We start from the raw sequence: 70,468 nt of genomic DNA, 5'->3' as shown, positions 1-70,468 counted from the left end.
GCAAGTGGGAGACTGTTGGAAATATGCCCTAGAGGCAATAATAAAAGTGTTATTATTATATTTCTTTGTTCATGATAATAGTCTTTTATTCATGCTATAACTGTATTATCCGGAAATCGTAATACACGTGTGAATACATAGACCACAATATGTCCCTAGTAAGCCTCTAGTTGACTAGCTCGTTGTGATCAACAGATAGTCATGGTTTCCTGGCTATGGACATTGGATGTCGTTGATAACGGGATCACATCATTAGGAGAATGATGTGATGGACAAGACCCAATCCTAAGCATAGCACAAAGGTCGGTTAGTTCGTTTGCTAGAGCTTTTCCAATGTCAAGTATCTCTTCCTTCGACCATGAGATCGTGTAACTCCTGGATACCGTAGGAATGCTTTGGGTGTATCAAACGTCACAACGTAACTGGGTGACTATAAAGGTGCACTACAGGTATCTCCGAAAGTGTCTATTGGGTTGACACGGATCGAGACTGGGATTTGTCACTCCGTATGACGGAGAGGTATCTCTGGGCCCACTCGGTAATGCATCATCATAATGAGCTCAAGGTGACCAAGGTGTTGGCCACGGGATCATGCATTACGGTACGAGTAAAGTGACTTGCCAGTAACGAGACTGAACAAGGTATTGGGATACCGACGATCGAGTCTCGGGCAAGTAACGTACCGATTGACAAAGGGAATTGTATACGGGGTTTGATCGAATCCTCGACATCGTGGTTCATCCGATGACTTCATCGAGGAGCATGTGGGAGCCAACATGGGTATCCAGATCCCGCTGTTGGTTATTGACCGGAGAGTCTCGGTCATGTCTGCATGTCTCCCGAACCCGTAGGGTCTACACACTTAAGGTTCGGTGACGCTAGGGTTATCAGGAAGACAAGTATGTGATTACCGAATGTTGTTCGGAGTCCCAGATGAGATCCCGGACGTCACGAGGAGTTCCGGAATGGTCCGGAGGTAAAGTTTTATATATGGGAAGTTGTTAAACGGGCACCGGAAAGTTTCGGGGTCATACCGGTATTGTACCGGGACCACCGGAAAGGTTCCGGGGGTCCACCGGGAGGGACCACCCCTCCCGGGGGGCCACTTGGGCTGCGTAGGGATAGCAGCCAGCCCCTAGTGGGCTTGGCGCCCCCCCCCTTGGGCCCATGCGCCTAGGGTTGGGGGGGAAACCCTAAAGGGGGCGCACCCCCCTTGCTTGGGGGGCAAGCCCCCCACCCCTTGGCCGCCCCCCCCCCTAGGGTTTTCCCTAGAGGGCCGGCCCCCCTTGCCCCTTCCCCTATATATAGAGGGGTGAGGGGAGGGCTGCAACACACCATAACTCAAGGCGCAGCCCCTCCCCTCCCCAACACCTCTCCTCCTCCGTACGTGCTTGGCGAAGCCCTGTCGGAGTACTGCTGCACCAACTACACCACGCCGTCGTGCTGCCGTTGGAGCTGCCTTCCTCAACCTCTCCTTCCTCCTTGCTGGATCAAGACGGAGGAGACGTCGTCCGTCCCGTACGTGTGTTGAACGCGGAGGTGTTGTCCGTTCAGCACTTGGACATCGGTGATCCGAATCACGTTCGAGTACGACTCCATCATCACCATCCCCTTGACAAGCTTCCGCACTCGATCTACAAGTGGTATGTAGATGCAAACTCTTCCCCTTGACTCGTTGCTTAGATGAACTCATAGATGGATCTTGGTGAAACCGTAGGAAAATTTTTAATTTTCTGCAACGTTCCCCAACAGTGGCTCGGCTGGGGATTCCGAATATGTTTCGGTTTCCGGCTTTTGATGTTAGGCCTAGGTGAGTGGTTTGGGTAGTGGCCCAGGTAGCACCCCTTCATCATTTTGGATAGGAGTAGCGGCATGTGTTGCCGAGATGATGGATTCAGGCTCATTGTTGTAATACTTTGTAAGGTCCTGAGAATAATCAATAAAGTGGCCATATGCATCTCCCAGATGCAGAGGCCGGGGGTCATCCTCCTTTTCAAAAAAAAAGATAATGCATTGATTGATTCCCAGCCTAAACAGAACTTCAGAAGGGGACAACAGTATACTTGTCTTCATCATTGTCGATAGTGCTCTAGATGCCCGAATGGCGACCCAACATGACTGAGCGCTACCCCTATAAAGCAGCTGGCGCGGCTTATCGATGGCGTAGGAAGGCCCTTCAATGCAGGCTATCGTATGTGGTGGCAGTAAAGGGTGAACGTTGTTTCAAGTCAGTTGCATTGTCGCCTTGCGACGAACAAGTTGTTTGAACAGTATATAGGCCAACATCTTCGAACACGTCAAGCATTCCAATGTCAGCCAATTCTGCAAGCCAATCACTCTCATCCAGACAATTTTGAGAAGATCCACAATCATGCTTTGTTTCCTCAAGAAAACACTGTTTCCGAGCTTCCTTTACATGCAAAGAGCAGCTTCGAGGGTAGCTGCAGTCAACTTATCCTACTCGCAATGCATGTCTATGCCAACATGTAATAACTAAACATTACATAGTGTAAGAAAAGTTCAAATAGTATATCAACCACAACAATTCTAATCCAAATGTAGAATTACTATCCTGAAAATTTGATGTGAAGTGGACAATCCATAATTCGGAATTTGCTTCCAAGAAAACCAAAGTGATTTAAATCATCACTATTATACAAGGACACACACACAAAAAATAAACTCGTGAGAGTTTGGATCCTCTTTTATTTTACCACTATTAGAAAAATTAGATCCTCTTTTAGTTGGCAACTATTATTGTTAGGCGCCAAATTAAATTAGCTTAATTTTTTAACACGATTGGACGCATGCCCCAACTGCCGAAGAGGAAAAATAGTTGTTGCAGTGAAATGTTGCATCCAAATTTATACATAGAACAGAAAACAAATAATCAGATATTTGACTACTCGATTGGTTCTCCTCAAACTAAACAAAGTGGAATGATGATGGGCATATCTTTTCCGAATTAACAGGTTCAAATTATCGACAATCCTAGGATGAAAATGCACGGACAAATGCATGCCAATATCTGTGAATCAGAAATGAAAGAAAAACAATCACCATCTTGTGCAACGAATATCCAAGAATACAACTGCAAATACTCCAGGGATAAGGGTGCAAGCATGGTGTCGTACATGATTTATCCAGTAACAGCTCGTGTAGGAACTTATTCTGAATTCTTTGAAACCCAAAGGGCGATCTAAAAATAATTTCTTCGATCTAGAAACCTCGTCCACTCTGAAAGAGATAACTAAAAGAAAAAAACATATGTATCAGTACAATGGGTGTTTTGTTTACAACAATGGCTGGAAAATATAGTGCTACATCCCTGTAATAGCATCTATATATAACAACCATATAGAGATATGAATAATAAAACGGATGATAAAGGGAACTGCATGGAGTATGTTGGAGAACGTAGTAATTTCAAAAAAAATCCTACGCACACATAAGATCATGGTGATGCATAGCAACGAGAGGGGAGAGTGTTGTCCACGTACCCTCGTAGACCGAAAGCGAAAGCGTTAGCACAACGCAGTTGATGTAGTCGTACGTCTTCACGGCCCGACTGATCAAGCACTGAAACTATGGCACCTTCGAGTTCTAGCACACGTTCAGCTCGATGACGATCCCCGGACTCTGATCCAGCAGAATGTCGGGGAAGAGTTCTATCAGCACGACAGCGTGGTGATGATCTTGATGTTCTACTGTCGCAGGGCTTCGCCTAAACACCATTACAATATTATCGAGGATTATGGTGGAGGGGGGCACCGCACACGGCTAAGAGATCAATGATCCATTGTTGTGTCCATGGGGTGCCCCCTGCCCCTGTATATAAAGGGGCAAGGGGGGAGGCGGCCGGCCTAGGAGGAGGGCGCACCAAGGGGGGAGTCCTACTTCCACCGGGAGTAGGACTCCTCCTTTCCTTGTTGGAGTAGGAGAGAAGGAAAGAGGAGGAGAGGAAGAAAGAAAAGGGGCCGCACCCCTTGTCCAATTCGGACCAGAGGGGGGCCGCGCGCCTCCTTCCTTTTGGCCTCTCTCCTCTATTCCCGTATGGCTCAATAAGGCCCATATACTCCCCGGCGAATTCCCGTAACTCTCCGGTACTCCGATAAATACCCGAATCACTCGGAATCCGATATCCAAATATAGTCGTCCAATATACCGATATTTACGTCTCGACCATTTCGAGACTCCTCGTCATGTCCCCGATATCATCCGGGACTCCAGACTCCTTCGGTACATCAAAACTCATAAACTCATAATATAAATGTCATCGAAACTTTAAGCGTGCGGACCCTACGGGTTCGAGAACAATGTAGACATGACCGAGACACGTCTCCGGTCAATAACCAATAGCGGAACCTGGATGCTCATATTGGCTCCCACATATTCTACGAAGATCTTTATCGGTCAAACCGCATAACAACATACGTTGTTCCCTTTGTCATCGGTATGTTACTTGCCCGAGATTCGATCGTCGGTATCTTAATACCTAGTTCAATCTCGTTACCGGCAAGTCTTTTTACTTGTTCCGTAATACATCATCTCGCAACTCACTCATTAGTTGCATTGCTTGCAAGGCTTAAGTGATATGCATTAGCGAGAGGGCCCAGAGATACCTCTCCGACAATTGAAGTGACAAATCCTAATCTTGAAATACGCCAACCCAACATGTACCTTTGGAGACACCTGTAGAGCACCTTTATAATCACCCAGTTACGTTGTGACATTTGGTAGCACACAAAGTGTTCCTCCGGTAAACGGTAGTTGCATAATCTCATAGTCATAGGAACATGTATAAGTCATAAAGAAAGCAATAGCAACATACTAAACGATCGAGTGCTAAGCTAACAGAATGGGTCAAGTCAATCACATCATTCTCCTAATGATGTGATCCCGTTAATCAAATGACAACTCATGTCTATGGCTAGGAAACATAACCATCTTTGATCAACGAGCTAGTCAAGTAGAGGCATACTAGTGACACTCTATTTGTCTATGTATTCACACATGTATCATGTTTCCGGTTAATACAATTCTAGCATGAATAATAAACATTTATCATGAAATAAGGAAATAAATAATAACTTTATTATTGCCTCTAGGGCATATTTCCTTCAGTCTCCCACTTGCACTAGAGTCAATAATCTAGTTCACATCGCCATATGATTTAACATCAATAGTTCACATCTTTATGTGGTTAACACCCATAGTTCACATCGACATGTAACCAACACCCAAAGGGTTTACTAGAGTCAGTAATCTAGTTCACATCGCTATGTGATTAACACCCAAAGAGTACTAAGGTGTGATCATGTTTTGCTTGTGATATAATTTTAGTCAACGGGTCTGTCACATTCAGATCCATAAGTATTTTGCAACTTTCTATGTCTATAATGCTCTGCACGGAGCTACTCTAGCTAATTGCTCCCACTTTCAATATGTATCCAGATTGAGACTTAGAGTCATCTGGATCAGTGTCAAAATTTGCATCGACATAACCCTTTACGACAAACCTTTTTGTCACCTCCATAATCGAGAAAAATATCCTTATTCCACTAAGGATAATTTTGACCGCTGTCCAGTGATCTACTCCTAGATCACTATTGTACTCCCTTGCCAAAATCAGTGTAGTGTATACAATAGATTTGGTACACAGCATGGCATACTTTATAGAACCTATGGCTGAGGCATAGGGAATGACTTTCACTCTCTTTCTATCTTCTGCCGTGGTCGGGCTTTGAGTCTTACTCAATTTCACACCTTGTTACACAGGCAAGAACTCTTTCTTTGACTGTTCCAATTTGAACTACTTCAAAATCTTGTCAAGGTATGTACTCGTTGAAAAAACTCATCAAGCGTCTTGATCTATCTCTATAGATCTTGATGCTCAATATGTAAGCAGCTTCACCGAGGTCTTTCTCTGAAAAACTCATTTCAAACACTCCTTTATGCTTTGCAGAATAATTCTACATTATTTCCGATCAACAATATGTCATTCACATATACTTATCAGAAATGCTGTAGTGCTCCCACTCACTTTCTTGTAAATACAGGCTTCACCGCAAGTCTGTATAAAACTATATGCTTTGATCAACTCATCAAAGCGTATATTCCAACTTTGAGATGCTTGCACCAGTCCACAGATGGATCACTGGAGCTTGCACATTTTGTTAGCACCTTTAGGATTGACAAAACCTTCTAGTTGCATCATATACAACTCTTCTTTAATAAATCCATTAAGGATTGCAGTTTTGTTATCCATTTGCTAGATTTCTTAATATGCGGCAATTGCTAACATGATACAGACAGACTTAAGCATAGATACGAGGGAGAAACTCTCATCATAGTCAACACCTTGAACTTGTCGAAAACCTTTTGCGACAATTCTAGCTTTGTAGATAGTAACACTACTATCAGCGTCCCTCTTCCTCTTGAAGATCCATTTAATCTCAATGGCTCGCCGATCATTGGGCAAGTCAATCAAAGTCCATACTTTGTTCTCATACATGGATCTCATCTCAGATTTCATGGCATCAAGCCATTTTGCAGAATCTGGGCTCACCATCGCTTCCTCATAGTTCCTAGGTTCGTCATGGTCAAGTAACATGACCTCCAGAACAGGATTGTCGTACCACTATAGTGCGGATCTCACTCTGGTTTACCTACGAGGTTTGGTAGTAACTTGATCTGAAGTTACATGATCATCATCATTAGCTTCCTCACTAATTGGTGTAGGTGTCACAGAAACCGGTTTTTGTGATGTACTACTTTCCAATAAGGGAGCAGGTACAATTACCTCATCAAGTTCTACTTTCCTCCCACTCACTTCTTTCGAGAGAAACTCCTTCTCTAGAAAGGATCCATTCTTAGCAACGAATGTCTTGCCTTTGGATCTGTGATAGAAGGTGTACCCAATTGTCTCCTTTGGGTATCCTATGAAGACGCACTTCTACGATTTGGGTTTGAGCTTATCAGGTCGAAACTTTTTCACATAAGCATTGCAACCTCAAACTTTAAGAAATGACAACTTAGGTTTCTTGCCAAACCATAGTTCATACGGTGTCGTCTCAACGGATTTAGATGGTGCCCTATTTAACGTGAATGCAGATGTCTCTAATGCATAACCCCAAAACGATAGTGGTAGATCGGTAAGAGACATCATAGATCGCACCATATCTAATAAAGTACGGTTATGACGTTCGAACACACCATTATGTTGTGGTGTTCCAGGTGGCACGAATTTGTGAAATTATTTCACATTGTTTTAATTGAAGACCAAACTCGTAACTCAAATATTCGTCTCCGCGATCAGATCATAGAAACCTTTTTTTTCTTGTCACGATGATTTTCCACTTCACTCTGAAATTCTTTGAACTGTTCAAATGTTTCAGATTTATGTTTCATCAAGTAGATATATCCATATCTACTCAAATCATCTGTGAAGGTCAGAAAATAACGATACCCGCCGCGAGCCTTAACCCTCATCGGAACGCATACATCAGTATGTATTATTTCCAATAAGCCAGTTGCTTGCTCCATTGTTCCAGAGAACGGAGTTTTAGTCATCTTGCCCATAAGGCATGATTCGCAAGCATCAAGTGATTCATAATCAAGTGATTCCAAAATCCCATCAGCATGGAGTTTCTTCATGCGATTTACACCAATATGACCTAAACGGCAGTGCCACAAACAAGTTGCACTATCATTATTAACTTTGCATCTTTTGGCTTCAATATTATGAATATGTGTATCACTATGATCGAGATCCAATAAACCATTTCCGTTGGTGTGTATGACCATAGAAGGTTTTATTCATGTAAACAGAACAACAATTGTTCTCTAACTTAAATGAATAATTGTATTGCAATAAACATGATTAAATCATATTCATGGTCAACGCAAACACCAAATAACACTTATTTAGGTTCAACACTAATCCCGAAAGTATAGGGAGTCTGCGATGATGATCATATCAATCTTGGAACCACTTCCAACACACATCGGCACCTCACCCTTAACTAGTCTCTGTTTATTCTACAACTCCCATTTTGAGTTACTAATCATAGCAACGGAACTAGTATCAAATACTTAGGGGTTGCTATAAACACTAGTAAAGTATACATCAATAACATGTATATCAAATATACCTTTGTTCACTTTGCCATCCTTCTTATCCGCCAAATACTTGGGGCAGTTCCGCTTCCAGTGACCAGTTCCTTTGCAGTAGAAGCACTCAGTCTCAGGCTTAGGTCCAGACTTGGGCTTCTTCACTTGAGCAGCAACTCGCTTGCCATTCTTCTTGAAGTTCCCCTTCTTCCCTTTTCCCTTTTTCTTGAAACTAGTGGTCTTGTTAACTATCAACACTTGATGGTTTTCTTGATTTCTACCTTCGTCGATTTCAGCATCACGAAGAGCTTGGGAATTGTTTCCGTTATCCCTTGCATATTATAGTTCATCACAAAGTTCAACTAACTTGGTGATGGTGACTAGAGAATTCTGTCGATCACTATCTTATTTGGAAGATTAACTCCCACTTGATTCAAGCGATTGTAGTACCCAGACAATCTGAGCACATGCTCACTGCTTGGGCTATTCTCCTCCATCTTTTAGCTATAGAACTTGTTGGAGATTTCATATCTCTCAACTCGGGTATTTGCTTGAAATATTAACTTCAACTCCTGGAACATCTCATATGGTCCATGACATTCAAAACATCTTTGAAGTCCCGATTCTAAGCCGTTAAGCATGGTGCACTAAACTATCAAGTAGTCATCATACTAAGCTAGCTAAACGTTCATAACTTCTGCATCTGCTCCTGCAATAGGTCTGTCTGTTGGGGAACGTAGTAATTTCAAAAAATTTCCTACGCACACGCAAGATCATGGTGATGCATAGCAACGAGAGGGGAGAGTGCGATCTACGTACCCTTGTAGACCGACAACGGAAGCGTTAGCACAACGCGGTTGATGTAGTCGTATGTCTTCACGGCCCGACCGATCAAGCACCGAAACTACGGCACCTCTGAGTTTTAGCACACGTTCAGCTCGATGACGATCCCCGGACTCCGATCCAGCAAAGTGTCGGGGAAGAGTTTCGTCAGCACGACGGCGTGGTGACGATCTTGATGTACTACCATCGCAGGGCTTCGCCTAAGCACCACTACAATATTATCGAGGATTATGGTGGAAGGGGGCACCGCACACGGCTAAGAATATGATCACGTGGATCAACTTGTGTCTCTAAGGGTGCCCCCTGCCCCCGTATATAAAGGAGCAAGGGGAGGAGGCCGGCCGGCCCTATAGGCGCGCCAAGGAGGAGTCCTCCTCCTAGTACGAGTAGGACTCCTACTGGGAGGGGGAAGGAAGTGGGGAGGGAGAAGGAAAGGGGGGCGCCTCCCCCCTCTCCTAGTCCAATTCGGACCAGGGGGGAGGAGGCGCGCGGCCCACCCTTGCTGCCCCTCTCTCTCTCCACTAAGGCCCATATGGCCCATTACTTCTCCCGGTAGGGTTCCGGTAACCCTCCGGCTCTCCGGTTTTCTCCGAAATCACCCGGAACACTTCCGTTGTCCGAATATAGCCGTCCAATATATCAATCTTTATGTCTCGACCATTTCGAGACTCCTCGTTATGTCCGTGATCACATCCGGGACTCCGAACTAACTTCGGTACATCAAAACTCATAAACTCATAATATAACTGTCATCGAAACCTTAAGCGTGCGGACCCTACGGGTTCGAGAACAATGTAGACATGACCGAGACACATCTCCGGTCAATAACCAATAGCGGAACCTGGATGCTCATATTGGCTCCCACATATTCTACGAAGATCTTTATCGGTTAGACCGCATAACAACATACGGTGTTCCCTTTGTCATCGGTATGTTACTTGCCCGAGATTCGATCGTCGGTATCTCAATACCTAGTTCAATCTCGTTACCGGCAAGTCTCTTTACTTGTTTCGTAATACATCATCTCGCAACTAACTCATTAGTTGCAATGCTTGCAAGGCTTATGTGATGTGCATTACCGAGAGGGCCCAGAGATACCTCTCCGACAATCGGAGTGACAAATCCTAATCTCGAAATACGCCAACCCAACATGTACCTTTGGAGACACCTGTAGAGCTCCTTTATAATCACCCAGTTACGTTGTGACGTTTGGTAGCACACAAAGTGTTCCTCTGGCAAACGGGAGTTGCATAATCTCATAGTCATAGGAACATGTACAAGTCATGAAGAAAGCAATAGCAACACACTAAACGATCGGGTGCTAAGCTAATGGAATGGGTCATGTCAATCACATCATTCTCCTAATAATGTGATCCCGTTAATCAAATGACAACACATGTCTATGGCTAGGAAACATAACCATCTTTGATTAACGAGCTAGCCAAGTAGAGACATACTAGTGACGTTTAGTTTGTCTATGTATTCACACAATTATTATGTTTTCGGATAATACAATTCTAGCATGAATAATAAACATTTATCATGATATAAGGAAATAAAATAATAACATTATTATTGTGTCTAGGGCATATTTCCTTCAGTCTCCCACTTGCACTAGAGTCAATAATCTAGATTACACAGTAATGATTCTAACACCCATGGAGGTTTGGTGTTGATCATGTTTTGCTCGTGGAAGAGGCTTAGTCAACGGGTCTGCAACATTCAGATCCATATGTATCTTGCAAATCTCTATGTCTCCCACCTGGACTAGATCCCGGATGGAATTGAAGCGTCTCTTGATGTGCTTGGTTCTCTTGTGAAATCTGGATTCCTTTGCCAAGGCAATTGCACCAGTATTGTCACAAAAGATTTTCATTGGTCCTGATGCACTAGGTATGGCTCCTAGATCGGATATGAACTCCTTCATCCAGACTCCTTCGTTTGCTACTTCCGAAGCAGGTATGTACTCCGCTTCACATGTAGATCCCGCCACAACGCTTTGTTTAGAACTGCACCAACTGACAGCTCCACCGTTTAATGTAAACACATATCCGGTTTGCGATTTAGAATCGTCCGGATCAGTGTCAAAGCTTGCATCAACGTAACCATTTACGATGAGCTCTTTGTCACCTCCATATATGAGAAACATATCCTTAGTCCTTTTCAGGTATTTCAGGATGTTCTTGACCGCTGTCCAGTGATCCACTCCTGGATTACTTTGGTACCTGCCTGCTAGACTTATAGCAAGACACACATCAGGTCTGGTACACAGCATCGCATACATGATAGAGCCTATGGCTGAAGCATAGGGAACATCTTTCATTTTCTCTCTATCTTCTGCATTGGTCGGGCATTGAGTCTTACTCAATTTCACACCTTGTAACACAAGCAAGAATCCTTTCTTTGCTTGATCCATTTTGAACTTTTTCAAAACTTTGTCAAGGTATGTGCTTTGTGAAAGTCCAATTAAGCATCTTGATCTGTCTCTATAGATCTTAATGCCCAATATGTAAGCAGCTTCACCGAGGTCTTTCATTGAAAAACTCTTATTCAAGTATCCCTTTATGCCATCCAGAAATTCTATATCATTTCCGATTAGTAATATGTCATCTACATATAATATCATAAATGCTACAGAGCTCCCACTCACTTTCTTGTAAATACAGGCTTCTCCAAAAGTCTGTACAAAACCAAATGCTTTGATCACACTATTAAAGCGTTTATTCCAACTCCGAGAGGTTTGCACTAGTCCATAAATGGATCGCTGGAGCTTGCACACTTTGTTAGCTCCCTTTGGATCGACAAAACCTTCCGCCTGCATCATATACAACTCTTCTTCCAGAAATCCATTCAGGAATGCAGTTTTGACATCCATCTGCCAAATTTCATAATCATAAAATGCGGCAATTGCTAACATGATTCGGACAGACTTAAGCATCGCTACGGGTGAGAAGGTCTCATCGTAGTCAATCCCTTGAACTTGTCGAAAACCTTTTGCGACAAGTCGAGCTTTGTAGACAGTAACATTACCGTCAGCGTCAGTCTTCTTCTTAAAGATCCATTTATTCTCAATTGCTTGCCGATCATTGGGCAAGTCAAGCAAAGTCCATACTTTGTTCTCATACATGGATCCCATCTCAGATTTCATGGCTTCAAGCCATTTTGCGGAATCTGGGCTCACCATTGCTTCTCCATAGTTCGTAGGTTCATCATGATCTAGTAGCATGACTTCCAGAACAGGATTACCGTACCACTCTGGTGCGGATCTTACTCTGGTTGATCTACGAGGTTCAGTAGTATCTTGTTCTGAAGCTTCATGATCATCATCATTAGCTTCCTCACTAATTGGTGTAGGTGTCACAGAAACTGGTTTCTGTGATGTACTACTTTCCAATAAGGGAGAAGGTACAGTTACCTCATCAAGTTCTACTTTCCTCCCACTCACTTCTTTCGAGAGAAACTCCTTCTCTAGAAAGTTTCCAAATTTAGCAACAAAAGTTTTGCCTTCGGGTCTGTGATAGAAGGTGTATCCAATAGTTTCCTTTGGATATCCTATGAAGACACATTTCTCCGATTTGGGTTCGAGCTTATCAGGTTGAAGTTTTTTCACATAAGCATCGCAACCCCAAACTTTCAGAAACGACAACTTTGGTTTCTTGCCAAACCATAGTTCATAAGGCGTCGTCTCAACGGATTTTGATGGTGCCCTATTTAACGTGAATGCGGCCGTCTCCAAAGCATAACCCCAAAACGATAGCAGTAAATCAGTAAGAGACATCATAGATCGCACCATATCAAGTAAAGTACGATTATGACGTTTGGACACACCATTACGTTGTGGTGTTCCGGGTGGCGTGAGTTGCGAAACTATTCCGCATTGTTTCAAATGTACACCAAACTCGTAACTCAAATATTCTCCTCCACGATCAGATCGTAGGAATTTTATTTTCTTGTTACGATGATTTTCAACTTCACTCTGAAATTCTTTGAACTTCTCAAACATTTCAGACTTGTGTTTCATTAAGTAGATATACCCATATCTGCTTAAGTCATTTGTGAAGGTGAGAAAATAACGATATCCGCCACGAGCCTCAATATTCATCGGACCACATACATCTGTATGTATGATTTCCAACAAATCTGTTGCTCTCTCCATAGTACCGGAGAACGGTGTTTTTGTCATCTTACCCATAAGGCACGGTTCGCAAGTACCAAGTGATTCATAATCAAGTGGTTCCAAAAGTCCATCAGTATGGAGTTTCTTCATGCGCTTTACACCGATATGACCCAAATGGCAGTGCCACAAATAAGTTGCACTATCATTATCAACTCTGCATCTTTTGGCTTCAACATTATGAATATGTGTGTCACTACTATCGAGATTTAATAAGAATAGACCACTCTTTAAGGGTGCATGACCATAAAAGATATTACTCATATAAATAGAACAACCATTATTCTCTGATTTAAATGAATAACCGTCTCGCATTAAACAAGATCCAGATATAATGTTCATGCTTAACGCTGGCACCAAATAACAATTATTTAGGTCTAATACTAATCCCGAAGGTAGATGTAGAGGTAGCGTGCCGACCGCGATCACATCGACTTTGGAACCATTTCCCACGCGCATCGTCACCTCGTCCTTAGCCAATCTTTGCTTAATCCGTAGTCCCTGTTTCGAGTTGCAAATGTTAGCAACAGAACCAGTATCAAATACCCAGGTGCTACTGCGAGCATTAGTAAGGTACACATCAATAACATGTATATCACATATACCTTTGTTCACCTTGCCATCCTTCTTATCCGCCAAATACTTGGGGCAGTTCCGCTTCCAGTGACCAGTCTGCTTGCAGTAGAAGCACTCAGTTTCAGGCTAGGTCCAGGTTTGGGTTTCTTCTCTTGAGTAGCAACTTGCTTGCTGTTCTTTTTGAAGTTCCCCTTCTTCTCCCCTTTGCCCTTTTTCTTGAAACTAGTGGTCTTGTTTACCATCAACACTTGATGCTCCTTCTTGATTTCTACCTCCGCAGCTTTCAGCATTGCGAAGAGCTCGGGAATAGTCTTATTCATCCCTTGCATATTATAGTTCATCACAAAGCTCTTGTAGCTTGGTGGCAGTGATTGGAGAATTCTGTCAATGACGCAATCATCTGGAAGATTAACTCCCAATTGAATCAAGTGATTATTATACCGACATTTTGAGTATATGCTCACTGACAGAACTGTTCTCCTCCATCTTGCAGCTATAGAACTTATTGGAGACTTCATATCTCTCAATCCGGGCATTTGCTTGAAATATTAACTTCAACTCCTCGAACATCTCATATGCTCCATGACGTTCAAAACATCGTTGAAGTCCCGATTCTAAGCCCTAAAGCATGGCACACTGAACTATCGAGTAGTCATCAGCTTTGCTCTGCCAGACGTTCATAACATCTGGTGTTGATCCAGCAGCAGGCCTGGCACCCAGCGGTGCTTCCAGGACGTAATTCTTCTGTGCGGCAATGAGGATAACCCTCAAGTTACGGACCCAGTCCGTGTAGTTGCTACCATCATCTTTCAACTTTGCTTTCTCAAGGAACGCATTAAAATTCAACGGAACAACAACACGGGCCATCTATCTACCATCAAACATAAACAAGCAAGATACTATCAGGTACTAAGTTCATGATAAATTTAGGTTCAATTAATCATATTACTAAAGAACTCCCACTTAGATAGACATCCCTCTAATCCTCTAAGTGATTACGTGATCCAAATCAACTAAACCATGTCCGATCATCACGTGAGATGGAGTAGTTTCATTGGTGAACATCACTATGTTGATCATATCTACTATATGACTCACGCTCGACCTTTCGGTCTCCGTGTTCCGAGGCCATATCTGTATATGCTTGGCTCGTCAAGTATAACCTGAGTATTCCACGTGTGCAACTGTTTTGCACCCGTTGTATTTGAACGTAGAGCCTATCACACCCGATCATCACGTGGAGTCTCGGCACGAAGAACTTTCGCAACGGTGCATACTCAGGGAGAACACTTCTTGATAATTAGTGAGATCATCTTAAAATGCTACCGTCAATCAAAGCAAGATAAGATGCATAAAAGATAAACATCACATGCAATCAATATAAGTGATATGATATGGCCATCATCATCTTGTGCTTGTGATCTCCATCTTCGAAGCACCGTCATGATCACCATCGTCACCGGCACGACACCTTGATCACCATCGTAGCATCATTGTCGTCTCGCCAATCTTATGCTTCCACGACTATCGCTACCGCTTAGTGATAAAGTAAAGCATTACAGCGCAATTGCATTGCATACAATAAAGCGACAACCATATGGTTCCTGCCAGTTGCCGATAACTCAGTTACAAAACATGATCATCTCATACAATAAAATTTAGCATCATGTCTTGACCATATCACATCACAACATGCCCTGCAAAAACAAGTTAGACGTCCTCTACTTCGTTATTGCATGTTTTACGTGGCTGCTACGGGCTTTAAGCAAGAACCAATCTTACCTACACATCAAAACCACAACGATAGTTTGTCAAGTTGGTGCTGTTTTAACCTTCACAAGGACCGGGCGTAGCCACACTCGGTTCAACTAAAGTTGGAGAAACTGTCACCCGCAAGCCACCTATGTGCAAAGCACGTCGGGAGAACCGGTCTCGCGTAAGCGTACGCGTAATGTTGGTCCGGGCCGCTTCATCCAACAATACCGCCGAACCAAAGTATGACATGCTGGTAAGCAGTATGACTTATATCGCCCACAACTCACTTGTGTTCTACTCGTGCAAATAACATCAACACATAAAACCTAGGCTCGGATGCCACTGTTGGGGAACGTAGTAATTTCAAAAAATTAGTAATTTCAAAAAATTTCGTATGCACACGCAAGATCATGGTGATGCATAGCAAAGAGAGGGGAGAGTGCGATCTACGTACCCTTGTAGACCGACAGCGGAAGCGTTAGCACAACGCGGTTGATGTAGTCGCACGTCTTCACGGCCCGACCGATCAAGCACCGAAACTACGGCACCTCCGAGTTTTAGCACACGTTCAGCTCGATGACGATCCCCGGACTCCGATCCAGCAAAGTGTCAGGGAAGAGTTCCGTCAGCATGACGGCGTGGTGACGATCTTGATGTACTACCGTCGCAGGGCTTCGCCTAAGCACCGCTACAATATTATCAAGGATTATGGTGGAAGGGGGCACCGCACATGGCTAAGAATATGATCACGTGGATCAACTTGTGTCTCTAGGGGTGCCCCCTGCCCCCGTATATAAAGGAGCAAGGGGAGGAGGCCGGCCGGCCCTATAGGCGCGCCAAGGAGGAGTCCTCCTCCTAGTAGGAGTAGGACTCCTACTAGGAGGGGGGAGGAAGTGGGGGGGGGAGAAGGAAAGGGGGGCGCCGCCCCCCACTCCTAGTCCAATTCAGACCAGGGGGAGGAGGCGCGCGGCCCATCCTTGCTGCCCCTCTCTCTCTCCACTAAGGCCCATATGGCCCATTACTTCTCCCGGTAGGGTTCCGGTAACCCTCCGGCTCTTAGGTTTTCTCCAAAATCACCCAGAACACTTCCGGTGTCCGAATATAGCCGTCCAATATATCAATCTTTATGTCTCGACCATTTTGAGACTCCTCGTTATGTCCGTGATCACATACGGGACTCCGAACTAACTTCGGTACATCAAAACTCATAATATAACTGTCATCGAAACCTTAAGCGTGCGGACCCTACGGGTTCGAGAACAATGTAGACATGACCGAGACACATCTCCGGTCAATAACCAATAGCGGAACCTGGATGCTCATATTGGCTCCCACATATTCTACGAAGATCTTTATCGGTCAGACCGCATAACAACATACGGTGTTCCCTTTGTCATCGGTATGTTACTTGCCCGAGATTCGATCGTCGGTATCTCAATACCTAGTTCAATCTCGTTATCGGCAAGTCTCTTTACTCATTTCGTAATACATCATCTCGCAACTAACTCATTAGTTGCAATGCTTGCAAGGCTTATGTGATGTGCATTACCGAGAGGGCCCAGAGATACCTCTCCGACAATCGGAGTGACAAATCCTAATCTCGAAATACGCCAACCCAACATGTACCTTTGGAGACACCTGTAGAGCTCCTTTATAATCACCCAGTTACGTTGTGACGTTTGGTAGCACACAAAGTGTTCCTCTGGCAAACGGGAGTTGCATAATCTCATAGTCATAGGAACATGTACAAGTCATGAAGAAAGCAATAGCAACACACTAAACGATCGGGTGCTAAGCTAATGGAATGGGTCATGTCAATCACATCATTCTCCTAATAATGTGATCCCGTTAATCAAATGATAACACATGTCTATGGTTAGGAAACATAACCATCTTTGATTAACGAGCTAGTCAAGTAGAGACATACTAGTGACGTTTAGTTTGTCTATGTATTCACACAAGTATTATGTTTCCAGATAATACAATTCTAGCATGAATAATAAACATTTATCATGATATAAGGAAATAAAATAATAACATTATTATTGTCTCTAGGGCATATTTCCTTCACTGTCACCTAGCGGTGCATCAAGAACATAATTCTTCTGTGCAGCAATGAGGATAAACCTCAGATCACGGATCCAATCCGCATCATTGCTACTAACATCTTTCAACTTAGTTTTTCTCTAGGAACATATCAAAATAAACATAGGGAAGCAACAACGCGAGCTATTGATCTACAACATAGATATGCTAATACTACCAGGACTAAGTTCATGATAAATTTAAGTTCAATTAATCATATTACTTAAGAACTCCCACTTAAAAAGACATCCCTCTAATCTTCTAAGTGATCACGTGATCCAAATCAACTAAACCATAACCGATCATCACATGAAATGGAGTAGCTTTCAATGGTGAACATCAATATGTTGATCATATCTACTATATGATTCACGCTCGACCTTTCGGTCTTAGTGTTCCAAGGCCATATCTGCATATGCTAGGCTCGTCAAGTTTAACCTGAGTATTCTGCGTGTGCAAAACTGGCTTGCACCCGTTGTAGATGGACGTAGAGCTTATCACACCCGATCATCACGTGGTGTCTGGGCAGGACGAACTTTGGCAACGGTGCATACTCAAGGAGAACACTTTTATCTTGAAATTTAGTGAGAGATCATCTTATAATACTACCGTCAATCAAAGCAAGATAAGATGCATAAAAGATAAACATCACATGCAATCAATATAAGTGATATGATATGGCCATCATCATCTTGTGCTTATGATCTCCATCTCCGAAGTACCGTCATGATCACCATTGTCACTGGCGCGACACCTTGATCACCATCGTAGCATCGTTGTCGTCTCGCCAATCTTATGCTTCCACGACTATCGCTACCGCTTAGTGATAAAGTAAAGCATTACAGTGCAATTGCATTGCATACAATAAAGCGACAACCATATGGCTCCTGCCAGTTGCCGATAACTCGGTTACAAAACATGATCATCTCATACAATAAAATTTAGCATCATGTCTTGACCATATCACATCACAACATGCCCTGCAAAAACAAGTTAGGCGTCCTCTACTTTGTTGTTGCAAGTTTTATGTGACTGCTACAGGCTTTAGCAAGAACCGTTCTTACCTACGCATCAAAACCACAACAATAGTTTGTCAAGTTGGTGTTGTTTTAACCTTCGCAAGGACCGGGCGTAGCCACACTTGGTTCAATTAAAGTTGGAGAAACTGACACCCGCCAGCCACCTGTGTGCAAAGCACGTCGGTAGAACCAGTCTCGCGTAAGCGTACGCGTAATGTCGGTCCGGGCTGCTTCATCCAACAATACCGCCGAACCAAAGTATGACATGCTAGTAAGCAGTATGACTTATATCGCCCACAACTCACTTCTGGTCTACTCGTGCACAACATCAACGCATAAAACCTAGGCCCGGATGCCACTATTGGAGAACGTAGTAATTTCAAAAAAATTCCTACGCACACGCAAGATCATGGTGATGCATAGCAACGAGAGGGGAGAGTGTTGTCCACGTACCCTCGTATACCGAAAGCGGAAGCGTTAGCACAACGCGGTTGATGTAGTCGTACGTCTTCACGGCTCGACCGATCAAGCACCGAAACTACGACACCTCCGAGTTCTAGCACACGTTCAGCTCGATGACGATCCCAGGACTCTGATCCAGCAGAATGTCGGGGAAGAGTTCTGTCAGCACGACGGCGTGGTGACGATCTTGATGTTCTACTGTCGCAGGGCTTCGCCTAAGCACCACTACAATATTATCGAGGATTATGGTGGAGGGGGGCACCGCACACGGCTAAGAGATCAATGATCCATTGTTGTGTCCATGGGGTGCCCCCCTGCCCCTGTATATAAAGGAGCAAGGGGGGAGGCGGCCGGCCTAGGAGGAGGGCGCACCAAGGGGGGAGTCCTACTCCCACCGGGAGTAGGACTCCTCCTTTCCTTGTTGGAGTAGGAGAGAAGGAAAGAGGAGGAGAGGAAGAAGGAAAGGGGGGCTGCACCCCTTGTCCAATTCGGACCAGAGGGGGGCCGCGCGCCTCCTTCCTTTTGGCCTCTCTCCTCTATTCCTGTATGGCCCAATAAGGCCCATATACTCCACGGCGAATTCCCGTAACTCTCCGGTACTCCGATAAATACCCGAATCACTCGGAACCTTTCCAATGTCCGAATATAGTCGTCCAATATATTGATCTTTACGTCTCGACCATTTTGAGACTCCTCGTCATGTCCCCGATCTCATCCGGGACTCCAACTCCTTCGGTACATCAAAACTCATAAACTCATAATATAAATGTCACCGAAACTTTAAGCGTGCGGACCCTACGGGTTCGAGAACAATGTAGACATGACCGAGACACGTCTCCGGTCAATAACCAATAGCGGAACCTGGATGCTCATATTGGCTCCCACATATTCTACGAAGATCTTTATCGGTCAAACCGCATAACAACATACGTTATTCCCTTTGTCATCGGTATGTTACTTGCCCGAGATTCGATCGTCGGTATCTTAATACCTAGTTCAATCTCGTTACCGGCAAGTCTCTTTACTTGTTCCGTAATACATCATCTCGTAACTAACTCATTAGTTGCATTGCTTGCAAGGCTTAAGTGATGTGCATTACCGAAAGGGCCCAGAGATACCTCTCCGACAATCGAAGTGACAAATCCTAATCTCGAAATACGCCAACCCAACATGTATCTTTGGAGACACCTGTAGAGCACCTTTATAATCACCCAGTTACGTTGTGACGTTTGGTAGCACACATAGTGTTCCTCCGGTAAACGTGAGTTGCATAATCTCATAGTCATAGGAACATGTATAAGTCATGAAGAAAGCAATAGCAACATACTAAATGATCGAGTGCTAAGTAACAGAATGGGTCAAGTCAATCACATCATTCTCCTAATGATGTGATCCCGTTAATCAAATGACAACTCATGTCTATGGCTAGGAAACATAACCATCTTTGATCAACGAGCTAGTCAAGTAGAGGTATACTAGTGACACTCTGTTTGTCTATGTATTCACACATGTATCATGTTTCCGGTTAATACAATTCTAGCATGAATAATAAACATTTATCATGAAATAAGGAAATAAATAATAACTTTATTATTGCCTCTAGGACATATTTTCTTGAGAGTAATGCACTACTATAGGATCCTGGAGCAAAGTAAATATATGTACGATCTTCAATCTTGCAGGCACATAATGTGTTGGTTTTGTTTCTCAAGAGTTGTGTAGGTCATCGTAGGAACATCTGGCTTCAGGCTTTCAACTCTTGACCTCAAACCATTTTCTTTAGTAACTAATCTGCAAATAAATCGACATGGAACTAAGCTGAGAGAAAAATAAGACTGAATTTTGCTTATAAAATCGAACCACATAGGCGCTCACCAAAGGGTGAATAAATCAATTCTGATTTCTATTTACTAAAATCAAATCTAATTCAGATGCATCTCACTTGCAGGCATGTTAGACCCAATACCTGTATACTAATCTGAAGAGGATCGTGCAAATTAGGATTAACCATGATGGTTTGGACAAGGGGCTTACATCCCAGATTGCCGGAGTACTATTGGTGCTGGTACGAACTGGCCATGATTTGGCTTCTCTGCTATCAGACCAGGACGTCGGAGTCCGTTGGGAAGCAGAGGAGTACCGACGGCACCCGCACCTAAGCACCAGAAATCTCATATTTGGTCATCACAAACTCTTGTACGTTGACATATACTACTAATGTCATCTTAGTTGATTATTCCTGCACCAAAAGAGCTCCTAAAAAAAGATGCTGAACCAAAATTGGGCTGGGTTCCATATTGATATCATACGTCTCCGTATTATTTATTGGCTCACAGATCCTCGATAAACTCCTTCCCTACAGACATGTGCTCCTTATAGTGTGGTAGGACATAATATTCCCCCACTTCCCCGCCACTGCTGCCATTGGCAAACACATAAAGAGCAAGTCAAGAAGACATAATTTACTTAAACTATTCAGATAGCATAGCTTTAATCTATAGATGATTCAGCTCACTTCTTCCCATACCTACTCCACTGGAAGCAAACTGAGGATGACTTGCTCCCAAGATCCATACCAAAGCTCATGTGTTCAGAAAGGAAATGGACAACCAATACCTGCATTAAGATGCACTAAAGTTTATATACTGTCCGGAAGGAGCTACCAACTTCATAAATGGTAGTAAATACTTACGACCAAGACTTAAATAGTCCATCCAATGATCAATAAAAACATAAATCAACATTGCATGAATATAAGAGTAAGAATGGCAATAAATTGGCATTATAATGCTTTTAAGGAGCTCACATTCTTTCTTTCTGTGGGTAAAACTTGTATTACTCATCTTTCAGCATCATTACAAATAGCAGTGCAAAGATGAACCCAACCAAACTACGGTTGTTCTTTCTATCCAGCAAGTTTGCTAAGTATTGAATAACCTGATTCTGAGTTCGTTTTATATGAGTACGATACAATTTTGACAATTTCGACGATTCCCTGGAAGAGTTTTGGTGAAGGAAAAAATTGTTCACTTCCCATCATTTGGGCAAGTGAGAATATTAAAAGAAACTGTAGCCTCCACAGAATAGAAAATAATTCTCTAGTCTCCACAGAATATAAATACATTTCTAGCCTCCTGAAAGATAAACTATATAGCAAGACTATAATTAAACTACTTTCCATCACCATGCATAAATGTTGATTTTTTTGGTGGAAAAAAGATGGGATATAAACAATGCTAATATACACATGACGTATTAATTCATCCAATTTTTGTACGATGCTGCTATTTAACCATCAATGCTTGTGAAAAAAATGTAGAACACCTACTGAATTGTACACATACCAAGGTCGGACACCAAAGTATTAGACATGGAAGTAGTTCCGGAACAGGAATCATGATTCAGGAAAGAAGATAACAAATATATGAGCTTGTATATGCGTTCTTTTCCTCGTCTGTGAAAGCACTACACCATCATAGAAGTGCGTTGCCGCAGTGCTAATGCTCTGCAACTGTTGCTCCTCACCACATCACTCCGCATCCGAATAGGGCGTTTCCTAATTGGTTGTGCGTGCAACGCCAATCACAACCGCTGCTCCAACATATGGATCCGGGCCCTTTGCATGTGCATGCCCCTCTGCCTTTCTTTTCTTTCCTATAGACTGACACATGCATGGCTATAGTACACCTGCATGCCTAGGTTGTTTTTCCTCTCTTCAAAAACTTTGTTACTTTTAGTTGTCTTTTAACAGTTTAATCAAAATTTGTTTTTCAAACTTTATATATATTTGAACTCCTGACACCAAGTTATTCAATTTTTGAACATATTTTTTAACTGGAATTGAAATATGATTTTTTTAGAAGATTATCAGTGTTTTCAGTGAGGAACTTTGCTTGGCATAGTGAAGAACTTCTCATTTTCATTTGCAAAGTGATAAATAAACTGGACCAGGAGCTGAGGAACTTTATAAATAGGTTTTCTGCACTTTATTCGAAATATTAAAGAACTTCTCTAGAAAATGTATCTGGAACCGAAGAACTTTATGAACAACTTGTCTGAACTTTGATGAAATGTTTATGAAACTTTTTTAGAAATATATCAATATTGGACTTGTTTCGTAGAGCTAGCCGTGAGAAACTCAAATACATAAACGAATTCAAATTTGCATAGTTTATTTAGAAGTTATGGTGATATATTAACTTTGCTAGCAAATATGGTGAAGTAGCCCATCACCGATGCCTTGTGTACCTTGTGTCAGATTTCTAGTATAGGACCTATTGATGTTGACATGCATGCATGAGACCAGCTGCATGTTGATTTGACGTCTAGGATGGATGGGTGGATCAGATATACGTTGCGCGCGCAATGAGCTAGTAAAAATCCGCTTCCCTCCGCATCCTCCCAGCTCTACTTCTTCTCGTCAGAACTGTAAGAAAATCAAAAAGTTAATAATCAATAATCAACCAGATGGGAACAGGAAGTGGAGTGGGGAGGAAGATGTCGCTGGCAAGGAGAAGGACGGACCCGGTGAGGGGTCGAAGTAGGAGGATCGGAGAGCGGCAACAGAGGCCGAAATGAGCGGCGCCGACGAAGACCGAGTTGAGCGGCGACGGCGGGGGAGTGGAGGCAACCCGCGATGGCATCGGACACCGAGACCACCCAGCACGCTGTGAATCCTCCTGCCGCAGAACAACCCGCCGTGAAACTGTCGATGTTGATCGAAGCAGCCATTCGCTGGTGGAGGTGCAGCTGAGGAGCGGGGTGGCGCTGCTGGTGGAGAAGTGGTCGTCGGGAGGGCGTTCGGTGAGGGAACCCAAGGATGGAGCGGTGGGAGGGTGGGGCGACAGGGAGGGCGCAGGTCGTAGGCGGCAGTTGGGCGGCGCTGCCCGGTGAAGTGGCAGCGTTCGGTGGTGAAGCAGCCCCGGGGTAGGCGAGGGGCGTGCTCAGCGGGTGGCGCCGGAGCCCGGTGGATTGGCGGGCGGCGGAGGCCCGCCCGTCCTGGCGTCCGTTGGGAGGCGCCCGGAGGAGCAGGCGAAAAAGATCGTGGTGTGGGCGTGGTGTCAGGAGCGGTTTGGTTGTTTTTTTTATTCCGAAGCGTCCGGTATGATTAGCGATGGCCCGGGTGTGGCTTAATTGTTGCGTGGCTTGTTGCGTTAAACATGAAGATAATTTAGACTCTTGGATATCTCAGATAGACGGCTATTGTTATTTGGATCTGCGCCTCTCTTTCTTTTATAGTGGTAGTAGATAAGAGATTAAAAACAATGTACAAGAAGCCTCGAAATGGATGCGAACATCCACTCTCGGCCACACCCAATTACAACCAACGCCAGTGTACTCTAAACCTACTCTCTCACAAAACATGTCAAACCACCAACTCCTACTCCTGTCGTCCTTCACTCCTGAACTTCCCGCATAATGGCACCCACCAGCTCGAGGGTGGTCTTCTGTTGACTTGTTCTATTAAACACGCGCGCGTTTCTTTACTTTCACAACGCCCAAACTACCGCGAAGACGAATGTGTCGAACCCATGCTTGTTCTCCCTAGTAAAAGCCCTCCTAGCATCCAGCCATCAGTCCATAAGCGTGCCGTCCACCTCTGGCCTCCTGATGCTCATGTTCAAAGCATTGAAACCTTCGTGCCCCACTTCCCATGTGTACACACATTGGATCAAGATGTGCTGGGCATTATCCTTCTCTTGAAGGCAAGTGTAGCAGACCGACGACTGATCTTGTAACCCATGTTTAGCTCCCCGATCCGAGGTCCAGATGCGATGTTGGACCGCCAACCAAACAAAAATCTTGCACTTGAGAAGTGCCCAACTTCTACATATACATGTGGCGAAAGGAACTCGTTGGGCCCCGAAGCACAGGCAGTGGTATGTCGAGCGGGCAGTATACAACCCAGAGGGGCCGGCCGGCCAAGAGAAGCAGTCAGCCCTGCTCGGACCTCGCTGGACAATGCTTATCGCCAAGTTTAAATGCACAAGTTGCATATGGCCGACAAAAGTGAGCTCTCCCATCACGTCTTGAGCCATCTTCCACTGTCCAGGCCCTCGCTGACAATACGCCTGTTCTTAGTGTGAGTGTCCACTAGTGCATGGATCAAAGGAGCTATATCACCCGCCGCCAATCCATGTATCCATGTATCCATCTATCCCTCCAAAACAGGACTTTGGTACCATCCCCTACTTTAATCTTGATCAGACTATCGAAGACCGCGCGAGCATCTCTGCCCTCGTTCATAGCTAGCCCCTACCGCGGCCTCTCCGGGCCCGTCCTCTTCAACGACTCCCACCTTACTCTGAGTGCGAGGCCATGCAACTTCAAGTCACGCATCCCAAGACCACCCACCACGTCAGCTTATAGACAATACTCCAGGCCACCAAGCACTGACCTCCGTCCGTTTAATTTCTCTTTGCCTGCCCAAAAGAACGCACACATCCACTGCTCAATCTCTTCCAACACCCAAACAGGTGCCTCCGCTATCATCATGTGGTGAATAGGTTTCGCTGTAATCACGGACTTAACTAGAACGAGCCGTCCCGAACGTTGTAGCAGACCTCTTTGCCAAGCCGGGGCACATTTCTTCGCTTGATCCAATAAAGGTTGCCACTCAACACGTCTAAGTTGGCGAATGGCTACTCGGAGACCCAGATACTTGCAAGGAAAGCTGCCAATATTGCATTGCAGCAATGTGACAACACGGTTCCTGTCCGACTCATCGCCATGTATCAAAACCGTCGAGGATTTCTGATAATTCACCCTAAGGCCCGAGGCCTCTCCAAACAGTTGGAGACCAGTTGCCTTACCGGAGGTGTTGGAGATGATGGCAGCGGCCTGAGGCTTTGGAGTGGGCAGAGCCAATCATTTTATAATAACGAAAAATGAGAGAACAATAATCACCACAAAAATTACATAAGGACAAACAGACAAGTGGGCCAACTCTCAACACTACGAAATCGCATTTTATTCAGTGCAATAATATTATAGTAATGTGTTCAGTACAAGCAGAGACCGCTATGAGCAAGCACACAATGTATACTAGCACATGACATACACCTGCACGACCATTGATACAGGCCCTATAGCTAAGACAATAGCATAAACCCTGGATGTTTGCATGATGATTGGTGAAGAGTGACACTGGCTTATTACCAAAAAAATACCGCTAATTCAGGTTCAATTTAGGTTCTTGTTAAACCAGTCAATCATGTCTGACAGCGCTTCCTCGGCACTCTTCACAGCACCTGCATCTTCATTTTTGTATCTCACAGCCCATCCATGAGAAACCCCAGGGAAAATCTTGACAAAGTGAGCAATCTGTATGTCATAAAAGGCCATATCAGGATGAAAGATTTTGAGCTCCGGTTCTGCAACAATGTCGTACCGATAATGTGTGTCTCCAATTTACTGACATTCTACTGTACTTTCTGGTTGCTTTTTATCAATCTTCCTTTTTTTTCTTATGATACTACACTTTCTGGTGAATATATGGTAATACCTTCTTACTTCCAAGAAACTGGTCATTCACATGGATAATAACTAGTACTATAAAATGCTGCTAGGTCCAGTGACTCGTAAAGTAAAATATTGCGTGTAAAGGCTAGTTTGCCCTTAATTAAGGGATGATTGATAGCTCCTCTGATGTCAAAGCTAATTAAGATTGGGAGGAAGTAGCAACACATTATGCTGGAACAGTCAAACAGTATACTAATCAGATATGGCTTGGCACTGGGGCAGTTTCAAATTTAGTTTAACCTCAGTAATATTACGTATTCCATAACTTGCCAACATCATAAGTTGACTTGAAGGTTGCTCGAAATGAGAACTTACCCCTGTGTTAGAGGATAGAACCTGCTCGAACTGTTTGACCAATTCTGGTGGGGATGTTTTGTCATTTTCAGCTCCAAGTACAGCGATGGGGCATTTCACCTCTGAAATATAGCACATGTCATAGTGTAAGAATCTGAAGCCTTTCAAATGGAACAATGTTAAATTCTCAAGGTAGAGATCTTACCTTTGATATCGTCAACAGTAACAGCAGAAGGGTGCGACATAACAGCTGCCTGGATCTCATTAGCTTTCGCTAACTCTGCAACTACCTTTGCTGATATATGGGGAGAAGAAGCAGAATGCTTAGCAGGTTAAACCTTAGAATTTTGGGTTCAGATGTAACAAAACAAAATAGTGCTTACCACCCCAGCAATAACCTGCAGCCCCAACAGTAGACACTCCTTGTTCTTTTAGAGCAGCAATAACAGGTTTTGCCTCTTCAAATGCTTTTCCCTGTATAAAGGAACAGTTCATTCGTTTATTAGATAGATTAAAAACCATAATGCCGCATCACCTTCAGCTAGAAGTAACTTCAGAAATGGATAAATCAACTCCATTGTCAAAAAATAAGTGTGTCTTCACCCTCAGGCGACACAGGGGCAACAACCCTTAGACCACCACCCCTCCCCCCTCCCTTGTTGCCTCATCCTGCCGCCGCTGGGTTGGAGGGGGGATTCCATTCTTAGGAGGCGAGGAGACTCAAACCCATATCACGCTTAGTAGGGCGTATCCACATTGGTGGAAGAGAAGGTGAACAATCAGTCAATATTCTACATATATTCTTGCAAAGTCATATCAAGCTGACATATACATGTTGTTAGATTTGGACCTGTTGGTTTTATCATCACATCCCACCCTTGGTTACCTTAGTTAACACTGTCTGAATCAAAGTACCAAGGCCAGCAATCTCATGCGATGGAAACTGGAAAGCTCCCGAAACATATACGTTAAACATAAACTAAGGCAAGTGACCTGAACATTTACAAGAAAAGATAAAAGGAACAGGGTTTGAGGGAATCAGAAGACAACAAACCAGAGGATGTTCCTTGATCCACACTTGTATTGGTCTGTCAGCGTTTTCAGGTACAAATGGATCCCCATGTAAGAAATCTGGCACCACAACAAAATATCCCGACGAAGCAACTTTATCGGCTATCTTCCTTCATGAGGAAAGAAACTGCATCAGAAATTCATAGGCGACACTCGCTGGTTGCGATAAAGTAAAGTAGAGGGCATAGTCCGTCATAAAACAGAAGGCCACTAAAACCTATTCAAAAAATATATTTTTTTGCGGGAAAAAAAACTATTCAAAAAATTAACAGCCCGCCTAAAATTCCAGCCATAAATTGTGTGGACATTACAATAGTACATTCTCCCAAAGTACTCCATCTGTTTCTTTTTACTCTAAGTATAAAATTTGTTTGAAGTCAAACTACATAAAGTTTGACCAGATTTATCTTAAAAATATCAACACTTGCAATACAAAAGTTATATAGTGTGAAAATTAATTTCATGATGCATCATATTGTGAAGGTTGATATATTTTTCTTATATAGTTGAAGTTTGACTTTACAAAGTTTGACTTCATACAAATTTATATGAGACTAAAAGGAAATGGAGGGAGTATGTGTGAATACTGAATACTTACTCTACAGATATCAGTGCGAAACAGAAGTCGCGATATCAGGAAGCACAGCACAGAAACGTATACCTCAGAATCGGCGCTTCAAACCCTGCAAACAGAAGAGAGGGAGTGCTGTTAACCAATCGTGTCTAGCATCCCCAGCAGAGAAGCATTTGGGTCAACGAGTAGGTAAGGGTTCTGGTCGAGGGCGGGGTTTACCGAAGATGTCGGAGATGAGGACGACGGCGGCCTTGGACTCTCGGACGCCGGCGACGTACGCCGCGATCCCGCCGAGGCTGTCGACGACCCTGCCCTCCCCGCCGGCGGGGTTGAGCGTCGGCGGGTCTGCGCAGCACTGCGGGCTAGCCATCCTGCCGAGGCTGCTTGTGGCTGCTGGTGCGACGGCAGCGCAGCGACCGGAGGACAGCGGAACGCTTTGGCTGCGACTTGTTTTGAAGAAGAAGGTTGGAGGCTTCTGGTTGGGCCTCTGTTTACTTATCGAGGCCGCGCACCAGGCCGGCAGGGTGACCTCAGTGCTTGTTTTTTTTTTTTTGGAGTGGTTGGGCGACCTCACTGCTGACCCACACTGATTACGTTTGTTGCTTTGCTTCCTGGGGAGGTGACCATAGGTGAATGTGATGTTTTAGTCTAACTGTCTAAGACCTCTTTGCAAAACATCACCCTCATCACCTAGAACTTGCAGGAATGTGATGTTTTGGTTCAATGCAAATCATGACGCGACAATTGGCGCCACGTTGGCTAGCTGGTCAACAGTGCACATTTGCGGTAGCCCCCCGCCATTTTTTGTAATCAACAACGGATTTTGATTGCTTTGTGTGATGATTTGTGTAGGAGGCCGCTGGACATCGACTCTGCTCGAAAGATGTGGGAGAGAAATAAGTACAATATGGGTGAATTATCCGAGTTCTTCATGTTCTCGTGGAAGGTACATATGGCATCTTCCTGGCCTTGTTTTGGGTGCTGCTGCCTCGCTCATCTTCCCGTCACGAACCTTGCTCTAGCCACAAATTCGAGCCAATGCCATGCAGGAGCAATCTATTAGTGCTCGTCCGAAGTGACCTTGGGCAAGCCAGTGACTTTAGTCTCACCTTGGATACGGGAGGAGACTAGTACCTCCTTATAAAGAAGAGTGCCACACTCCCTTCAGGCCGGTCTTTTGGGATGTTGTGGGCTCTCTGCTTGTAGTGGAGTGTCTGATGTACACCGAAAACGTCCGAACGTATGTCGATAGACCGGGAGCTGGGCCTGGGTTGCTAACATCCGAGTTCTCCATGTTCTCGTGGAAGGTACATATGGCATCTCCCTGGCCTTGTTTTGGGTGCCGCTGCCTCCCCCGTTTCCAACACTCTTCTTCCCGTCACGAACCTCGCTCTAGCCACAAATTCGAGCCTAAAGAAAATGCCATGCAGGAGCAATCTATTAGTGATCGCCCAAAGTTTAATGCTACTCCCTCTATTCTTTGAAAAGTGTACTTCCAGCTTTGTTGGAATGTTAAACTTTTTTATGTTTGATCGTATTTATATAACAATACATCAAAAATTATGCTATCAAATTAGTAGCATTAGATTCGGGATAAAATATATTTCCATCATATATCTAATTGGTTTCACAAACATTGATATTTTTTACATAAACTCGATTAAATTTTATAATAGTTTACGGAAATGTTAACGCCCACACGTGTGGGCATTAGCCAACTCACCCACACGTCTCCATCACCGTCCAGTAACTTCTGCACGAATCTTGGCACGAATTAGCTGATTTTGTATGCCACGTAGGACAACTCGTGTGTGTGGTGTGTGAGAGAGGTCGCCCACACATCCGTTTTACCATACAGAGTGGCCGGTGTGTGGGCGTTCAGCAGTTCGCGCCACACGCCACTTTGCACGCGCACACAAGGGCTAGTGTGTGGGCATTTGCCATCTCGCCCACACGTCCGTCTCCTCTCCCACACCCAAGCTGCTAGTTGCCATGTGTTTTCGCAGCGCACATGGCAACTGCCCCTAGTGTGCTTTATAAGCAGGTGGCAACTCTCTTTTTTTACCCGAGTTGCCATGTGTTTTTGCAGGGTACACGGCAACTGCCTAGTGTGCACGTAAGCAGATGGCAACTCTCTTTTACCGAGTTGCCATGTGTTTTTGCATGGTACATGGCAACTGCCCCAACGTGCACGTACATGGCAACTGCCCTAACGTGCACGTAAGCAGATGGCAACTCTTCCTTTTTACATGGCAACTGCCCTAGCATGCTTGTGAGCACATGACAACTCTCTCAACTGCCTAGTGTTAGTATGTGGCAACTCCTAAAATTATGAAATCATGGCAACTACATTAGATCAGACCATACATGGCAACTGCAGTTGAGCAACCATGGCAACTGCAGTTGTCCGACATGGCAACCGTAGTTCAGCGACATGGCAACTGCAGTTAAACGAACATGGACGAGGGTCTGGACCATGGCAACTGCGGGCGCACGGTGGGCGTCACGCGTGGCGTGCGGGACCAGGAGGGTACGAGGCCTGACATACGGGCGTGTGGGCGTTATCAACTTCGCCCACACACACGCATGTGAGAGGGTTCGGGAGGGAAAAAAAGAGGTGTGTGGGCATTAGTTGTTTTGCCCACACGTAGATGTGTGGGGTGGTTGCTGTCCATGCCACACGAGGCGTGTGGCACAACTACCCGATACACCACACGTGTGGCAGTTATCGGGACCCTAAGAAAAAGTTGGGCTCCTTCTGTCTACTCCCTTGGTCCTTTAAAAAGTGTAGTTCCTACTTTGTTGGAGGGTTAAACTACGGAAATGTTAACGCCCACACGTGTGGGCGCTGTCCAACTCGCCCACACGCCTGAATCATCGTTCACTGTCTTTTGCACGAATCTTGACACGAAAAGGTGGATTTGGTGTGCCACGTAGGACGGGGCTGGTGTGTGGGCGTTGGAGAGTTTGCCCACACACCCGCACCACGCTGTTTGCCAGCTGAGTTGTGTGGGCAAACTGCTTTTCACCCACACAGCCACCACCTAGGTCATGCGCGTGTGGGCGAACTGCTTTTCACCCACACGACACTCCTACCTTGTGGATGGCAACTGCAGTTATGCGAACGTGGCAACTCGGTACACATATGGCAACTGAACTGCAGTTACGCGAACGTGGCAACTCGGTACACACACATGGCAACTGTGATTCTTTGCTACACGGCAACTGCAGTTGCGCGCACGTGGCAACCAGATAAACACACATGGCAACTGTGATTAACAATACATGGCAACTATGGTTGGACCACACGCGGCAACTAGGTAAACACACATGGCAACTACTGTTTTGACCATATATGGCAAGTAGCTAATCACACACGGCAACTACAGTTTGATTACACGCGGCAATTATCATAAATTAGACATGGCAACTATATTTAACCAAAACAGATAGTGTTGCCATGCTTTTATAACTACAGTTGCCATACCGGATAACTACATCTGCCAACCAGGATGGCAACTAAACCGTCATCCCGTGGAGTACTTAATGTAGCTGCGCTAGGACGTGTGGGCATTTTTGCTTCGTGCCACACACACGGGGTGAAGATAAGTAGTACTTGTTGGACGTGTGGCACGAAATAGCCGCGCCCACACGTGTGGGCAATTCTAATGTCCGCCCACACACAACCCGTGTGGGCTGCCTCCTGCGTACACCACACATGGTGTGTGGGCGCATGTCGTATATGCCACACATGTGGCAGTTAGCGCGACCCTTTTCTTAACATGAGTCCAACTTAATTGCCCAAAGATAAGTACGGTGTCAGGAGGACCCAAAGCTCGCGCCATGCTGCCATGGACAAACGAAACAATCCAGGTGCTTCGTCCATGACTGAGACGCACTGCAGGCAAACACGTCGGAGACTTCAGCCGGGGAGGACGCGCCAGCGGTGCTGCAGCTGCACCCGGAGGTGCGGTCAGGGCTGGACAACCGGTTCCACTGTGGGAGGAGGTGACCGTGCGCATGGCCGCGGCGGGGTACGGCGGCCGGAGCGTGACGCGGTGCAAGGATATGTGGGAAAACATCAACAAGTACTTCTGCAAGGCCAAGGAGAGCGGCAAGAAGCGCCCTGCGCACGCCAAGACCTGTCCCTACTTCGTCAAGCTCGATCACCTCTACTTCCACCCCAGCCGTGGCTCCGGCGCCGGTGCCGCCTCCTCCTCTGCTGCCGGCAACACCAACAGCAAAACAAATGCCAATGGCAATGCCATAGCGAGTGCCGACGACACGGGCAACAAGGCAAGCATGGAGCTACTGGACGTGGTGGTCAAGTACGACACCGACACGCACTACGGCGCCCTGTTGGAAATATGCCCTAGAGGCAATAATAAAAGTATTATTATTATATTTCCTTGTTCATGATAATTGTCTTTTATTCATGCTATAACTGTATTATCCGGAAATCGTAATACACGTGTGAATACATAGACCACAATATGTCCCTAGTGAGCCTCTAGGTGACTAGCTCGTTGTGATCAACAGATAGTCATGGTTTCCTGGCTATGGACATTGGATGTCGTTGATAACGGGATCACATCATTAGGAGAATGATGTGATGGACAAGACCCAATCCTAAGCATAGCACAAAGATCGTGTAGTTCGTTTGCTAGAGCTTTGCCAATGTCAAGTATCTCTTCCTTTGACCATGAGATCGTGTAACTCCTGGATACCGTAGGAGTGCTTTGGGTGCATCAAACGTCACAACGTAACTGGGTGACTATAAAGGTGCACTACAGGTATCTCCGAAAGTATCTATTGTTTTATGCGGATCGAGACTGGGATTTGTCACTCCGTGTAAACGGAGAGGTATCTCTGGGCCCACTCGGTAGGACATCATCATATGCGCAATGTGACCAAGGAGTTGATCACGGGATGATGTGTTACGGAACGAGTAAAGTGACTTGCCGGTAACGAGATTGAACAAGGTATTGGATACCGACGATCGAATCTCGGGCAAGTAAAATACCGATAGACAAAGGGAATTGTATACGGGATCGATTGAGTCCTTGACATCGTGGTTCATCCGATGAGATCATCGTGGAACATGTGGGAGCCAACATGGGTATCCAGATCCCGCTGTTGGTTATTGACCGGAGAACGTCTCGGTCATGTCTGCATGTCTCCCGAACCCGTAGGGTCTACACACTTAAGGTTCGATGACGCTAGGGTTATAAAGGAAGCTTGTATGTGGTTACCGAATGTTGTTCGGAGTCCCATATGAGATCCCGGACGTCACGAGGAGTTCCGGAATGGTCCGGAGGTAAAGATTTATATATAGGAAGTCCTGTTTCGGCCATCGGGACAAGTTTCGGGGTCATCGGTATTGTACCGGGACCACCGGAAGGGTCCCGGGGGCCCACTGGGTGGGGCCACCTGCCCCGGGGGGCCACATGGGCTGTAGGGGGTGCGCCTTGGCCTACATGGGCCAAGGGCACCAGCCCCAAGAGGCCCATGCGCCTGGGGAAACCCTAAAGGAAGAGTCCCAGCAGGGGAAGGCACCTCCTAGGTGCCTTGGGGGGGGGGGGAGGACTCCTCCCCTGGCCGCCGCCCCCTTGGAGATTGGATCTCCTAGGGGCTGGCGCACCCCCCCCCTTGGGATCCCTATATATAGTGGGGTAGGAGGGCCTCCCAAACACACCTTATGCCTTTGGTGCAGCCCCTCCCTCTCTCCCAAGTTCTTCTCCTCTCCCGTGGTGCTTGGCGAAGCCCTGCGGGATTGCCACGCTCCTCCATCACCACCACGCCGTTGTGCTGCTGCTGGATGGAGTCTTCCTCAACCTCTCCCTCTCTCCTTGCTGGATCAAGGCGTGGGAGACGTCACCGGGCTGTACGTGTGTTGAACGCGGAGGTGCCGTCCGTTCGGCACTTGATCATCGGTGATTTGAATCACGACGAGTACGACTCCATCAACCCCGTTCACTTGAACGCTTCCGCTTAGCGATCTACAAGGGTATGTAGATGCACTCTCCTTTCTACTCGTTGCTGGTCTCTCCATAGATAGATCTTGGTGTTACGTAGGAAAATTTTGAATTTCTGCTACGTTCCCCAACAGTGGCATCATGAGCTAGGTCTATTGCGTAGATTCTTTGCACGAATAGAACACAAAGTAGTTGTGGGCGTTGATGTTGTTCAATATGCTTACCGTTACTAGTCCAATCTTGTTTCGACGGTATTGTGGGATGAAGCGGCCCGGACCGACCTTACACGTACTCTTACGTGAGACAGGTTCCACCGATTGACATGCACTTGGTGCATAAGGTGGCTAGCGGGTGCCAGTCTCTCCCACTTTAGTCGGAACGGATTCGATGAAAAGGGTCCTTATGAAGGGTAAATAGCAATTGGCATATCACGTTGTGGTCTTGCGTAGGTAAGAAACGTTCTTGCTAGAACCCATAGCAGCCACGTAAAACATGCAAACAACAATTAGAGGACGTCTAACTTGTTTTTGCAGGGTATGCTATGTGATGTGATATGGCCAAAAGGATGTGATGAATGATATATGTGATGTATGAGATTGATCATGTTCTTGTAATAGGATTCACGACTTGCATGTCGATGAGTATGACAACCGGCAGGAGCCATAGGAGTTGTCTTTATTTTTTGTATGACCTGCATGTCATTGAAGAACGCCATGTAAACTACTTTACTTTATTGCTAAACGCGTTAGTCATAGAAGTAGAAGTAGCCGTTGGCGTGACAACTTCATGAAGACACGATGATGGAGATCATGATGATGGAGATCATGGTGTCAAGCCGGTGACAAGATGATCATGGAGCCCCGAAGATGAAGATCAAAGGAGCTATATGATATTGGCCATATCATGTCACTACTCTATTTGATTGCATGTGATGTTTATCATGTTTATGCATCTTGTTTACTTAGGACGACGGTAGTAAATAAGATGATCCCTTACAAAATTTCAAGAAGTGTTCTCCCCTAACTGTGCACCGTTGCTACAGTTCGTCGCTTCTAAGCACCACGTGATGATCGGGTGTGATGGATTCTTACGTTCACATACAACGGGTGTAAGACAGTTTTACATAGCGAAAACACTTAGGGTTAACTTGACGAGCCTAGCATGTGCAGACATGGCCTCGGAACACGGAGACCGAAAGGTCGAGCATGAGTCGTATAGTAGATACGATCAACATGAAGATGTTCACCGACGTTAACTAGTCCGTCTCACGTGATGATCGGACACGGCCTAGTTGACTCGGATCATGTGATCACTTAGATGACCAGAGGGATGTCTATCTGAGTGGGAGTTCATAAGATGAACTTAATTATCCTGAACATAGTCAAAAGACCTTTTGCAAATTATGTCGTAGCTCACGCTATAGTTCTACTGTTTTAGATATGTTCCTAGAGAAAATATAGTTGAAAGTTGATAGTAGCAATTATGCGGATCAGTAGAAAGCTTATGTCCCTAATGCACTGCTTAGTGTGCTGAACCCCAAACGTCGTTTGTGGATGTTTCGAACATCGAACATACACGTTTTGATTACTACGTGATAGTTCAGTTAAATGGTTTAAGTAGAGGCACCAAAGACGTTTTCGAAACGTCGCGGAACATATGAGATGTTTCGAGGGCTGAAATTGGGATTTCAGGCTCGTGCCCACGTCAAGAGGTATGAGACCTCCGACAATTTTCTTAGCCTACAAACTAAGGGAGAAAAGCTCAATCGTTGAGCTTGTGCTCAGATTGTCTGAGTACAACAATCACTTGAATCAAGTGGGAGTTGATCTTCCAGATGAAATAGTGATAGTTTCTCCGAAGTCATTACCACCAAGCTGCTAGAGCTTCGTGATGAACTATAACATATCAGGGATAGATATGATGATCCTTGAGGTATTCGCGTTGTTTGACATCGCGAAAGTAGAAATCAAGAAGGAGCATCAATTGTTGATGGTTGATGAAACCACTAGTTTCAAGAAGGGCAAGGGAAAGAAGGGATACTTCATGAAACGGCAAATCAGCTGCTGCACCAATGAAGAAACCCGAGGTTGAACCCAAACCCGAGACTGAGTGCTTCTGTAATAAAGGGAACAACCACTGGAGCAGGATTACCCTAGATACTTGGTAGATGAGAAGGCTGGCTAGGTCGATAGAAGTATATTGGATATACATTATGTTAATGTGTACTTTACTAGTACTCCTAGTAGCACCAGGGTATTAGATACCGGTTCGGTTGCTAAGTGTTAGTAACTCGAAATAAAAGCTACGGAATGAAACGGAGACTAGCTAAAGGTGAGCTGACGATATGTGTTGGAAGTGTTTCCAAGGTTGATGTGATCAAGCATCGCACGCTCCCTCTACCACCGAGATTGGTGTTTACGTTGAGCATAGACATGATTGGATTATGTCTATCGCAATACGGTTATTCATTTAAGGAGAATAATGGTTACTCTAATTTTTGAATAATACCTTCAATGGTCTTGCACCTAAAGGGTTTATTGAATCTCGGTCGTAGTGATACACATTTTCATGCCAAAAGATATAAGATAGTAATGATAGTACCACTTACTTGTGGCACTGCCATGTAAGTCATAATGGTATAAAACGCATGAAGAAGCTCCATGTTGATGGATCTTTGGACTCACTCGTTTTTGAAAAGTTTGAGACATGCGAACCATGTCTATTGGTATATATGCATGAAGAAACTCCATGCAAATGGACCGTTCGGACTCACTTGATTTTGAATCACTTGAGATATGCAAATCATACCACATAGGCAAGATGACTGAAAAGCCTCGGTTTCAATAAGATGGAACAAGATAGCAACTTGTTGGAAGTAACACATTTTGATGTGTGCAGTCGAATGAGTGCTGAGGCATGCAGTGAATATCGTTATGTTCTTACTTCACAGATGATTCGAGTAGATGTTGAGAATATTTACTTGATGAAACACAAGTCTGAATTATTGAATGGTTCAAGTAATTTCAGAGTGAAGTAGAAGATCATTGTGACAAGAGGATAAAATGTCTATGATATGATCATAGAGATGAATATCTGAGTTACGAGTTTTGGCACACAATTAAGACATTGTGGAAATTGTTTCACAATTAATACCGCCTGGAACACCATAGTGTGATGGTGTGTCCGAACATCATAGTTGCACCCTATTGGATATGGTGCATACCATGATGTCTCTTATCGAACTGCCACGATAGTTTATGGGTTAGGCATTAAAGACAACCACATTCACTTTAAATAGGGCACCACGTAATTCCGATGAGATGACACCATATGAATTATGGTTTAGAGAAACCTAAGTTGTCGTTTCTTAAAGGTTTGGGGCTGCGACGCTTATATGAAAAAGTTTCAGGTTGATAAGCTCGAACCCAAAGCGGATAAAATGCATCTTCATAGGAAACCCAAAACAGTTGGGTATACCTCCTAATTCAGATCCGAAAGCAATATGAATTGTTTCTACAATCGGGTCCTTTCTCGAGGAAAGGTTTCTCTCGAAAGAGTTGAGTGGGAGGATGGTGGAGACTTGATGAGGTTATTGAACCATCACTTCAACCAGTGTGTAGCAGGGCACAGGAAGTTGTTCCTTTGGCACCTACACCAATTGAAGTAGAAGCTTATGATAGTGATCATGAAACTTCAGATCAAGTCACTCCCAAACCTCGTGAGATGACAAGGATGCGTACTACTTCAGAGTGGTACATAGTCCTGTCTTGGAAGTCATGTTGCTAGACAACAATGAACCTACGAGCTATGGAGAAGCGATGGTGGGCCCAAATTCCGACAAATGGTTAGAAGCCATAAAACCCGAGAGAGGATCCATGTATGAAAACAAAGTGTAGACTTTGGAAGAACTACTTGATGGTCGTAAGGCTGTTAGGTACATATGGATTTTGAAAGGAAGACAGACAATGATGGTAAGTGTCACCATTGAGAAAGCTCGACTTGTCGTTAAGATGTTTTTCGACAAGTTCAAGGAGTTGACTACGATGAGACTTTCTCACTCGTAGCGATGCTAAGAGTCTGTTGGAATTATATTAGCAATTACTGCATTATTTATGAAATCTTGCAGATAGGATGTCAAAACATTGTTTCCTCGACGATTCTTGAGGAAAGGTTGTATGTGATACAACCAGAAGGTTTTGTCTATCCTGAAATATGCTAATAAGTATGCAAAGCTCCAGCAATCCTTCTGAGGACTGGAGTGAGCATCGCGGAGTTGGAATGTATGCTTTGATGATGATCAAAGATTTTGGGTGTATACAAAGTTTATGAGAAACTTGTATTTCCAAAGAAGTGAGTGGGAGCACTATAGAATTTCAGATGAGTATATGTTGATCAGAAATGATGTAGAATTTCTAGAAAGCATATAGGGTTATTTGAAAGGTGTTTTTCAATGGAAAGCCTGGATTAAGCTACTTGAACATTGAGCATCAAGATCTATAAGGATAGATCAAAATGCTTAATAATACTTTCAAATGAGCACATACCTTGACATGATCTTGAAGGTGTTCAAGATGGACCAGTCAAAGAAGGAGTTCTTGCCTGAGTTATAAGGTACGAAGTTAAGACTTAAAGCTCGACCACGGCAGAATAGAGAGAAAGGACGAAGGTCGTCCCCTATGCTTAAGACATAGGCTCTTCAGTATGCTATGCTGTGTACCGCACCTGAAGTGTGCCTTGCCATGAGTCAGTCAAGGGGTACAAGAGTGATCCAAGAATGGCTCACAGGACAGCGGTCAAAGTTATCCTTAGTAACTAGTGGACTAAGGAATTTTCTCGATTATGGAGGTGGTAAAAGAGTTCGTCGTAAAGGTTACGACGATGCAAGCTTGACACCTATCCGGATAGCTCTGAGTAGAGAGACCGGATACATATAATGGAGCAATAATTTACAATAGCTCCAAGTAGAACAGTTGTTTGGAATAGCTCCAAATAGAGCGTGGTAGCTGCATCTAGGAGATGACATAGAGATTTGTAAAGCACACACGGATCTGAAAGGTTCAGACCCGTTGACTAAAACCTCTCTCACAAGCAACATGATCAAACATAAAACTCATTAAGTGTTAATCACATAGTGATGTGAACTAGACTACTGACTCTAGTAAACTCTTGGGTATTAGTCACATGGCGATGTGACCTGTGAGTGTTAATCACATGGCGATGTGAACTAGATTATTGACTCTAGTGCAAGTGGGAGACTGTTGGAAATATGCCCTAGAGGCAATAATAAAAGTATTATTATTATATTTCCTTGTTCATGATAATTGTCTTTTATTCATGCTATAACTGTATTATCCGGAAATCGTAATACACGTGTGAATACATAGACCACAATATGTCCCTAGTGAGCCTCTAGGTGACTAGCTCGTTGTGATCAACAGATAGTCATGGTTTCCTGGCTATGGACATTGGATGTCGTTGATAACGGGATCACATCATTAGGAGAATGATGTGATGGACAAGACCCAATCCTAAGCATAGCACAAAGATCGTGTAGTTCGTTTGCTAGAGCTTTGCCAATGTCAAGTATCTCTTCCTTTGACCATGAGATTGTGTAACTCCTGGATACCGTAGGAGTGCTTTGGGTGCATCAAACGTCACAACGTAACTGGGTGACTATAAAGGTGCACTACAGGTATCTCCGAAAGTATCTATTGTTTTATGCGGATCGAGACTGGGATTTGTCACTCCGTGTAAACGGAGAGGTATCTCTGGGCCCACTCGGTAGGACATCATCATATGCGCAATGTGACCAAGGAGTTGATCACGGGATGATGTGTTACGGAACGAGTAAAGTGACTTGCCGGTAACGAGATTGAACAAGGTATTGGATACCGACGATCGAATCTCGGGCAAGTAAAATACCGATAGACAAAGGGAATTGTATACGGGATCGATTGAGTCCTTGACATCGTGGTTCATCCGATGATATCATCGTGGAACATGTGGGAGCCAACATGGGTATCCAGATCCAGCTGTTGGTTATTGACCGGAGAACGTCTCGGTCATGTATGCATGTCTCCCGAACCCGTAGGGTCTACACACTTAAGGTTCGATGACGCTAGGGTTATAAAGGAAGCTTGTATGTGGTTACCGAATGTTGTTCGGAGTCCCGGATGAGATCCTGGACGTCACGAGGAGTTCCGGAATGGTCCGGAGGTAAAGATTTATATATAGGAAGTCCTGTTTCGGCCATCGGGACAAGTTTCGGGGTCATCGGTATTGTACCGGCACCACCGGAAGGGTCCCGGGGGCCCACCGGGTGGGCCCACCTGCCCCGGGGGGGCACATGGGCTGTAGGGGGTGCGCCTTGGCCTACATGGGCCAAGGGCACCAGCCCCAAGAGGCCCATGCGCCTGGGGAAACCCTAAAGGAAGAGTCCCAGCAGGGGAAGGCACCTCCTAGGTGCCTTGGGGGGGAGGACTCCTCCCCTGGCCGCCGCCCCCTTGGAGATTGGATCTCCTAGGGGCTGGCGCACCCCCCCTTGGGATCCCTATATATAGTGGGGTAGGAGGGCCTCCCAAACACACCTTATGCCTTTGGTGCAGCCCCTCCCTCTCTCCCAAGTTCTTCTCCTCTCCCGTGGTGCTTGGCGAAGCCCTGCGGGATTGCCACGCTCCTCCATCACCACCACGCCGTTGTGCTGCTGCTGGATGGAGTCTTCCTCAACCTCTCCCTCTCTCCTTGCTGGATCAAGGCGTGGGAGACGTCACCGGGTTGTACGTGTGTTGAACGCGGAGGTGCCGTCCGTTCGGCACTTGATCATCGGTGATTTGAATCACGACGAGTACGACTCCATCAACTCCGTTCACTTGAACGCTTCCGCTTAGCGATCTACAAGGGTATATAGATGCACTCTCCTTTCTACTCATTGCTGGTCTCTCCATAGATAGATCTTGGTGTTACGTAGGAAAATTTTGAATTTCTGCTACGTTCCCCAACACGCCCCGCCGGGGTTCCCGACCGACGGCGTCCGTGGCGGCAATGCAGGCCGGGAAGGCACCAAAGACGACGGTGAGGCCGTCGACATGGGCAGGGCGTCGGGTAGAGCAGACAACGACCATGAGGACGAGGTGGCCCGGAGCCACGGGCAAAACGACGACCACGATCATTAGATCGAGGAGCTTAATTAACTACTAGGCCTACATGGTTAAAGCATCTCTGTCAGACCCCTTAAAACGCGAAACTATAAAATAATCGTCAGTTTACAGTTTTAGACGAAAAAAGCGACCCAAATAAAACCCGTAAATGACTCTGACTCATAAAAAAATTAAGGAGCACGAAAAACATCCCTACCAAACTCGTGAAAATAAGGATTTTGAAGGCAATCCGAGGGTACCCTGTATTACGCGAAAGATCGTTGGCGTGAATCCAACTGCAATGGAAACCTTCATGAGCGCTCCCATCCGCCCGTCCTCGGCCACCGATCGCCCACCCTGGCCGCCGCGCCCGTCCCGACCGCCGCGCCCGCCGGCCGTCCGCCCAGGCCGCCGCGCTCGACGGAGGAACTAGCTAGCTAGCTCCTGGACTGATTCGGCTTCGTGTGCTGTATTTAGTCGCCGACGGTTTCGTATTTGGTCGCTTCGAGCTAGCTAGATGCTAGCGGCTTCGTATTTGGCCGCTTTGTGCGCTGTTCGCCGATTTTATAGGAGCGAGTTAGCTGATCATGAACACGAGCGAGAGAAAGAAAAAGACATGAGAAAAAATTTATGTGAATATTCAGTTTTACAGTTTAAGTTTATAAGGTATGTCCGGCTACAATTCAAATCGACTCTTAAAATGTGTTTTTCGTGAACTGAAATTGATGTTTTCAGTTCCGCGATTTAAAGGGTCTATTAGAGATGCTTCTAGGTAGCTAGAAGGGATCGACCCGTCCGACGTCGGAGAAAATTTGCCGTTGCTTCTGCTTGTTGAAAGCTCAGCCATCTACGTCCCATTCGAAGCTCGTCACAATGTATACGTGCATACGTACGTATGTGGCACCTACGGATGTGGCCTGCGGAGCTAGTCGGGCATAGCTTCGTACTTGAACGCGAAAAAAAAGGCATCCGCTGTTGATTACAAAAAACGGCGGGGGTTATCCACAAAAGTGCAATATTGACTGGCTTAGCCGGCGTGGCACCAATTGTCGCGTCCTGACTGGATTTGGACCAAAACATTACATTCCCTGCAAGTTCTAGATGGCGGGGCGAGGTTTTGCAAATTTTAAACTAAAACATCACTTTTCCGGCAAGTTCTAAGACATGTGGTGCCACTACCTCATCCTGGGGCAGTAGCGACCGCCGGCGCCGGCCATAGAGAAATGGGAAACACTGAAATCAACCGACGCCAGTTGCCTCGTATGTTTGCCACGTGCCTTCACCCTATCTCCAATCGAAGCGAGCACAACCACATGTTCCGCCGATCCCATTTCTCCAACCTCTCCATTCCTGTCGTGTGTGTTCTCCTGTTAGACTGTATAGTTTCTGTAGTTGTATACGTACATATACGTATGATGTAACTTGTACCCGTTTGTTATATATATGTGAGATAGGCCACCCCTAGAGGGTTGAGCCGGTTCCCCCAACTCTATTGTCTTACATGGTATCACGCTAGGTCAACACGCTTCCGCCCAAACCCTAAACCCCGCCGCCGTCTGTCTGTGCGCCGCCGCCGCCGTCCCTGAGATCGCGCCGCCGCTGCCCCAGCTATGTCGGGCTCCGCCGCCTCCGGCTCCACCATGGCTAGCTTCTTGCCGGCCTCTCTCGCGGCCCTCCTGTCCCGACCCATCGACGCCGCTGCGGTCTCCACCGCCCCGATCGAGACAAGGAGCCTCGGGTCCTTTTTCTCCTTGTCTCCGGGGCTCCCGATCGTGCCGTCTACCGCGGGCGCTCCCTCGTCCGAGACTTGCAGCGACGCGCCGCTCGCCCCGAGTGGGGGCCAGCCGCCGATCGCCCCGTCTCCCTCGCCCGCTTCCCGCAGCGACGTGCCGCTCGCCCCGTCTGGGGGCCAGCCGCCGATCGCCTCGACTGGTGGGGGCTCGGTCCTCACCCTGGTGGCGCCCCCGTCGGCCATGATGGCGGGCTCGGCCTCTTCGTCATCTGTTCCTGCGGTCGCGACGGTGGCTGCAACCGCGGCCTCTGCCTCTACGGTGTATCCGCCTCCGGCAGTCTACTCTGCGGGCTCCTCGCCGCCGCCGCCGTTTCACTTTGGGAACCTCATCACCATCAAGCTGTCCGCAGACAACTACATCTTCTGGCGTGCGCAGGTTCTTCCGCTTCTCGGGAGTCATTATCTCCTGGGCTACGTCGACGGTTCTCTCCCCTGTCCCCCTGCGCTGGTGGATAGCGTGCACGGCCCGGTCTACAATCCGGCGCACCGTGTTTGGACAAGGCAGGACCAGGCGAACCTCTCCTCCATCCAGGGGTCGCTCACTCCGGCGGTTGCCGGACTTGTTGTCTTCGCCAAGACTTCTCATGAGGCATGGACCATCCTCGAGCGCTCGTTTGCAGCGCAGTCGCAGGCCCGTGTCTCCGCACTTCGTCGCCAGCTTGGTGAGTGTCAAAAGCTGGATTCTACGGCCACCGAGTTCTACAACAAGGTCAAGGGCCTTGCCGACATGTTGGCCTCCATCGGCCAGCCCCTCACCGATTCCGAGTTTAACTCGTTCATTGTCAATGGTCTCGATGAGGAGTACGACGCCTTGGTCGAGATCATGAACGAGCGGGGCAACTCGAACCCCATGATGGCACATGAGGTCTTTTCCCGCCTCCTTCTCACGGAACAGCGGGTCGAGTCGCGCCGCTCCAGGGCCAGTGGGGGCTCCCTCTCGGCCAACGCCGCCACCAAGGGTGGCCGCCCTTCTTCCTCATCCAGGGCCTCTTCGGGGCTGCCATCGCCGCCTGCATCGGCCCCCCCTCCTACCGCGACATTACCGGGGGTTGGTGGCAAGCGCGTATGTTAGCTGTGTGGCATTGAGGGGCACTGGTCCTCTAAGTGCCACAAGCGCTTTCAGAAGAGCTTTCTGGGTCTTGGCAATGATGGCAAGGACACGCGCAATTTTGCGCGTCAGGTGGCCATGGCGGATCGCCCAGTGTCCACTAAGCAGCAGGGGCATACTCAGTCCTACTCTGTTGACCCTCACTGGTACATGGACTCTGGGGCCACGGAGCATCTGACGAGTGAGATGGGCAAGCTCCATACTCGCGAACCCTACCACGGCTCCGACAAAATCCACACTGCCAATGGAGCAGGTATGCATATATCTCATATTGGTCAAGCATCTCTTCTCACTAGGCATGCAAATAGGAGTCTTCAACTTTGCAATGTGCTTAGAGTTCCCTCTGTGACACGTAATCTTTTTTCTGTTCCTAAACTTACACGTGATAATAATGTGTTTTGTGAATTTCATCCTTTTGATCTTTTTATTAAGGATCGGGGCACGAGGGACATTCTTCTTAGCGGGCGGTTGTGCCAGGGACTCTATCGTCTGGAGCATCCTGCAGTCGCTCGCGTGTTCAGTGGAGTTCGGTATCTCCGTCACAGTGGCATGCTCGTCTTGGTCACCCGGCCACACCTATCGTTCGTCATGTTTTGCGTCGTCATGAGCTTCCTAGTGTGTCAAGTAATAAAGATGTAGCAGTGTGTGATGCTTGTCAGCAGGGGAAGAGTCATCAACTTCCTTTTTCGGAGTCTAGTCGTGAGGTGAAACATCCTTTAGAACTTGTGTTTTCAGATGTCTGGGGTCCTGCTCAGACTTCTGTCAGCGGTCATAATTATTATATCAGTTTCGTTGATGCTTATAGTCGTTTTACCTGGCTTTATCTTATTAAACGCAAATCTGATGTGTTTGATATTGTTGTTCAGTTTCAAAAACATGTTGAACGTCTTCTCAAGCACAAAATTGTTCATGTTCAGTCCGATTGGGGGGGGGGGGCGAATATCGCAACCTCGACTCCTTCTTTCAGTCGCTTGGGATAGCTCATCGTTTAGCATGTCCACATACACATCAATAGAATGGTTCTGTCGAACGTAAGCATTGTCACATTGTTGAAATTGGTCTTACTCTTTTGGCCCATGCATCAGTTCCGTTTCGATTCTGGAGTGATGCTCTCACCACTGCATGTTTTCTCATAAACCGTACTCCCACTCGTGTCTTGAATATGAAGACTCCCGTTGAGGTTCTCCTTAATGAACAACCTGATTATACCTTTTTTAAGGTCTTTGGGTGCGCTTGCTGGCCACATCTCCGCCCGTACAACAAGCGCAAGCTTGAGTTTCGTTCCAAAAAGTGTGTTTTTCTGGGCTATAGCTCTCTTCATAAAGGGTACCAATCGTGTCTACATATCCCGGGATGTCGTGTTTGATGAGCATGTTTTTCCATTTGCCAAGCTTCCTGTGTCCACTGTTGAACCACCCTCCTTGCATTCATCCTCTGTTGCTGCTGACCAATTTGATGATATTGCATACTCTCCTATATTGTTGCCTAACCATGGTGCAGGCACTGGACGTGGGGCGCGCTTGGAAATTCTGGAGGCGCCAGTGGCTCACGACGATCATGGTGAGTTGCATGGCCTCGGCCCCCTGCCCATGCACGTCCGGTCGATCTTCCCGCGACGTATGCTTCTACGCCCATGGACTCTGGGCCGGCCTCGCCGCTTCGGCCTGTCGCGACTACCGCACCAGAGGAGTCTGGGCCGGTCTCGCCTAGGCTGGTTTCCTCGCCATGCAGCCCGATGGCCCCGTAGGCCTCGACACACTCGGCTCCTGAGCCGGCCTCAGTGCCATGTAGCCCGGTGGCCCCGTCGGCCTCGGCGCCCCTGGCCTCGCTGCGTTGCTCGCCGCCCTCGGTGCCTCTGGCTTCTGAGCCGGCCTCGCCACCTTGCTCGGTCACGCCGGCCTCGTCGCTTCCTCGGCCTTCCTCGCCGGTTACGCCTGGGCCAAGCTCACCGGTCTCCGGTGTGCTCTCACCGGCGCTCTCCGAGGTCTCTCCGTCGTCAGCCGAGCTGTCCTCGCCATCGTCGCCATCATCACCAGAGTCCTCTCCGGCTCCTGTACCTACTGTGCTCCCTCAGCGACCACATACACGGAGTCGCAGTGGCATCTTTCAGCCTAAACAACGGCATGATGGGACTGTTGCTTGGTTGGCTGCCTGTATGGCTGCTGCTCGTGCGGATCCTTCCTCTGAACCGCGCACGTATCAGGCTGCTTTGAGTCTACCTCATTAGCGAGAGGCTATGGAGCAGGAGTATCATGCTCTCCTTCGTAACAAGACATGGACTCTTGTTCCGCCACCACCCCGTGTTAATGTCATTGACTCCAAATGGGTTTTCAAAGTGAAGAAGCATTCAGATGGTTCTATTGAGCGCTACAAGGCGCGGCTGGTTGCTCGAGGTTTTCGGCAGCGTTATGGTCTTGATTATGAAGACACCTTCAGTCCAGTGGTTAAACCTACTACTATCAGGCTTCTTCTCTCTCTTGCAGTTACTCGGGGTTGGTCTCTTCGTCAGCTGGATGTGCAGAATGCTTTTCTCCATGGTGTTCTCGAAGAGGAGGTATATATGCGGCAGCCTCCAGGGTTCTCTGATCCCGATCGTCCTGATTATCTATGTCGGCTTACTAAAGCACTCTATGATCTGAAGCAAGCTCCTCGTGCTTGGCATGCTCGTCTTGCGACGGCCCTTCGTGCTCATGGTTTTGCATCCTCAGCTGCTGACTCCTCGTTGTTTCTTCTTCAGAGGCCTGCAGTTACCATGTATCTGCTTGTTTATGTGGATGATATTATCCTTGTCAGTTCCTCTCAGTCGGCTGCTGATGCTCTTGTTCGGTCTCTTGGTGCTGATTTTGCGGTCAAAGATCTTGGGCGGCTTCACTACTTTCTTGGAGTTGAGGTTGCTTCTGTGTCCAGTGGTCTGATTCTGACGCAAAAGAAGTACTCCTTGGATTTGTTACAGCGAGCTGGGATGCTTAAGTGCAAACCGACTACTACACCTATGTCTGCTACTGACAGGATTACTGCTGTTGCTGGTGATCTCCTGTCTTCTGCTGATGCGACACAGTACAGGAGTATTGTTGGTGGTTTGCAGTACCTGACTATCACACGTCCTGACATCTCTTTTGCAGTTAACAGAGTATGTCAGTATCTTCAGGCACCTCGTGATACTCATTGGTCTACAGTGAAGCGCATCTTGCGCTACATTCGTTTCACGTTGTCCTATGGTTTGCACATTCGACCGAATCCCTCTGGGGTCATCTCGGCGTATTCTGATGCGGATTGGGCTGGCAGTCCAGATGACAGGCGATCCACGGGGGGCTATGCTGTGTTCTTTGGTTCTACTTTGATCGCCTGGAGTGCTCGGAAACAGGCTACTGTTTCACGTAGCAGTACTGAAGCTGAGTATAAGGCTATGGCTAATGCAACTGCAGAAATTATCTGGATACAGTCTTTGCTTCAGGAGTTGGGAATATCTCAGTCACAGTCCCCTATTCTTTGGTGTGATAACATCGGTGCTACATACCTATCTGCTAATCCGGTATTCCATGCCCGAATGAAACACATTGAAGTGGACTATCATTTTGTACGGGAACGAGTATCTCAGAAGCAACTACAGATCAAGTTTATCTCTTCCAAGGATCAACTTGCGGACATCTTCACCAAGCCATTACCTCTTCCACAGTTTGAGACTTGTAGGCGCAATCTTACCCTTCTAGATTCTTTAGGAAGTGGCTAAGATTGAGGGAGGGTGTTAGACTGTATAGTCTCTGTAGTTGTATACATACATATACGTATGATGTAACTTTTACCCGTTTGTTATATATATGTGAGATAGGCCACCCCTAGAGGGTTGAGCCGGTTCCTCCAACTCTATTGTCTTACATCTCCTACCCTCCTTGAGCCGGCCATGGATCCCCTATTTTCCTACCTATTGATTCTGTCATGGATGTGTCTCCCCTCGACGCATCTAGATCGACGGAGTCCAAGTGCACCCCAACGAAAAGTGAGGAAAAAATTGTTCCCATGACTTTGATCTTGTTGCTGCAAAATCACCATGGCCCTGTTGCCGGAGGTCGTGCTACAAGCCCTGGGCAGCGGAGCTGCGACCACAAACACCGACCAACGGCAGGATTCGTGATCATCGACTGCAACATAGATGATGTTGCGGTGGCAACGACCACAACATGCAACATGGATGATGTTGTGGTGAGGACTCCAGTGATGGTGATGGAACAGTAGGTACGCAACATCGTCCACGTTGCAATTGGTCGCCGCAACATGACTCATATTGCAATGGATGACAAAAAGGCCCACGTAACAAAACTATTGTGCGGACAATCCTTCCTCGCCTGATATGTGCAGAATGCACGGCTGCACTTCCATCCCATGCATCAACGGCTTGATTTCGCATGTCGGGCACGTATCGGCCAAAAAGTGTCGTTTGTATAGTAGGACTCCCCACGTGATGCAATGTCACACAAGCCAAATGTGACCGCAACATGGTGTGTTTTGCAATGAGTGCCCACAACATGGTTCGTTTTGTGATCATCCTATGGATGTCTCTGACAGATCAAACGGCTGCCGACCCAGTCGATCTGATCAGCCGGATGACGCATAAGTCCGCGTCTCAAAAATTATATTGGAATCTTTACCTAATAATAAAGCACATATTGCTTCTAGCGGTACGTCATTAAAATTGCCCCCAAAATTAATATTACCCACCAGTGCCACCTATAAGTGACAAAAAACGTTTTGCAGGGAATCCCAGCCTGGGCCGGCCAAAGCATAGGGACCTACTATACTGCGCCCCACGCGCTGGAGAATACACTACACGCCCGTTTGCGCCGGCCCATGTGCGGGCATCTATTTTTTTAGTTTCATTTTTTTATTTTTCTATTCCGTTTTTGTTTTTCTCTACTTTAAATAATTTGGAACTTAAAAAACTTTTCAAATTTAAAAAACTGAGAATTTTGAAATAATTTGTGATAACATAAAATGTTTGTGAATTCAAAAAATTCTTGGGATTTTTCTAAAAATGTTTGCATATTCAAAAAAATGTTCATAAAATCAAAAAAGTCCATCATTTTGAAAAAAAAGACGTTGTATTAAAAATCCATGCCGCTTCACTAGACTTTCCTGAACCATCCATTTGATCCCCAGGATCGTGCAAAAGTTTCCAAAATCCAATGCAGAACCAAGCAGTATTAATGAAATTGAACAAAATGTTTGCTAATAGAAAAAATGTTAATGCATTTTTTTAAATGTCCTAAAATTTTGAAAACAGTTCGTGAATTACAAAAGAGTTTATTGATTCATAAAATGTTTGTTGATTCAGAAAATCTTCATGCATTTCGAAAAATATTTGTGAGTTTCAAAAAAATCCATCAATTTCGCAAAAAATGTTCGTCTATTCTAGAATTGTTCGCCGGTTTAAAAGAAAATGCTTAAAAACCGTTCACGATTTAAAAAAAATGTTCACAATTTTAAAAAGAATGTTTGTAAATAGTAAAAAAATTCAATTTTTTTAAAAATGGTCCCAATTTTTTAAAAATGTTCACAAATAATCGAAGGTGTGTAGTTAAACAGTAATGCTTCTGAGTCTTTGTGACTATATACCTGCGTGAACTTTGAAGAATTAACTGTCGGGGTGGATCGGAATATTATAGTATATTTTAGAAAAAAAATTCTTGAAATTCAGAATAATTCTTTGAATTACCAAGTTTTTTGACAACCACGATATTTTTTTGAAAATGTGAACATTGCTTCAATTTGTGAATGTGAATAAATTTAAAAAAACATTTTCTTGCATTTATGAACAAATCTTCAAAATCATGCGTTGAGATTTGAACAAAATGTGGTCATTGTAATTGAAGATTATGATTTTTTTTCTCCCGTTGAAACGCACGGGCACTTTTTCTAGTAAGGAATAAACCGGGTTGTAACGATCTGTCCTTTCATCCCCAACACCAAACAAAAAAGAAAGTAACCAGGGAGGTGCCAGCTCACAAACTGCAAATACCACATTTTATTTGAGTGCAGTAGTTCAATGTTCAGCACAAGCAGACCCCGATACGAGCAATCACACACATACCAGCAGACCTGCGGCAGACAAAGATGCATGCGCTATAGGCTATATAGCTAAGACCATAACATAAACCGTGGGTGCTCGCGTGATGACTCCTGAAGAGTGACACTGGCTTATTACAAAAGGATGGCCGCTAATTCATTAGGTTTACTTGAGGTTCTTGTTAAACCAGTCAACCATGTCCGCCAGGGCTTCCTCGGCGCTCTTCACAGCAGCTGCGTCTTCGCTTTTGTATCTCACGGTCCATCCATGAGAAACCCCAGGGAAGATCTTGACAAAGTGAGCAATCTGTAGGTCCATAAGAAATCATATCAGGAATTCAGGATGGAAGATCTTGAGCTCCAGTTCTCAAACAATAATGTGTCTCCAATTTATGCACATTCTACTGTACTTTGTGAAAAAATTCAGAGATTATTACACCTTTTTCCTTTTATTTATCACGATACTTATAATACTAGTGAATATTACCGAAAAAGGCTTTCGCCTCACTTTATACATAAAGCAAAGATCATCAACACAATGGTACAAACTCACGCCACCACACACGCACACACCCAAGGCAAGATACATAGGCGCTGAGCGCAACAACACCACCCCTATCTACGAAGAGATGAAGCCGCATACGACGAACCGTGAACTCCAAGGCGGCGCCTTCAGAAAGGATACGACACTGGAGCGACGCCGCCGCCACCCGACCAGAGGGTCAGAGTTTCCCCTGGAGCAACACAACGGGCAATGAGAGCCGCGACGACGCCTTCAAGAAGGGAACGAGCTTCGCCATCGCCGGTCCGTCCGAGGATAGAACAGGTTTTCACCCCGGCCAACACTCACCGCCACCGAACGCCACACCCCGGCCACCACGTCGCCCACACGGCCATGGCAGCCGGACAGCACCAAGCCACGGGCTCTGCCCATGAGCACCGCGCTACCACCACCAAGGCCACTGCCCCGGCATCCAAGACCAAGACACCACCTCACCCGAGACTCATCGCTACTCAACCAAAGAGATGAGTGGAAAGGTCCGGCCTTTCACACCCCTGAGCGACCCCAGCGTCGAGACCCAATAGGCCGGCCACTACAGGCCACCATCGCCTGTCCTGCAGCACCGGGCGCGAGACGAGCTCGATCTTGCCGCCGGGCGCAAGACGAGCTCGGTCCCGCGGCACCGGGCGCGAGACGAGCTCGATATTGCCGCCAGGCGCAAGACGAGCTCGGTCCCGCGGCACCGGGCGTGAGACGAGCGATGGTCGATAGCTGGGAGCGGGCCAGCCTTTCGATGCAAGCAGAGCCCGGACAACGAGGAGGTGAAGCAAAGGTCGAAACGACCTGACTGCAGACGAGCCGACGCCGCGGCCAGAGCCGCCGGCCACCGTGTAGCCGCCGCGCCACCGGGAGGCCACCACCCCCGGACCTCCTCGCGCCGCCGCCCACGGCCGGAGCTACAGCCACGCCCGGCCGCTGCCCCAACCCGCGCCGTCTATCGAAAATGTCGCGTCAGATCCGGCCGGCACGCCCCCACCTCCACCAGCTCCACCCACCTCCGACCCCGACCGAGAGGAGAGGGAGGCCGAGCCAGAGCACGTAGAGAAGGGATCCACCAGATCTGCCCGCAGCAGCCCGTGGCCAGATCCGAACCACCGCCGCCACCACGGGCACGCAGCCGCCGCGCGGCCACCGTCGCCCACCATGCCGCCGCTCGCACGCCGCCGCCGGGAGCCACCACCGCCGCACCACCGAGCCCCACGAATGCCCGGCGCCACCACCAGACCAAGCCGCCCCGCACCGGCCAACCCCGCGCGGCGGAGAAAGGGGCCCCGCCGCCAGCCACCGCGAGGGGCTTTGCCCCAGCGGCTGCGGGCGGCGGCGAGGGCGGGGGAGGGTGGGGAGGGGAAGAGGAGGAGGGAAGCCGCGCCGCCGCCCGAGTCGCCCGCCGGGGGGACGACGCGGGGGCTGTTTCTTTCCTTCCCCAACGTGAAGGCCCTGGCATGTTGTCTTCACTAGTGAATATTAGATAGAATACCTTCTTACTTTCAAGAAACAAGATGCAAAGATGGATAATAACACTAGCTTGTGACTATAAAATGCTAAGAGGGTGCTTGGATACGTTTTAGTCCCATGACTAAAAGTAGTGGGACTAAAACTTGCTAGCCTCACCCATGCTTGGATCCAAATACTAAAGAGACTAAAATGAAGTTATTGAGCATTTATTATCCTCCAAACCATCCAATCCAGAACTCGCATGTGCTAAAGAAGAGGAATTAAATGAGGAGAGAGAGGGCTAATACATATTTTAGTAGGTTTCATGTGACTAAAAAGTTTTAGCCTCAAGACTAGTTCTAGCCTCTCTTTAGTCAGGGGTGCTTGGAACTTTAGCCTCTAAAAGAGACTATTTTTAGTCAGACTAAAAATAGTCCCTTGGATCCAAGCAGGCCCTAAGGTTGCCCAGGGGATCATAAAGTAAAAGCCGTGAAGGCTGGATGGCTCTTAATTGCAAAATGTCTGATGTATTACAACCATAATAGTATACTGGACCGCTCTAACATCAAAAGGCAAATTATGTACTCCCTCCGTCCCATAATATAAGATGGAAGGAAATAGAAAGATGTAATGCCGGAACAACCAGACAACATTCGGGTCAGATGCAGCTTCACACCAGGGCAGTTCGAGCATCCTTCGTCCTTCTCGTGTGTCGCAAGCAACAAGTTTGCCACGCCGCCATCGGACTCGGCGTCGCGGCCACCGTCAACTAGTTCGCCACTGACATGAATTGACTTGGTGTGTAAATATTCTTATGTGCATGGTTTGAATGCTTGGTGTGCACTTGCCCTTTGCGCCATCGACGCAACGGGTCATCTAGTATGTTTCAACAAATGATATGCCAGGCAATCCATGCCGAGCTTAATTAGATGAGTAGATCAACCATACCCAGAGCAGAGCAGATAATTATAGGAACATCTTGAAAATGCAGGTACCAGGAGGAACTGACAGCAGGGGCAGGGAATCTTGACGATGTAGAACGGTAGGTAAGATTTGAGTGCCATCTTCACCAACCGTAACAGTCATCTACCGATCTTATTTGGTTGCCCCATGCCCAAGTAAAAAAATAAACAGAAAAACAGGGCTTAATTAGTTTTGCCTTCAGATCCACCTGCTGTTAAAAGGAAAAATTGCTGCTGCTTATCAAGTGGTCGATCATACACCAACAGATAATTATCAAAAGGAAAACTGTTTTGACCCGGACCAAGGCTGCTCTTGTGCACCTCTTTTTCTCCCCTTGCACACCTGGGTGATGGAGTAGTCAACGACGGCGTGCTATCAGACAAAGAGAATTGGTAAATACGAGTACAAGTTAAAGAGTATATGTACCTTCTTCCTTTAAAAAACAAACTAACTTTCAGGTGCACAATAGCAGTTGCTTACGTATCTGAAATGCCAAGTGTAGAAGCTCCTAAGGTACATAGCGTTATTACTAATATTGTCAGGTACTGAACAGAAATATTGAACTACCGAAAGATTAGAATGTCATCTCATGCAGTTATTGTAAAAAAAATGCTCATTATGCCATTTTTCAGGTCTGGATCAGAAGTTTTTTCAATAATTTCTATAGAGTTGACTGATGTCAATGTTTGAAACAGAGTACTTAGTTAGGCTAGGAAGACTGTGACATGAAAGCTGTATAGATTTCCACAAAAAACTTCAGAAAAAACAGAAAAAAGTTACCCAGGAAACTTAAATAAAAAAGGATAATCTCAAGAAACAAAAAATGAACTATGTGCCTGTACCCACATTCCAGGATTGTTAGGACTGTTGAGCTGGTATGAATCCCCATGCAGGGAATCTAGCACTATATATCAAAGTAACCAGACAAAGCAACCTTGTCCGCTATCTTCCTCCATCAGATAGACATTTAGCATTACTGGCAATCCCATGAGGATAGCGCTAGCTTAAGATAAATAAACTTCCATAAAGAGAAAAGAGCATAGAAGCACAGTTCTAGACCATTGCCGATCTAATTTTCCAGCATTGAGATTAATGAGCTCAGCATTTCTTCATCATGTTGAAAATTTACTTATGCATTCCATTCTTTTGCTGATATGTATGCAAGCAAATGCAAATGTCCTATTATGTTAAACAAATATGAAGGTTTGAAGCAGACAAGGGGAGCCAAATCTGAACTGAAAACTACAAACAGACTACAAACACAGATTACCATTCTGTAATTCCAGCTCCCTTTCCTTCTCATAAGAAATATGTTTCATCAACACCATCTACTACGTGGCTGTATGGCTGTCAGGATGGTCACCGTTTCTACATGCAGACTCGTCGGCTTTATCAGTGTTAAGCTATTGCTACACCATTGACAAAATTAAGTAACTGCTCCATGTTGAAGGAGATGCAAAGGAAATAACATGCAAATGCAACCATTTCAGAATGGTAACTCTCACGAGAAGATAAATTCACAGTGTATCTCAGTTTCGGCACATCGAACGCTGCAAAGATAAAATGGTTCTCGGTATACATACTTTATAGGCACTAGAGTCTGGAACGCTGCAGGTGTTGGAGATTGGCCAGTTAACTCGACCAGTCGTCTTACCGGAGGTGTTGGAGATGACGGCAGTGGGCAGCGGCCCACAGCTTTGGAGTGGGCAGAGCCAACAACAATCACCACACAAGTTACATAAAGACAACGAGACAAGTGGTCCAACTCTCAAAACTACAAATATCGCATTTTATTTCAGTGCTATAGTATTATAGTAATGTGTTCAGCACAAGCAGAGACTGATATGAGCAAGCACACAGTACATACTGCACAGGACAGACACCTGCAGACGACCAACGATGCGGACCATAACATAAACCCTGGATGATTGCGTGATGACTGGTGAAGAGTGACACTGGCCTATTAAGAAAAAAGGACGCTAATTCAGGTTCACTTTAGGTTCTTGTTAAACCAGTCGATCATGTCTGACAGGGCTTCCTCGGCACTCTTCACAGCACCTGCGTCTTCACTTTTGTATCTCACAGTCCATCCATGAGAAACCCCAGGGAAAATCTTGACAAAGTGAGCAATCTGTAGGTTCATAAAAGACCATATCAGGATGAGGACGGATGAAAGATTTTGAGCTCCAGTTCTGCAACAATATCGTACCAATAATGTGTGTCTCCAATTTGCCTACATTCTACTGTACTTTCTGGTTGCTTTTTCTCAATCTGTAACATCTACTCCCTCTGTTCCAAATTACTCGTCGCAGAAATGAATGTATCTAGAACTAAAATACATCTAGATACATCCATACCTGCGACAAGTAATTCGGAACGGAGGGAGTATTTCCTAATTCTTCATGATACTACACTTTCGGGTGAATATAAAGATAATACCTTCTTACTTCGAAGAAACTAGTCATTCACATGGATAATAGCTAGTACTATAAAATGCTGGTAGGTCCAGTGACTCATAAAGTACTCCCTCCGTTCCAAATTACTCGTCGTGGTTTTAGTACAAATTTGAACTAAAACCACGACGAGTAATTTGGAACGGAGGGAGTAAAATATTGCATAAGGCTAGTTGGCCCTTATTTAAAAGAAAAGATGATTGTCCGCTCCTCTGATGTCAAAAGCTAATTAGAATGGGAGGAAGTAGCAACACATTATGCTGGAACAGTCAAACAGTATACTAATCAGATACAGCTTGGCACTGAGCCATTTTCAAATTTGACAACTTAGTTATATCACATATTCCATACCTAGACAACATCATAGTTGATTTGAAGAACTGGTTGCCCGAAATGAGAACTTACCCCAGAGTTAGAAGAGGATAGAACCTGCTCGAACTGCTTGACCAATTCTGGTGGGGATGTTTTGTCAGTTTCAGCTCCAAGTATAGCGATGGGGCATTTCACCTCTGAAATATAGCACATGTCATAGAGTAAGAATCTGAAGCCTTTCAAATGGAACAATGTTAAGTATGTATCTTGAATTCTCGAGGAAGATATCTTACCTTCGATATCGTCAACAGTAACAAAAGAAGGGTGTGACATAACAGCTGCCTGTATCTCATTAGCTTTCGCTAACTCTGCAACTCCCTTTGCTGATATGTAAGGAAAAGAAGCATAATGCTTAGCAGGTTAAACCTTATAATTTGGGTTCAGATGTAATAAAACAAAACTGTGCTTACCACCCCAACAATAACCTGCAGCCCCAACAGTAGATACTCCTTGTTCTTTTAGAGCAGCAATAACAGGTTTTGCCTCTTCAAATGCTTTTCCCTGTATAAAGGAACAATTCATTCGTTTATACTCCCTCTGTCCGGAAATACTTGTCAGAGAACTAACTTCAGAAGTGCAAATCAACTCCATTTAAAAAAAATAAGTGTGTCTTCACCCTCAGGCAACAGCTACACAGGGGCCTACATATATTCTTACAAATTCATAGCATGCTTTCATATACATGTTGTTAGGTTTGGATATTGGTTTTACCATCACTTCTCACCCTTGGTTACTTAGTTAACAGTGTGTGAATCAAAGTACCAAGGCCAGCAACCTCATGCGATGGAAACTGGAAAGCTTTTGGAACATATACCTTAATAAACATAAACTAAAGCAAAGGTGACCTGAACATTTACAAGAAAATAAAAGGAACAAGGTTTGCGGGAATCAGGAGACAACAAACCGGAGCATGTTCTTTTAACCACACTTGTATCGGCCTGTCAGCGTTTTCAGGTACATATGGATCCCCATGTAAGAAATCTGGCACCACAACAAAATATCCAGACGAAGCAACTTTATCGGTTATCTTCCTTCATGGGGAAAGAAACTACATCAGAACTCCATCATAGCTAACACTTGTTGGTTGTGACAAACTAAAGTAGAGGTCATAGTTCATCATAAAACAAAAAGTCCACTAAGAGCTCTTCAAGGTTTAATAGCCAGGCCAAAATCTCAGCCATAAAATCTCACCAAGAATTACTCCTTATTAGACGAAGGCCTCCGAGGACTAAAATTGCCAAGTTCTGAACAATATGCATGACACAAAAACGGCAGTGGGAAAGCAATACCATCACAACTCACTATTACGGCGTGATGAACAGAGCCTACAGACATGTCGTTGCTAAACCAAAAGATGTACTGCCCCCGTTCCTAAACATAAGTCTTTGTAGAGATTTCACTACGGATCACATACGGATGTATATAGATGCATTTTAGAGTGTAGATTCACTCATTTCGCTCCGTATGTACGTAGTTCACAGAGGAATTTCTACAAAGATTTATATTTAGAAACGGAGGAGGGAGTAGGTGCAAAACAGAGTCGTAATGTCAGAGAGCACAAAAGTGTGTACCTCAGATTCGGTGCTTCAAACCCTGCAAGGGGAAGACGCGAAGCGCTGTTATGACATAAGAGAATTCGGGTTATGAGAAGACAAGGGTTCCTGTCAAGGACGGGGTTTACCGAAGATATCGGAGACGAGGATGACAGCGGCCTTGGACTCTCGGGCGCCGGCGACGTACGCCGTGATCCCGCCGAAGCTGTCGACGACCCTGCCCTCCCCGCCGGCGGGGTCGAGCGTCGGCGGGTCCGCGCAGCACTGCGGGCTAGCCATCCTGCCGAGGCTGCTGCTGGTGCCTGGTGGTTGGGGTTGGGAACCAGGCCAGCCGAGAGCCGACGGAGGTGACTGCGGGGTGTTTATGTTTCGAATCTGTTCGTGGAGAGGTTGGAGGCTTTTTTGGTTGGGCCTTTCCTTTGTTTTGTTTTTTGTTTTTTTACGGGTGGGCCTTTCATTTGTTTGCTCCAGGCAGGTGGTGACGGGTGACCTCACTGCTGACCCAATACTGATTTCGTCTGTAGCTTTGCTTCATGTGGCGGTAGCGACCGGCGAGGGCAGTGCCGCCGGCGCCAGCCATAGAGAAATGGGAAACGGCTGGGAACAACCGACGGAAAACATCTCACGCGCCGGCTTCCTCCTATGTTGCCACGTGCCCCCGTGGACCCCGCACACCCCTATCCGTTTCACCTTATCGCCAACCGAAGCGAGCACAACCACATGTTCCCCCGATCCCATTTCTCCTACCAGGGGTCCTCTTCTCCTACCTTCTTTGAGCCGGCCATGAATCCCCTACTTTCCGACCTCCTGATCCCGTCATGGATGTTACAACGTCCATGTGCACCCTAGTGAAAAGTGAGGAAGAGATTGTCCCCATGACCTTGATCTCGCTGCTGCAAAATCGCCATGTCCCTGTTGCCAGAGGTCGTGCTACGAGCCTCGGGCAGCGGAGCTGCGACCATAGACGCCGGATTTCGTGATCATCGCCTGCAACATAGATGATGTCGTGGTGGCAACAACTCAAGATGGATGATGTTGTGGTGAGGAAGGCTGTGGTGATGGTGATGGGACAGTGGGTTCGCAACATCGTCCACGTTGCAATGGGTCACCGCAACATGACCCATATTGCACGAAACTACTGTGCGAACGATCCTCCCTCGTCCGATATGTGCATGATGCTAAACCGAATGCACCCGATATGTGCATGATGCTAAATCGAATGCACGGCTGCACTTACATCCCATGCATCAACGGCTTGATTTGGCATGTCAGGCATGTGTCGGCAAGAAAATGTCGCTTCTATATTGGGACTCCCCACGTAATGCAATGTCACACAAGCTAAAGGTGACCGCAACATGGCCCACCTTGCAATGGGTGCCAACAACATGATGACCCCAACATGGCGCGCCTTGCTATGGGTGCCCACAACATGGTCCGTTTTGCAATCATCCTAAGGATGTCTGGGACAGATCAAACGGGTGCCGACCCAGCCGATCTGATCAGCCGGATGACCCATGGCGTCAGCCCGCATCTCTCTAAAATTATATTGGAATAAGGAATAAACCGGGTTGTAACGATCTGTCCTTTCATCCCCAACACCAAACAAAAAAGAAAGTAACCAGGGAGGTGCCAACTCACAAACTGCAAATACCACATTTTATTTGAGTGCAGTAGTTCAATGTTCAGCACAAGCAGACCCCGATACGAGCAATCACACACATACCAGCAGACCTGCGGCAGACAAAGATGCATGCGCTATAGGCTATATAGCTAAGACCATAACATAAACCGTGGGTGCTCGCGTGATGACTCCTGAAGAGTGACACTGGCTTATTACAAAAGGATGGCCGCTAATTCATTAGGTTTACTTGAGGTTCTTGTTAAACCAGTCAACCATGTCCGCCAAGGCTTCCTCGGCGCTCTTCACAGCAGCTGCGTCTTCGCTTTTGTATCTTACGGTCCATCCATGAGAAACCCCAGGGAAGATCTTGACAAAGTGAGCAATCTGTAGGTCCATAAGATATATTATATCAGGATGGGAGATTTTGAGCTCCAGTTCTCAAACAATAATGTGTCTCCAATTTATGCACATTCTACTGTACTTTCTGACTTAATTTTCAGAGAATATTACATCCTTTTCCCTCTTTTTCATCATGATACCTTTAATGCTAGTGAATATTAGATGGAAATAGAATAATACCTTCTCACATTCAAGAAAACAAGATGCTCAGATGGATAATAACACTAGCTTGTAACTATAAAATGCTAAGGTTTGCCCAGGGGCTCATAAAGTAAAAGCCATGAAGCCTGGATAGCTCTTAATTGCAAAATGTCTGATGTACCTACTTTAACATCAAAAGGCAAATTGGTACATAATTTGGGAAGGAAGTAGAAACAAGTAATGCCGGAACAACCAGACAACATTCTGGTCAGATACAGTTCCGCACCAGGGCAGCTCCAAATTTGACAATTAGTTTAGCCTTTGTTATATCACATATTCTATAGCTTGAGTAGACCATGCTTGGTTTGAAGATCGAGTTGCTGGAAATGAGAACTTACCCCTGAGTTAGAGGATAGAACCTGCTCGAACTCCTTGACCAATTCTGGTGGGGACATTACGTCGGTTTCAGCTCCAAGTATAGAGATGGGGCATTTCACCTCTGAGATATATAGCACATGTCGTAGTGTAAGAATCTGAAACCTTTCAAATGGAACAATTTAAGTGAGTATATGTAATTCTCAAGGAGGAGATTTTTACCTTTTATATCATCAACAGTAACAAATGAAGGGTGCGACATAACAGCTGCCTGGATCTCATTAGCTTTCCCTAGCTCTGCAACTACCTTTGCTGATATGTGGGGAGATGAAGCACAATGATTAGCAGGTTAAACCTTAGAATTTGGGTTCAGATGTAACAAAACAAAACAGTGCTTACCACCCCAGCAATAACCTGCAGCCCCAACACTAGACGCTCCTTGTTCCTTTAGAGCAGCAATAACAGGTTTTGCCTCTTCAAATGCTTTTCCCTGTATAAAAGCACAATTTATTTGTTTATATTAGATGTGACATCACATTCAACGAGAAGTAACTCAAACCCCTATCAGCTCAGTAGAGCGTCTCCATTCTATTCTTCTGACCCAGGAGAGCTTATCCACGTTGGTGGAAGAACATGACAACAATCAGTCAATATCCTACACATATTCTCACAAAGTCATAACATGCTACCATATATATGTTGTTAGGTTTGGACCTATTGGTTTTATCATCACCTCCCACCTTCGGTTACTTAGTTAACGCTGTCCGAATCTAAGTACAAAAAGCCAGGAATGTCATGCGATGGAAACTGGAAAGCTTTCGCAACATATACCTTAAACATAAACCAAAGCAACGTGGCCTGAACATTTACAAGAAAAATAGAATAACAAGGTTTCAGGGAATCAGGAGATAACAAACCGGGGTATGCTCCTTTATCCACACTGCTATTGGTCGGTCAGCGTTTTCAGGTACAAATGGATCCCCATGTAAGAAATCTGGCACGACAACAAAATATCCAGACGAAGCAACTTTATCGGCTATCTTCCTTCAAGAGGAAAGAAGCTACATCAGAACTCCTTCATTGTGATAAACTAAAGTAGAAGGCACAGGCCGTCATAAAATAGAAGTCCATAAGAAACTACTCCTATATTCAGAAAATAACAGCTGGGCTAAAATCTCAGCCATAAATTATGCGAACCTTCCAGTTACATATTTGCCCAAAGTATGTGAGAAAGTATGATTTGTCCTTCTCATGCGGATCGACTTCCACACACAGCACAGAAGTACTCCCTCCCTCTGGAAATACTTGTCGGAGAATTGTATAAAAATAGATGTATCTAGAACTAAAATACGTCTAGATACATCCATTTCTCCGACAAGTATTTCGGGAGGGAGGAAGTATTATGATCAGATGGCCTCTGAGGACGAAATCGCCCAATTTCTAGACAATATGCACGACCCGGCAAAAAAGGCAGGCGAAAAGCAACACCGTTGCTAAATGGCGTGATGATTATCACTATTGATGAATGCCGCCAAGTATACTACTACCTCAGATTCGGCGCTTCAAAACCTGCGAAGGGAAGCCGGGTAGCGCCGTTAATCGTCAGTATCACCGGCAACCGAACTTGAATACGAACGAAAAGAGGAGTTCTGATCGAAATCAATTACCGTAGACGTCGGAGATGAGGACGACGGCGGCCTTGGAGTCCTGGGCGCCGGCGACGTACGCCTTGATCCCGCCGAAGCTGTCCACGACCTTGCCCTCGCCGGCGGCGGGGTTGAGCGCCGGTGGTTTCGCGCAGCACTGCGGGCTCGCCATGCTGCTGCGGGTGGGGAGGGCAAAGGGCTAGAGTGATGATTGCTTGGCGATGAGATTTGGATTGGGATTGGGAACCGGGCCAGGCGACAGCACCGCAGCGGCACGAAATAAATGGGGGGAGAAGGACAGCGGACGCGTGACTGGCGGCTCGTTTCGAATCTGCTCGCGTCTGGTCGAAGCTCCCAGACTTTTGGGCCTTCGCTTTTCCTTTATCGGCGAGAGGCCGCGAACCGGGGTGACCTCACTACTGACCCAATTCGATTTGATTCTCTTCATCCTTTTCACAGTGGCAGTGGCGCGGGCCACAGATTTTGCTAGTTTTTTGACATCTTGCCACAGAGTATAATAAAAGAATAACATTCATTTTTTGCGCAAAGTGCTTCTTTGAACATTTTTTAGGGTATGCTTCCTTGAACCTTATTACTATGTACGTTTGAGTGCAGCGATTCGTGCCCAGACTCATCTGCTTCCGGTCAGAAAAAATATATAAAATTTTAAAAAATTGCATGGTAGATAATTTATTGCGTTAGGTCCGTTCCAATTTTCAGATTATTTGAACATCTGAGTAGCTCGCAACAAAAAAGGCAAATCGGGTCAGAACAATACATGAACAACAAACTTTTTTACACGCCCCGGATTTATCTTTTTTGCCGAGAAATGCTCAGATGTCTAAATACTTTGAAAATTGAAGCGGACCCCACGCACCAAATTATGTACCATGCAAAAAAGTATAAAGAGAGCTATTTCATGGATCTTGGTCACAATAAAAAGAATCCAATAATGATCTATCAACTAAATGAGTTTGTTATATAATCCCATATCTTCAAGGTTGTTAAGATGATTTAGTAGATGTGTCGGTATTGTTTTCATCTGCCGTTGGGATTGACTGCTTTGAATTGAATTTTTTGGATTTTTTCTAGTATTTGTATTGAATTTTTTTTCTTCAGCGCAGGTGCAGATGAGCCTGGGCCGAGAAAAGGATTTTCGTGTCGATTTCCCCTTTCATTTATCTATATTGATTTCCCTCCTACTTTTGGATTTTTCTCATCGGATTACCTCGTAAACCGTCTTAATTGTCCCACCTTCTATTAACTTACCAAATAAAAATATATTTTCTTTGTTTAGCCATTATGCTCTAGGTAGGTAAATCACGAGCATGATTTTATTAAAAAATATACAACATATTAATATTAACATAGATGGGTAAATCACAAGCTAAAGCACCAAAAAAAATTATATCATGTCGCAACGCATGACCAATTATCTAGTTTCATCAGAAAACAAAAGGTTAATCGGCTTTACTAAAACAAATTTGCAATCGATGACAAAAGCAATCAACGATTCTTATTGCTATGTTGATTAGCATCAATGAATGGTTGGAGAGAACATCGTGTCCCTGCCTTCAGGCTGGTCACAATGGGCAAGAACATAAGCTAGTAACTTCACACTTCCCTAGACTATGTTACTACCTCCATAGTGGGTAGGAACATCTATGTAGTGTCATGCAACGATGTATTTATTAGGTTATAGACTCATTGTTTCTTGGAATGTGTGATGTTCCGGTAACTTAGCTAGTTACCACAAGCACCTCTCTCTTCATTAAATATGTGCCACATAAGCAAAGTTGTATTGGAGTGTGTGATGTTACTCCTAAGTTCCTCCCCACTGTGACCAGCCTCACCTGAAATCATGCATTTGGTGCGCCATCTCATCCATGTCTAGGTGGGATGTCTAGACGGAGAGAAACTGCTAAGAGCAACTCTTTGTCCTTCTTCCTACTTCTCTTCTTTCACATGTGCAGTACCTCTACACCTTAGCATAAATCTCTATGTCTTTGCTTCGGTGCTCGGACTGTGGCTCAGTCAAATTCGTAAAAGTAATCTAGCAAAAACCCATAAAAACAAATCTAATATCTTCAGTTCAGACATGACAACCTTACTCTAGGCAAAGTGCATTGCATGATAAGTGCAAGTTGGTTGAAAAATCCAACCCATTGTGCATGTCGTGTGATTCGTCTTCAACGTATCTATAATTTTTGATTGCTCCATACTATTATATTATCTATTTTGCATATTATTGGGCTTATTTTTACACTTTTATTATATTTTTGGAACTAACCTATTAACCGGAGGCCCAGCCCAAACTGTTGTTTTTTTGCCTATTTTAGAGTTTCGTCGAAAAAGAATATCAAACGGAGTCCAAACGAAATGAAACCTTCGGGAGCGTTATTTTTGAAACAAATATGATCCAGAAGACTTGGAGTGGACGTCAAGCAATCAACGAGGCGGCCACGAGGCAGGGGGGCGCGCCCACCCCCCTGGCGCGCCCTCCACCCTCGTGGGCCCCTTGTTGCTCCACAGACGTACTTCTTCCTCCTATATATATCCACGTACCCCCCAAACATCCAGGATTATCATTGGGTTGTCGTCTGATGCCCCATGTGGCTCAACAACCATGCAATGAATGCTTTGATGCAGTTTGATGCGACCATAAAAGGCAGTTGTGGACTCAATTGCTATCGTGAGCACCCCTCGTGCACGTATTGAACTCCCGTTTTGATCAATTCAAGTTCATTGTGTATTTAGATGATCACATCTTTAAAAAAACATTTAAAGTTGTTGTCTTAACTTGCAACATTACTAACTAGAAAAAACGGGCATAAGCAACCATAATCTTTGTAATACACTCAAGTACTGATGTCCAATATGAAGCTTACCCTCCATCGAAACCATGTTGATATGAACTTCTCTATGACATGATATAAGAAATTCAGAAGATGGAAATATAGACATCCCTTTGGATTCTTTCTCGAGCTTCCTCTTATGCTAGTTTGTGATTATTGCGGTACACCGTGTCATAGAAATAATGCATCTTATTGCGGCCTTGTATGATTCTTCACCAGTGCAAGTCCTTAAAAGCGCTTCATATAATTAGGGAGGTCGAAAAGGTCCCTTTTTTCTTAACTCTACTATACGAAATCCTTTCTCTTTGGGTTGTAAATGATGAGCAATGATGTTATCTAAGGGAATTTTGGTAGTGGAATGAGTTGGTAAGGGTATGCAACTTTAGATTCAGAAAACGTGGGCACTCAAACACTCATATACCTATATACTCATCATTTTATTAAATTGTAGACTTAATTAGCCCCCCCCCCCCCCCCCGGGCATGCGTGATATAGAGGATAAACCCAGCCATCTACATAGCCATAACTGTCAAACTTGACAATGTGTAAAGTGATGATTTAGGAATAACAAAAAACACTTGACAAATACGAACCCATATTGCAATCTAACAAACAAGGAGGCTTAAAATATGTAAGTTTTGTGTAGATTGACTATAGTTCCAATCTTTATTTTCCCACAAGATTGTGCTCGTAAAGTCCGTTCAATAGAAAGAATGTGTTTACAAAGGAAGTACTATGCACTAAGAGAAACATAGCAAAATGTACTAAGACCACTTATTTTCGACTGTAGGGGTTAAACAATCATGCATTTATGCAAATTAGTTGTCTGACAATGTTCTCTATCTCAACCATTGCTTTGATAATATTCTCACTAATAGGAGGCTTGTTACAAATCTAGAAGTCACAAACAACACTCAACAAGCCTAAAAGAAAACTATCAACAACTCGAGAGCCCCCCCAAAAGAAGCTACTAGTAATCACTAGTAAGTTACATGTGCCTTGCACGTGAGAGTAAGTGCGGACGGATACCGATTTACCACGTCATAATAGGCAAAACATATAAATTTGGAGTCATGGACGATGAAGTACACGATATAGGTTTAAGTTTGAACGCTCAATCCATTAAAATTAAATTATGAGTATAGAATGTTTGATGATTGTGTGGCATATACTACACAAAACTAATGTCAAATACAAAGACAAAGTGAACTTTAGGGAGATGTTGCCACATATTTGAAACAAAACAAACAAAAAATCATATAGTAAAAACACATGTCAATTATTTTGTAAGAAAAAAATTGGGGGAAGAATCTAGATAAATGAGAAATGGTTGCATTTTGTTCATATTATGCAATGTAAATGATATAAAAATGAACAATGAATATCTTATTAAAAAAGTTGGAGAATTGAAGTATGGAAGAATCTAGAGCAAAGGAGAAGCATCTTTGTTTTGAGCTTTGTGCATATTACGATTGTGTCTAAGCTCAAGTAGAATCTTCTGGATATTACATGTGGCAAAATCTAGTGTAGTACTATAGTGAATAGAATATCTAACAGCCAATAATACTCTCATCTGTCACCTGTCAGCCGTTAGATGGGTTTCATCCAACGGCCAATAGTAAAAGTTATTCACACACTATATAGTAGTGTAGATATTACCTTTTGTTTACATTTTATATCATATAAAAGAGAGAAATCAAAGAACCATACAATGGTGTAATCACGGCGCAAGGATGGCTTGCAATGCTTGTCTTCGAAAAATGAAGGTACGCGCGGTGCGCCGACGGAACACTCTGGCCGGTCGCTTTCGCCTCGCTGGCGCTAGCCACCAGGAAGGCAACACGTGTACCTTATCCTCTCCCCAACACCCCATCCACTCTTTCTTCCTCGCATTCGCCCAGGCAGGAAACTCCATGGATCCAGGCCGGCGATCAGCTCCTGCCTCCTGTGTTGTTCGTGCGCCCCTCAGGGACAACGCTGCCGTGCGGTTTCCATGGCTGCGCTCATCGCCATGGTCGCGCCGTCGACTGATGGCCGCGGAGGAATCGCGGGGATGATACGAGGAGGCGCAGGCCATGGCGGCGCGCACGAGCGAGGATGAGCATCGCGCAGGGATCTCGGCCACTGCGTCGTCAGGCACCTCTCAGAATGGCGCCACGGCGGTGATGGTCATGGGCGGGCGTGGGAGCTCAGCGGAGCAGTAGCACCATCTGTGAAATGGATGTAGCAAATTCCATCACCGGTTGTAGCAAACATCGACTATGGTTGCAGCAAAACTGCATCATCATCGTCGCGGAGGTCGCAGCTAGACAAGAAGTTTGAAGCTTTTTTCAATGCCGGTTATAGCTTTCGTAACCGCCGTTTGCAGCTTTTCATTTGTCATCCACGGAGGCGAGCAAGGTGACCGCGAGTTGCGAGGATGGCGGCGTTGTCCTGAAAGAATTTTGTAAATGTCGTGTTTTTTGTTGCATGCTACAACCGATGTCACATTTTGCTACCACCGACACACTACTTAGCTACAACCGGCTTCGTCGCGTGCTGCATGCTACGCCGGTGGTCCTTGTGTGAGCGACGTTTTTGCTCCAACAGTACCTGTTTTTTGCTACAACCTGCGAGGATTTTTGCTACATCCGTTTAGATGGCGTTCATTGGCAGTCGTCGTCGTTCGTTCAACCCGTGCACGAGCGCCCACGGGTGGAAAAAGATTCAGTCAGCGTGAAAAAAAAGCTTCAATCAGCGTGGAAAAAAGCTTCAACCGGGTGCGAGCATGGCAGCGGCCATGAAGTTTTTTGCTACAATCGTGACCACGTTTTTGCTACAACCAACATTGAAATTTGTTCCCATGACGGCAGCCGTGTTTTGGGATCTGCACGGCGAGCTACAACCGGCAGCTATCGGCCACAATATTTTTTGCTACAACTATGTCTCGGTTTTGCTTCGACCAGCCATGAAAAAAAGCTTCAATTGGGTGCGGAGACGGAGGCGGCATGGTGGGGCTCGATCCACGACGGCAGCGACTTGCGCGGAGGGCGTTGCAAGCACGACGCGGGGGGGGGGGGGGGGGGGGGGGAGGTGGGGGAGGGGGAGGGGCGGCGGCGCAACGCTTGGAGCGATGGACACGGCACGGCGCAAGGAAGAAGAAGATAAGGAGGAACCGTTTTCATTGACAGGCTCTAACAGCCCACGCGCGCGCGATCCAACGGCTGCGATGCGACCGGCCCAACAGTTGGGCCGGCGCACCGACACAGATCGTTGCCCTAAGAAATATCTTGATATATTCAGTTCAGACGCGGCAGCCCTAGTGACGTGCAGGTGCAGTGCAGCGCAGCCAGCTGAAAAATCCTGCCCGTCGTCGTACGTACGTGTTGCGATTTTCGACGTTTGCTAGCTGCCAGCAGCTGGTCCGTGCCGCTGCTGCTGCGGGCTCATGTAGTCGAAGTACTTCCTTCGTTTCGAATTATTTATCTTGGATTTGTCTAGATACGGATATATCTAGACTTATTTTAATGCTAAATATTTCTGTATCTAGACAAATCTAAGACAAGTAATTCGGAACGGAAGGAGTATTATTTATGCATTCAAGACAAACAAGAAACCGCTTTACTACCATACTCCTAGGTTCAAGAATCTTATTGCTCATAATCTTGCAAAGAAAGCTATCTTCAGTAGAATTCTTGCAAAGAAAGCCATCTCCAATTCCAGTAGAATTCCTTATAACTGTAGCTTTCTTTGCAGCAAAGGCTCAAGATGTAAATCCAAAATGGCTTTTGAAGCCATCTCATTTCCTAGAGGAAACTTGATCTCTGTACACTGCCTTAGTTGCTAATAATATAAGTACACCCCTCTTTCGAGGGTTATTGTTTGTCAAAAAAAGGGGAAACCACTTACTTTCGACCATAGCCGGAAACAATCATGCCTTGGTGGTGTATACCGGTTTTCTTGTCCATCAATTCATCCTCGTTGAGTTTTGTTTCCATAATACTCTCACCGATAGGTAAACAGTCTTGCTAAGTTTCAGCCGACTGAGAAAGTCTCAGTCGATACTATATCCGTGAGATCTTATATTAAGATCTGTGTAATTTTTTTTCAGTTTTTTTTCTCTCTAGTATGTTATGTCATTTTACTGAGACTTGGTTAAATTTCAGTCGACTGAAACCTAACCGCACCCAAAGAGAAAAGGTCTACAATGTGGTACTACTATACTAAAAAAAAACTTAATGTGGTGCATGAATTTTACACTCCATCAAACAACACTCACCTGAGTGCTCCCAAAAAGGAAACTAATAATTAGTTATAATTTTTATTTAATGTGTATTCCTACATTTTTATACAAAGAACAATGATGTATTATGGACCAAACACATATACTAATCACGAGGCATGTAGTGCACCTGCAACGGTAGCTTGCAATGCAGCATGTCTTGAAGAAGTGAAGGACCTGTGGTGCTCTATACAGCATGAGGACTTGCTCGGGCAAACCCATGTAAAAGAAATCTGATATCTTCCACTTAGGGCTCGCAAAAAAGAAAAAAAGAAATCTGATATCTTCAGTTCAGACGCGTCAGCCTTACTGACGTGAACAGCTCGCTGAGAAATCCAACCCGTCGTCGTCGTACGATCGTGTCGTGTGGCGGCCTAGGACGTGTTGGTGGCAGCGGCTGGGCTCATGTAGACGACGTGCTGCAGGGGCCTCGCCGGCGTGGAGGAGCAGGACATGGAGGGGCTCTTCTTGACGATGGGGATGAGCGACTGCACCACGTCCGTCATCAGCGGCCGGTACTCCGCCTTGGTCTGTATGCACATCGCCGCGATCGCCGCCACCTGCACCCACACGCGTCCACGATACAAAAAAAAAGAAGAAGCTCAGAGCTGCACATCCATGGCGGAAATCGATCGATCATGCACGGAGGGGGCCGCTGGTCACCCACCTGGATGAGATCCTTGACGGCGAACTGGCCTTTCAGGGCCGGGTCCACCATCTGCACGAGCCTCTCGCGGTTCGTCAGCCGTGGAAGAGCCTGTTATCACAACGCACGCACAGGAGTCATTTACCATTTTTGATTTCCACGTCATGAGAACCAGACATAACGACTGAGACTTAGCAAGACCGATGATATGATGGCAATATGGCATGCAGATTTCGCGATGTTTCAGGGCGCCCCGGCTGCTTACACAAGAGGGGTGTTCTATTATGCTCGTGTCCCCTGCTTCCGTTGCAAGCAAGCAAACCAGAGCGCCACGTATGTTGTTGTTGTTGCCTTGTTGGTCCTAATCTCGCTACTGTCACTATTATCATGTATGTAACCCCCCCCCCCCCCCCCCCCCCCCCCCCCCGGCATTTATGCTGTGTGTCGAACATCTATCTCGGCGACCACATGGTTGCCGCCGATGGCACGGATCCTAGGTGGCTAAGACAAACCACATGAGGGACGGTACGCTGTTGAACAGTGTGGTGAGTTGTGCACTGACCCATGAGACGAGGACGTGCTGTCCCGGCGGCCGCTGCGTGTCCACCGGCACCCGGCCCGTCAGCAGCT

The 70,468-nt window shown here is 45.7% G+C and overlaps 6 protein-coding genes and 1 long non-coding RNA gene across 9 annotated transcripts in view; 1 reads left to right on the top strand and 6 right to left on the bottom strand.

The window, feature by feature from the left end:
* Positions 1–20,551: 20,551 nt before the first annotated feature.
* LOC123144477 (uncharacterized) lies at positions 20,552–22,820 on the bottom strand. Of its 2 annotated transcripts, none has more exons than XR_006471555.1 (3): positions 21,554–22,820; positions 21,061–21,444; positions 20,552–20,817 (listed from the first exon to the last, which is right to left on the bottom strand). It is a non-coding gene; the product is annotated as an uncharacterized lncRNA (long non-coding RNA). The 2 variants fall into 2 exon arrangements; XR_006471607.1 differs by having other exon boundaries at positions 21,061–21,441.
* A 4-nt stretch (positions 22,821–22,824) lies between these two features.
* On the bottom strand, positions 22,825–25,272 carry LOC123187764 (uncharacterized). Its single transcript, XM_044599726.1, has 3 exons — positions 25,209–25,272; positions 23,551–24,170; positions 22,825–23,452 (listed from the first exon to the last, which is right to left on the bottom strand). Exons 1-3 carry the CDS (start codon positions 25,270–25,272, stop codon positions 23,447–23,449), a joined length of 690 nt encoding a protein of 229 aa, XP_044455661.1. The 3' UTR covers positions 22,825–23,446.
* A 709-nt stretch (positions 25,273–25,981) lies between these two features.
* Positions 25,982–28,933, bottom strand: LOC123054938 (endo-1,3;1,4-beta-D-glucanase). Its single transcript, XM_044478820.1, has 7 exons — positions 28,706–28,933; positions 28,574–28,595; positions 27,896–28,022; positions 27,225–27,315; positions 27,047–27,136; positions 26,863–26,963; positions 25,982–26,349 (listed from the first exon to the last, which is right to left on the bottom strand). The coding sequence occupies exons 1-7, from the start codon at positions 28,854–28,856 to the stop codon at positions 26,209–26,211; spliced, it is 723 nt and encodes a 240-aa protein (XP_044334755.1). The 5' UTR covers positions 28,857–28,933; the 3' UTR covers positions 25,982–26,208.
* A 3,404-nt stretch (positions 28,934–32,337) lies between these two features.
* LOC123187675 (uncharacterized) lies at positions 32,338–41,633 on the top strand. Its single transcript, XM_044599626.1, has 3 exons — positions 32,338–32,359; positions 32,391–32,838; positions 41,462–41,633. Exons 1-3 carry the CDS (start codon positions 32,338–32,340, stop codon positions 41,631–41,633), a joined length of 642 nt encoding a protein of 213 aa, XP_044455561.1.
* An 8,865-nt stretch (positions 41,634–50,498) lies between these two features.
* LOC123054919 (endo-1,3;1,4-beta-D-glucanase) lies at positions 50,499–58,269 on the bottom strand. Of its 2 annotated transcripts, none has more exons than XM_044478802.1 (7): positions 58,023–58,269; positions 57,913–57,934; positions 57,246–57,372; positions 56,752–56,842; positions 56,575–56,664; positions 56,375–56,478; positions 50,499–50,864 (listed from the first exon to the last, which is right to left on the bottom strand). In XM_044478802.1, exons 1-7 carry the CDS (start codon positions 58,171–58,173, stop codon positions 50,724–50,726), a joined length of 726 nt encoding a protein of 241 aa, XP_044334737.1. In that variant the 5' UTR covers positions 58,174–58,269; the 3' UTR covers positions 50,499–50,723. The 2 variants fall into 2 exon arrangements, with proteins under 2 accessions (XP_044334737.1, XP_044334731.1); XM_044478796.1 differs by lacking the exon at positions 50,499–50,864 and adding an exon at positions 55,283–55,647 and having other exon boundaries at positions 58,023–58,265.
* A 1,264-nt stretch (positions 58,270–59,533) lies between these two features.
* LOC123054933 (endo-1,3;1,4-beta-D-glucanase) lies at positions 59,534–62,411 on the bottom strand. The gene is made up of 7 exons (XM_044478813.1): positions 62,098–62,411; positions 61,978–61,999; positions 61,348–61,474; positions 60,830–60,920; positions 60,653–60,742; positions 60,454–60,554; positions 59,534–59,899 (listed from the first exon to the last, which is right to left on the bottom strand). The coding sequence occupies exons 1-7, from the start codon at positions 62,246–62,248 to the stop codon at positions 59,759–59,761; spliced, it is 723 nt and encodes a 240-aa protein (XP_044334748.1). The 5' UTR covers positions 62,249–62,411; the 3' UTR covers positions 59,534–59,758.
* Positions 62,412–69,215: 6,804 nt separating this feature from the next.
* The window catches only part of LOC123054909 (probable serine/threonine-protein kinase PBL7), a 4,605-nt gene continuing 3,352 nt past the window's right edge, over positions 69,216–70,468 (bottom strand). Inside the window, exons 4-6 of the mRNA XM_044478786.1 lie at positions 70,401–70,468; positions 69,860–69,949; positions 69,216–69,752 (exon numbers count right to left, since the gene is read on the bottom strand). The exon at positions 70,401–70,468 is cut by the window's right edge and continues 65 nt beyond it. Coding sequence (XP_044334721.1) covers positions 69,567–69,752; positions 69,860–69,949; positions 70,401–70,468 — 344 coding nt within the window. The 3' untranslated portion in view covers positions 69,216–69,566. The remainder of the gene's footprint in view (positions 69,753–69,859; positions 69,950–70,400) is intronic.

The sequence above is a fragment of the Triticum aestivum genome, chromosome 1A, assembly GCF_018294505.1.
Source record: "Triticum aestivum cultivar Chinese Spring chromosome 1A, IWGSC CS RefSeq v2.1, whole genome shotgun sequence".
In the NCBI taxonomy this organism is placed as follows: Eukaryota; Viridiplantae; Streptophyta; class Magnoliopsida; order Poales; family Poaceae; genus Triticum; species Triticum aestivum.
The sequence above is the reverse complement of the archived record's forward strand: the minus strand, read 5'-3'. Positions and strand labels throughout refer to the sequence as shown.

Coding starts and splice junctions, on each gene's coding strand:
- LOC123054933 (XM_044478813.1), bottom strand. CDS start 62,248: ATGGCGAGCCCGCAGTGCTGCGCGAAACCACCGGCGCTCAACCCCGCC. Junction 60,921..61,347: donor GGATAAAGGAGCATACCCCG/GTTTGTTATCTC, acceptor GCTTTTATACAG/GGAAAAGCATTTGAAGAGGC. Junction 60,555..60,652: donor TACTGTTGATGATATAAAAG/GTAAAAATCTCC, acceptor TATATATCTCAG/AGGTGAAATGCCCCATCTCT.
- LOC123187675 (XM_044599626.1), top strand. CDS start 32,338: ATGGACAAACGAAACAATCCAG. Junction 32,360..32,390: donor GGACAAACGAAACAATCCAG/GTGCTTCGTCCA, acceptor GACGCACTGCAG/GCAAACACGTCGGAGACTTC. Junction 32,839..41,461: donor GACACCGACACGCACTACGG/CGCCCTGTTGGA, acceptor CGTTCCCCAACA/CGCCCCGCCGGGGTTCCCGA.
- LOC123054938 (XM_044478820.1), bottom strand. CDS start 28,856: ATGGCTAGCCCGCAGTGCTGCGCAGACCCGCCGACGCTCAACCCCGCC. Junction 28,023..28,573: donor TTTGAAGCGCCGATTCTGAG/GTATACGTTTCT, acceptor TTCCTCATGAAG/GAAGATAGCCGATAAAGTTG. Junction 26,964..27,046: donor TACTGTTGACGATATCAAAG/GTAAGATCTCTA, acceptor GCTATATTTCAG/AGGTGAAATGCCCCATCGCT.
- LOC123054919 (XM_044478802.1), bottom strand. CDS start 58,173: ATGGCTAGCCCGCAGTGCTGCGCGGACCCGCCGACGCTCGACCCCGCC. Junction 57,373..57,912: donor TTTGAAGCACCGAATCTGAG/GTACACACTTTT, acceptor TTCCCCATGAAG/GAAGATAACCGATAAAGTTG. Junction 50,865..56,374: donor TATCCTCTTCTAACTCTGGG/GTAAGTTCTCAT, acceptor ATGGACCTACAG/ATTGCTCACTTTGTCAAGAT.
- LOC123187764 (XM_044599726.1), bottom strand. CDS start 25,272: ATGAACGAGGGCAGAGATGCTCGCGCGGTCTTCGATAGTCTGATCAAG. Junction 24,171..25,208: donor CAAGATTAAAGTAGGGGATG/GTACCAAAGTCC, acceptor TAACGCAACAAG/CCACGCAACAATTAAGCCAC.